Raw genomic sequence first — 60,948 nt, forward strand, 5'->3', positions numbered from 1 at the left:
TTTACTCAGCCATAAAGAAGAACACATTATGTAATTTAGAGGAAAATGTATGGAACTGGAGAACATTGTGCTTTGAAATCAGTCAGTGATAAAAATAAGAAATTGGATGCTTTCCCTAATTGTGGAAGCTAGGGAGAAAATAGGTCATAGGAGGAACTCTAGACGAAGAAGGAAAAACTACAGATGAGAAAATAAGATGATCTAACTGAAGGGTATTGGAGGGGGAAGAATGAAATTTGCTAATGTACATGATATACATTCACAAACATATTAAAGTCAAATCACTAAGGCAAACATGAGAAAAAGGGAGGGGGAGGGAATGGGATGGGAATTGGAGAAGGGCTAATTGAGTGATTTGTACACATATGCCTCTACCATCTTGTAATCCATTAAGATGTATAACTACAATGCACCAATAAAAATTTAAAAAACAAAAATCTCAAAATATTTAATCTTTTTTATGCGATTTTGTGATTACTTTCTTGATTTATTTTTCAAAAAGATTATAGTTAGTATATAGAAATGCAACTGATTTTGTCAACTAATTTTGTATTAATAAAAGTAGAAGAAAACAGAGGAAATTTTCTTGTCATTGGTCTGAGCAAAGTTCTTTTAAATGTGGCACAAATGTACAGGCAACAAAAGCTACTTTAAAGAATTAGGACTACATCAAACTACAAAGCTTTCACTTAACCAAAGAGATAAGCAATAAAACTAAACTCAACTTACTGAATGGAAAGTATTTTAAATCATTTATCTGATAAAGAATTAGTATTCAAGATATATAGGAAACTCAAACAAATTGATGATCATAAAACAACTCAATTAAACCATGAAAAAAGGCCTGGAATAAACATTTTGCAAAGAATTTATAAAGATGACCAATAGGTTTATTAAAAGGTGCTAAATTCATAAAATACTAGGGAAATATAAATAAAAGACACATGAACTATTATCACACATGAGAAGATGGCTAGTGAATACATGCAATGTAATTCTACTCAACAATAAAGAACAAAATTATGTCATTTGCAGAAAAATGGATGGACTTGAAGAACGTTATGCTAAGTGAGATTAGCCAGTCACAGAAAGTGAAGGGTCATGTTTTCTCTCACATGCAGAAGCTAGGGAGTAATAGGGATATAAGAGGGACTTTGGATATTGGAGGAGAAACTCCAGTGGAGCCAGGGAGGTGGTATTGAGGAGAGGGTTGGGAAGGGGGAGAATGAATGAAGGAAACACTTCTACTGACATTAGATACATATGGGAGAATATTAATGCCAGTCTCAATACTCTGTATTAGGAAGAGGGAAATTAGGGAGGGAGGTGGGGAGAGGCTCACCAAGTGCTCTGTGCATGTATGCCACTATCACAATGAACTACATTATGTGAGACTATAATGCATCAATAAAAGAATAATAGAATAAAAATCTCAAAGGAAAACAACATAAAAATTAAGAGGTAACAACTCTTGGTGAGATAATGGAGAAAAGGAAATGCTTCTACACTTTTGGTGGGAATGCAACTTTTATAGCCCTTATAGGAAACAGTATGGAGGTTTTTTAAAGAACCTAATAATAAAACAAAATACTACATGAATTCATAATCCATCATCATGGTATATATCCAGAGGAAATTAAATTGGCACCATACAAATATATCTGGATTCCTTTGCTTATAGTAGTATTACTTATATTAGCCAAGATGTGGAAATAAGCTAAGTATAACTTGATGAATAAATGAATACATTTTGGTCTACATATACAATGGAATTTTATTCATCTTTAAAAATAAGGAAATCCTGCCATTTGCAACAAAAACAGATGAGCTTCAAGGAGATTTTGCTAAGTTGAATAAATCAGAGAAAGAAAAAATTCTGCATAATCTCACTTGTATGTGTAATCTAAAAAGTTTGATTTATAGACATAGATGGCAGAACAGGTGAAAGAAAGGGAAATGTTGGAAAAAGGGTCTGTATTTTCAGACATATGATGAGTAAGCTCATCATATATATGGTATACTGAGGTGATGCATATGTAAGCTGATTTGATTGAGGTAATTGTTTCAATATATATATATATATATATATATGTGTGTGTGTGTGTGTGTGTGTGTGTGTGTGTGTATCAAATCATATTATACATCTTAAGTCATGAAATTCCATTAATTCTGAATCAGTCAAATTAGAAAAATGTAAACATAAAGGTTTATATTTTAACTTTGTCAAAACATAAACACATTGTATGTTTAGAAACGTCTCATATTTTAAGATTATCATAGGTTTTCTAAGGTAACATAAAAATATTAAAACTGCAAAAATCTTAAAATATTCAAATTAAAATTAAATTAAAGGCTGAAAAATAAGATAAAGAATCTGCTATAAAATGGTCAGATCAATATCCATTTTCTATTTAAAGAATATTCATTGGTTGATTCTTGGACATTAAATCACAATTTCAAAAATTGTATTATAAAGCCAGGCATGGTGGCTCATGCTTATAATCCCTGTGCTTGGGAGGTGGAGACAGACAGGAGGATTGCACAGGTTCGAGTCAGCCTCTCTGGCTTAAGAGACCCTGTTTCCAAATAAAAATATAAAAGTGGGTCTGGGAGTGTAGCCCAGAGGGAATAGGGTTTTCAGGAATCCCAGTACCACCAAAAAAATTATAATATAAACAATTTATATTATAAATTTGTTTACTGTAAGCCAACCAAAGAAGGATTAAGCTAATTCTAATTTAAATAAGTAAGAGTGAGACTTGGAGCCACAGGCCTAATCCATGAAGCATACTAACTCTGACACTCTCCTCTTGTTTCTCCTCCTCCAAGCCAAAACCCCTCATTACTCTCCCCTATCATTTCTTACTTTTTTGTTCCAATCAGTTCCCTTCCCCTCCAAACTTAAATTCTAATCTCTCATGTCATTTTTTTCAGAAAAAATGTATTCAATAATTTATATTCTGGGTTTAGGGTAAAAGAGAGTTATATATTTCTATTTTATTCAAGAGTTTGAATGTATTACCTCTAAGTTAGTACATCTGAACCCAGGTTGTCTGAGTTTTGTGGCAATATATTCCAGATTCTAAAAGTATAGGCTACATTCTTTTCATTAATATTTTTATCAACTCTTGAAAGAAGATCTTAGGAATGTAACTTAGAGCCAAATAACCTGTTAAATAGAGGCTTAATGTGATAATTCAGTACAATATTATAGTTCTGAATACTTCAAAATAGTTAATTTAGAAGCATTTAAATCTAGAAAAGTATGTATTTTACAATGAAGAATACAAACCATTTACAGTAGAAGCCATAAGATAATGAACATAAAAATGAATTAATCATGGAGTATGTAGCTATTTAATTAAAAAATAAGTATGGTGAGAGTTCACTATCTTTTTATGAGAAATTATTTCAATCTATAAGTAGAGGAAAGTATAGCCAGTGACTATTGTGATTCCATAACTAGAATATTCTTATCTAGATTTTGTAAACATTTCAAAAACTTTTATAGACTACTAACGTGCACTGTCAGTATTTGAAAGACTTAAAAAAATAGTCCATAAATGAGAAATTATATATGTAGTCACCTACATTATTATTGACTTTGGAAAGACAATCCAAGATCTTCTGACTTCTTGTATTATTAAGTAGTGGCATTCTTGGTTTAATGAGGTGGTCTGTACATCAATACTTGAGTACCTGTCATCTATCCCCAAAGTGTGTATAATCTGTTATCTATCACATGGCTGGATCAAAAATAAACTAAATAAGCCAGGTGTGGTGGCACATGCTTGTAATCCCCACACTTGGGAGGTGGAGACAGGAGGATAGTGCAGGTTTGAAGCCAGCCTCGCTGGCTTAAGAGACCCTGTTTCCAAATAAGAATATAAAATAGGTCTGGGAGTGTAGCCCGGAGGTAGAAGGGTTCCATCCTCAGTACAAAAAAAAACAAAAAACAAAAAACAAAAAACAAAACCTAAAAACAAACAAACAAACAAACAAAATAAAACAAAAAAAAACCAACTAAAATAAATAATATTTGTTCTCGTGATGTATTTAGGAGATTTTCCTCAGACTCAGGAGCTGCTTGACCAGTCGCCTCATTGCCAGCCTCATGTCTTTGTTCCTCAGTGTGTAAATGGCAGGATTCAGGACGGGCGTAACCATAAAATCCAAGATGGCAAGAAATTTATCCACTGGAAATGTGGGAAATGGCCACATATACACAAAGATGCACGGGCCAAAGAACAAAACCACCACAGAGATGTGCGCTGAAAGGGTAGAGAGGGCCTTGGACAAAGCTCCTGAAGAGCGTTTCCACACGGTGAACAGGATGACGGCGTAGGAGACCATCAGTAAGAAGAAGGTGCCGGTGGAAATGAACCCACTGTTGGCAGTTACCATGAACTCCATGCTGTAGGTGTCTGAGCAGGCCAGTTTGATGAACCAGGGAAGATCACAGTAAAAGCTATTTATCTCATTAGGACCACAAAAGGGCAAATGAACAACAAAAGCTAACTGGGCCACTGAGTGGATGAGACCAATGACCCAAGCCCCAGCCAGGAGCAAGGCACACGTCCGTGGGCTCATGATGGTCAGGTAGTGAAGAGGCTTGCAAATGGCCACATATCTGTCCAAGGCCATGGCTATGAGCAGCACCATCTCAGATCCACCAAGGACGTGAAGGACAAAAATCTGGATGACACAGCCCTGGAATGAAATGGTACTGTGTCCAGAGTACAGGTCAGAAATCATCTTAGGAACCGTTAAGGTAGAAAGACATAAATCAATAAATGAGAGGTTTCCTAAAAAGAAGTACATGGGAGAATGTAAATGAGGGTCCAAGGCCACCGTAAACACAGCAAGGGTATTTCCCAGAATGATTGTTATATAAAGCACTATAGACAAGGCAAGAAGAAAATGTTGCACTGGTCTGTAGGTTGAAAGTCCCAAAAATACAAATTCATACACTGGAGAATAATTTGTTTTAATCATTGGCTTAGTCTATGTTATCTGCAAGGAACAAAGAAGAAAATAATTATATGGATCAAACCAGAGGTATTAAAAGAAGCATGTCATTGGGTTTCACATTCTGATATTAAAGAAAATTTTTCTTTCAGTCACAAAATCGCTTTGAAAATGTTATACATTTGCTTATTGATTTAACAAATATTCACTGAATAGTTACCATGAACAGCCACATGTACTAGTACGCTATATCACATTTTTGAAAAAAAAAATAGACCCTGTATTTATATAGTCTTTGGTTTGTGAATCAGAAATCAAATAAGTAACCAAATAGATGGGTAATTAATTACAATGGCAATAAGTAATCCAGAAAAAAGACCTAAGTGGTAGGCAAGCTATGAGAGCTCATAGTAGACTCCATCTGCTGTGGTCTGGAAGATGTATGTGTTGAATCTAAGGGATTAAAAAGCTTAACTGAGCCGGGTGAGTGGCACATGCTTGTAATCCCCGAACTTGGGAGGCGGAGACAGGAGAATCGCGCAGGTTCGAAGCCAGCCTCACTGGCTTAAGAGACCCTGTTTCCAAATAAATCTATAAAAAAATAGGTGTCTGGGAGTGTAGCCCGGAGGTAGAAGGGCTTTCAGGAACCCCAGTACCACCAAAATAAATAAATAAATAAATAAATAAACAAATAAATAAATAAAAATAAATTAAAAAAAAGCTTAACTGAAAGAGGGAGATAAGTAAATGTCATCTATTCAGAGGACATGACATGGGAAACACTCTGACTCATGAAGAAACAGAACAATCTGGAATAAATAAAAGACCTTTAGGGTATGATCAAACTAGAATTCTATAGATGTATTAAGAATTTGGTCCACATCTAAGAGATGACAGAAAGCAATTGAGACATAACATTAGAACATTTTTGCTTTAGAAGGTATAAGAATATACAAGGTGAAGAATTTAATAGGAGTGGGGGGATAGAGACCATTTAGAGTTCACAAAAAGTTCATGTTAAATAGGTCTAGAAAGATTGAATCTGTCAATATCAGTTGTTGAAAAAACTTGCCAAACTCATAAAAATGATTTAAAACAGTAACTAAAATGAGTTTGAATGATATTTTTAACTTATTTGTGTGTGTGCGCTCTCAGGCACCTGTATGTTACTGGAGAATGAACCCTGGGGTATCTCCCGGATACACTACCAGCCCTTTCAAAGAAAAGTTTTTTTTTTCTTTTGAAACAGGGTCTTACTAAGTTTCTGAGAGTCCTGCTAAATGGCTAAGGCTGTCCTCAAACCTGTAATCCTCCTGTCTCAGTCTCCCAGGTATTAGCCATGTGCCACCACATGTGGCTTCAATAAAAAAATATATATATTTCATGGACAGCCTCAGCTACTTAGTGAGGCCCTCTGCTACTTAGTGAGACCCTGTTTCAAAAATAAAGGATAGAAAATAGGGCAGGGGATATGGCTTGGAGGTCAAATGCCCCTGGGCTCCATCCCCAGACCCACACACACACAAAGAAGAAAAGTATATAGATTTTAAGACTGTTGTTTATGTGAGAAAAATTTTTCTCAGTATAGACCTATATAGGTGAATTTATATAGAAATAACTTGACACTTTCAGATTAAAGACTTTCAGTCTTCCATATAAAATTTTAAGTTAAAAATATAGGAAAACAGTTATGAAATGTAGCAATAAATCAAATTAAAAAAATAACAAGGGCTCTGGAGAAAGTATGGACTACAAATATTCACAAAAATGTAGCATATACTCACATTTATTTGTAATAAAACAGATGTAAATTAAACACATACTTAGAGATAATATTTTGTTTCTGGAAACTGAAAAACTTTAAGTAACTGAATAGTTATGTCAAGGGTGAAACTGTGAGGAATAGACACTTTCCAATCCTGTAATTCAAAATATGAATTCATACATCTCTAGACACAACATAAATCACAGATACAAAAATTGTCTGTTGACTAGTAATCCTGTTACACAAAATTTATTGAGATTATACTAGTATCATGAGCTATTGGGCAAACAGTATATGCTTACTTATAAAAAAACAACAAAAAAATAAAACTTAAGTTTCCCCAAATAAAGAATTATATTATTCAGAGTATTTCAGGTAGAAAAAGCACTGTAAAATAAACAATATGGTAAAAAATGATCATAACATGCTTTAATGGAAAAACACAGCTTACACAAAAAATGTATAAAAACATGTTAAAACATTTAACTCTAGAAAATATAAAAAAGCATAAGCAACAATTATTGCTCTCTGGGCTTAATTATGTTTATTAGTTTGAACCATCTGAAATTGTGATTTTAACATATCTAATTATAATAAAATATCAATTTCTAGTGGTTTCATCTAAAATATCAACATGTATTTCCTTGCAAGAAGAATACATATTTTATAAGTTTGTTTATAAATTTTGTTTCAGAGATTTTGTAAATTACTTTCCCTTTAAAAAATAGTTAATTCTTGTCCCACACTTGAACTGAATACCTTGGGCTCCCTCCATATAGCTCCCACCAAGCTGCCTCCAGGTCCACATCTGTGTCTCATGTGATCACTCTTCTCTGAGCCCCCCACACCATGCCCAGGCTCCTGCTGCACCTTCTCATTCTGAGCTTGTGGGAGATTATGAATACATTAGATCAAGAATGATTTGAATGTTGGCACTGTTTCCCATGCCTAGAGTCCTAGTACATGGGAGGCTTGTTTCACGATTGCTTAGGTTCACTCCTACGTTTTTTTTTTTTTTTTTTTTTTAATTTAGTTAGCTGGTTATTTCTCATTGCGAAAATTCTATGTTAGGTGTAAACACATAGTGGACAGCTTCCCCTCTACTGCAGTCTGGTTTAAACATAGCTCCTCAGTGCTCGCACATCATACTTGCAAGCCTCTTTTATTACCTGTTCCATCATATAATGCACAGTGTGTAGCCTCCATTTCTAGGTACATGAGCTTCTTGAAAGCTAGGCTGGTAGCTTTTTCATAAATCCTGGCCCATAGTAAGTGCTATGAGCCTGAGTGTGTGTGTGTGTGTGTGTGTGTGTGTGTGTGTGTGTGTGTGAGCAAGCATTTGTATATGATGAATGGGAAATTGATGATAATGGTTTCTTGATAAAGAATATTCACCCTACATCTTCAGCCCATGGAAAATTGATGCCAATAGAATTGGTAAAAAATAACTGTTATTCTAGAAATGATCACATTATGTGGCAGGACTGATACAAATCATGGTGAACCAATTTCCAAGGTCTTTACTAGTTACTATGGATGCATCCTATAATCTTGACCTAGAAATTTTCCTGCAAATCAAGCCAGAATAGAGGCATTCATTCAGAAATATAAATTCTAACTTCCTCTTTGGAAAGATACTTAAGTAGATGTTTAGTGTTTTTAAAATGAAAACTGAAAATGGAAATGAGAGCATTTTAATACCATGGCATAGGTACAGTAAGCACTACATTAAAAAATACTGATAATTTTAGTAGGCTATTGATTTTAGCAGTGTAAACCCCACCTACCTGTCCAAAGGAGAAAATAGTGAATAACAAAAAAAGATATGCTGGAAAGCAAACTTCCAGTATAGCTGAACCTTTTAAAGAATGTTTCCTCTGATGCTGCATGTCCAGTGCTGCTCACAGCCGCTCTGTTCTAACATTTGGTGACCACTTGATGGCTGGTGATCTGGTCCCCAAGCCATTTATCATGGGGATTCTATTTTTGAATACTCATGGCCTTAAAGGGGAAAAACACTAAAATTATATTCTATAAATAGTAGGCAAAGGAAGCTAAATCTAGTGAAGTATGACAGCAAAATGTTTTAAAAGGAAACTAAACTCTGATATTTTGTTGTCTATTAATAATTTAAATACCAAGAAAACAAATAAGCTAATAAAAATGGCACAGTGAATTAAATAGATGCTTCACAAAGGAAAAAATTCAAATGTCCAATAAATACATGAAAAAAATGCTCAACATCACTGGCAATCAGAGAGATGCAAATCAAAACTACTCTGAGATTTCACCTAACTCCAACTACAATGGCAATCATTCAAAACACAAAGAACAACAAATGCTGGCAAGAATGTGGAGAAGTGGGCACTCTAAAACATTGTTGGTGGGATTAAAAATTATTGCAATTACTTTGGAAAACAGTGTGGAGGATCCTCAGAAGAATGGAAATGAACTTACCATATGATCCACCACTACCACTTCTGGGTATCTACCCAAAAGAAAGGAAACCAAACTACCAAACTAATGCATGTGCATCCATGTTCATAGCTGCACAAACCACCATTGCCAAACTATGGAACTAGCCAAGATGTCCATCAACAGATAAGAAGATTACAAAAATGTGGAATATGTGCAAAATGAAATTTTACTCAGCCATAAAGAAAAACACAATTACATCAATTACAGGGAAATGGATGGAACTGGAAGACATTATACTAAGTGAGATTAGTCAGTCACAAAAAAATAAATCAAATGCTCTCCCTAATATGCAAAAGCTAGAAAGAAATGAGTCACAGGAGGAACTCTAGATGAGGAAGGAGATTCTATAGATGAGCAAATAAGGCAACCAAACTGAGGGGATGGAAGTGGGGGAAGAGGGAAATCCTCTAATGTACATGATGTACTTTAACAAACATATCAAAGTCAATCACTAATCCAAACCATGAGCAGGCAGGAAGGGGAGGGAATGGAGTGGGAATTCGGTAAGGGCTAACTAGGTGATGTGTGCCTGTATGTCTCCATTATCTTGTACTTCATTAAGGTGTATGACTATAATGCACCAATAAAAAATTAAAAAAATAAATTAAATACAGTTTAGATCAATATTGGTGAAAAAAGAATAGCTACTAATAAATTCACTACATAAACATTTATTTAACATTCTGCTGGAAGCATATTACTATGGTATTCTAGGAAAGTATTATATCAGCTTTTATCTCATTTATGCAATTGACATCCTATTTTAGATATACTTGAAAGGTCATTGGTGTGTCCTCCAGTCACACAGAGACATGCGGAGATCCATAGTAGATATTATGGATGCCTTTATTCATGGGAAAGTGGCCGCCAGCCCCCGCGTGGCCACGGGGGCTGGTGGGGGAAAGCCCGTCTCTGTCTGTCTCTCAGGGCTCTTCTCCGAACTCTGAACTTGCTTCTTCCTGACCGGGAGGCGTGGTCCCCTCGAAATCACCGGGTTCCACCTCCTAGCTTCCTGCCCTGCCCCTTTGTGGGGCTGGAGCAGCTCTAACCTTTCAATACTAATAGTAAGTAACATGATGATATTCACAAAAAATGCTAGTTATGCAGTATTCAAACCAACCTATCTTCTGATTTCCAAGCCCATAGTTATAGCCACTAGAACACATGGATTCCTCTATATCATTGCTATAGCATAAAAGAAAAAGTCTCAGACCTGTTTAGATTTTAAATTTTCTTAGTCTTTTAAAATGTGTTTTATTTATTCTTTCTAAAAAGACTGTAAGGTGCAATGCAGTATTTTCTTTAACAAATGAATAAATGATGTTTTGACTCATCTATAGTTAATGGCAGAAAGGGAGCTAGAATTCTGTTTTCAGTTAATGAATTCAGGCTAAGACAAGTTCACAGGGTTGTTGTTTTATTCTTTCTTTCTTTTTTTCTTTTTGCATTACTGGGGATAGAACCCAGAGGCATTCTACCTCCAAGATACGCCCCCTAGCCCTGTTTTCTCATTCTTTATTTTGAAACAGGGTCTCACTGAGTTGCAGAGAGCCTCACTAAGTAGCTGAGGCTGCCCACGAACCTAGATCCTTCCATTTTAGCTTCCCAAATGCTGGGATTACAATCACGCACCACCGTGTTCAAGGTCACAGGTTTTTTTTTTTTTTAAATACAATTGTACTTTATAATAACCAAGGTTTGGAAGCACTGCAGAACTTCCAGGAATATCAATGATTTCTTTTCCCAGCTACATCTTGGGACTTCTGGACTCTCTAAAGCATCATAGTGAATGCTTTCCTAAAGGTTTCAGTTTCCTAGATGAGTTTGTTAAGGAAGACTTGTTCTCACAGATTCAGAACCATTAGAGTCCATAGTTTTCTGGACCAAGGGACTCTTTCAGGCACAGACAAGTGATCCAAGTTAATGAAAATTTTCATAGCAGGCTAAGTGGAATATTAATAATTTAAACCAGAAAAAAACCTGGTGGAAAATATAGAATCTCTTAAAAGCTACAACATTAAGTAGTCTCTTTATCTTGTTCCTGATTTCTAACTTCTATATTCTGTTTACTGTCTGCCTTCCCTCTTAGGATGAGGCATCAAAGGCCCTCTTCACCTGCACTGCCCACATCACAATGGTGGTGCAATTCTTTGAGCACTGCATCTTCTATTTGTGGCCAGTCAACATCAAATAGGAGGACAAGTTTCTTGATTTTTTTTTGCATTTATTGCACCTCTCCTAAATCCTACCATTTACATTTTCAGAAACAAAGAGTTTAAAAATGCCATGAAGAAACTATTATATTCACATATGGATTTATGTGGATATTTCAAGGTCTCACATTATTAGAATGTTCACTGTAAGGTTTCTAAATTAGCCACATATGTCCTTTTAATCTGGAGCTCATGCATATCACCAGTTCAATGTTGTACAGCAATTCTATTGTACAACTGAATAGAATTTCATTTCTATTTCATATGTGATAAATTGGACTAGTCCTTATAACTGTTGTTTTGGTTGTACTAAGAATGACTTGAAATTAGTAAAATGTTAATGATACCTATCACTACTGACATTGCTACTTCTACCACTAGAAGTAGCAATATAGTTTTAAGACTTTTTATTTATTTATTTTTAATTTTTTAATTTTTATTTTTCATTGGTGCATTGTAGTTATGCATCTTAATGGGCTAAGAGATAGTGGAGACATACATGTACACATCACCCAATTAGCCCTTACCCATTTCTCACCCCTTCCCTCTCCCTCCCTTCTCCTGCGTGACTTAATGATTGACTTTGATATATTTGTTAAAGTACATCATATACTTTAGATAATTCCCCTCTTTTGCCTTCCATCCCCTCAGTTTGGTTGCCTTATTTGCTCATCTATAGACTAACTTTCATCTAGAGTTCCTCCTATGACCCATTTCTCCTTAGCTTTTGCATATTAGAGAGAGCATCCAATTTCTTTTTTGTTGTGACTGACTAATCACATTTAGCATAATGCTCTCCAGTTCCGTCCATTTCCCTGTAAATGATGTAATTGTGTTTTTCTTTATGGCTGAGTAAAATTCCATTGTGTACATATCCCACAGTTTTGTAATCCATTCTGATTGAGCTGTGTGGCCTTTCTCTGTCCACATGGGGTTCCCTGTATCCCCTAAAGCTAGTGGTCCAGCCAGGGGTGTCCAGCTGGGATGCCTGTGTGCCTGGAGCAGTGAGAGCAGCCTCCCAGTCCACCAGAAGGGCGGTGCAGGCTTGAAGTTTAGCCACCCTCCCTTCTGACCTGCATCTGACCCTTCTTCCCTGCCTGTCCCTTCTGTATTTCAATGAGGTTTTCCAGCTGAAAATATTGCTGTTCTCAAAAGAAATCTTATTAATTTTCTTCCCTGAAAATATTCTCCAATTTTTATGGGTCTAAGAATTCTGTGCTGCTAAGTCAGGCATGGCTACCTCCTGAGCTTACTTCCCTGAGGGCTTTCTTATGCAAATGGAGCTGTTGAATGAGCCTGTTGAATGCCAGACAATGACTCCTGGGTGTGGATTTTCACCTAGCAGGCCTGCCTGTCTATTATCTGGTTGAAAACTATTGACTAGGCTTTTTCTTGAGTTCTCCAAGAAGCTTACCCATTTAGGCTTCTAATAGCTGCTGGGAGTTTGGTGCTGCGGGGGCCTGTGAACTGCCATAGTTCAGAGACCCACGGGGTGCACATGGCTGCGGTTGCTAATGGCAATGCTTCCTAGATGCTGTCGCTAAAAGCAAGCTAGCTTATCTCCCTAGAATCTGTTTCCAACTATCAAAAACAAAACAAAACAAAACAAAAAAAACCCTCATTACCATTTTAGAAATGGGTGCTGGCTGGCATCTCCTGTTTGGGGAGCTTTCTGAAGGTGGGCTATGGGCCGTTTTAGATTTAACTTTGTATAGGGCTTTTAAAAGAGTGTCCCATCTTTGATGTGGGCAGAATGGATGGGCACTCATTGGGGCTATACTGTGCCTACTCAGGTTGATAGCCATCAACTTATTTGCCTCTTAATTTTTATATTGTTCTACCAGGGAGAACACTTTTCTTGATTGGACACAACAGTATGCCAAAGATATTAATAGAGATGTTTGCTGGATTTGTGGGCTATTACCCATATCCAGCTCATCAGGACTGCCCTGGTGGGTATCCTCACTATAAGGAAGTGCTGGCTAGAACTTCAAAAACTTAATAGCAAACAACAAGATGAAAGTACCATCTTAAGGCTTTCTATAAGGGCTAATGTTTCACAGTGGCCTATTAAATGAAACCTTGTATGAAAAGGAACAGAAAAATAGCTTTTCTCTAAATGAGACAAATATCCATGTATGGCATTTTACCAAATGTTATCCATCCCAAACTCAAAGGACATCTAAAATAAAATATAATAATCAAGGGTACCTGAGAGGATACTCTCAGATATGAGATGACATCCTCTCAGTCAAAAGGCAGCCCACTGTTGAGAGCAAAGAAACCACTCCCTTGATATTTGGAGTAATTCTGTTGCAGGGGATAGGTTGGGGGTGGGGGGGAAAGGTGCGTGGTGGGTGTGTGAAGTAATCCCCCACCACCACACAGACACACAGACAGACAAACAGAAAAACCGTGGATTCTTGTCCTAAGCTAAGAATAAGTATTCATCGCTTGGACAGCTGCTGAAGATTTAAAGAAGTTTATTAGAAAGATAGAAATACAGAAAATAGAAATACAGCCCCATGCCAAGATGGCATGAGGGGATGACTCGAATGAGTACACCAAAGGGCTTACATGTGGACTTGGCCTTTTTTATACCCATGACCTCCATTTGTTTGCGTGACTCTGACGTGAACGTCCCTGTAAGGTACCTCCCCTAGCAAGGTGGGGTAAGGTGTCTTCTTTCATGGAGGGCAAGGCCAAACCATGCCCCATCCCCCCCTAGATCATGTAGATCTGTCTTTAGAAAGAGGAAGCCCTAGCTCTCCTCTATTGACTTGTTAAGTACTTTGAGCTAGGTTGATTTACATTGGAATAGCTGTCTGTTGTTAGGCCTGTTAGGTTCTGGACCCCCCCCCCCATACGGGGCAGGGGCGGGGCTGGAAGCCAGGAGGCAGGGAGACCCGCCTCCTTACACTGCAAGGTCCAGGATTTTCCCACGGAAAGCCACTCCCCCTTGATAAAAAAAAGGGGGGGGGAGCAATCCAGAAGAAGAAGAAGCTTGTGAGATAGAGAGATTCCTACACTCGTGGAAGGCTCTCTTCCACACATCTCCCCTCCCACCCCGCACCCACAACACGGAGGTGGGGGAGGGAGCTGCCCGGGACAAGTGGGCTGGACTAATAAAAGACTTATGGTACCTGCATGGATGAACTCCCGTGTCTGTGGAACTTGCAAACCTAATATGTGGTGCCGACATAGCCCGAATGTGTCATGCGCAGTGACGACTCTTACACGATCTTCCTCAAGCAGTTTTATTACCCCAGGTTCTTATACAGTTCCCGTAGATCTTCTCCATCTTTCCCCCATCACTCCACCAACCCTCTTAGCTCTCTCAACGCCCTCTCAGGTAAAAACAACATCAGTCTTCTATCTCCTCCCTCATCACTCCACCAACCCTCCTCCGTGGCACTCTACGTCTCTGCTGCAGCACACACCGGTCACAGTGGTGGCTTTGTGAACATGTCCGTCCCAGCTCGGAGCCCAGAGCAGTCCACCAAGGAACTGCTCTTCCTGTCCACCAACCCTCTTCTCTCCTTCTCCTTTTCCCCCGCTAGGGCATGCGCGCTTTTTAACCTTCTCCTGGGCGGGCAGGTGGTAGCACGAGGCGCTGCGTCACTAATCATCCGTAAGGCGCCTGATAGGGCTCACTGCGCAGGCTCAGGGCACCGCCAGCCTCGTGAGCCTCGTGACTTGGCTGCAAGCCCAGGCGCCATCTTGAGTCCATGCTGGCAACAAGCCTGGGTGCCACCTCGGTCCTGCCGAGTGGGCCCCGACACGAATGGACCTTTTATGGCCTTTGGATCTCTGTGCCACGGAGCCCTCTATATCGCTGTGAGATACTTCTCTGCCAGGACCTGGACTCAATCCTGCCTCTGCGCCGCTGTGAAAAAAACTTCTGTGCCGAGGCTTGGATTCAATTCTGCCAGGGCACCCGCGATCTTGCACCCTAAAATCCTCTAAGCCGCAGCCACGACGGGCCCCTGCGGCCCTTCGACTGGACTCTTGCCGGCGCGGCGCCTGCCATCATGGCGACAAAAGCCCGCCAGGACTCTACTCGCAACCGCCCCCAGCCCGAGCTCTGTGACACCCGGAGCCAGACGCTGCCTCCGCCCCGCAGATTTCTGGAACTTCCCGCCTCTGCGCCGCCACGAAAAAAACTTCTGTGCAGAGGCTTGGATTCAATTCTGCCAGGGCGCCCCGGGCGCCTGCGATCTCGCACCCTAAAATCCTCTAAGCTGCGGCCACGACGGGCCCCTGTGCCCCTGCGACTGGACACTTGCCGGTGCGGCGCCCGCCATCATGGCGACAGAAGCCCGCCCCTCTGTTTGGACCGCTGCCGCTGCCGCCCAGCCCGCACGCTGCCATCAAGAGCTTAGGCTCCGGCAGCTGTGACACACTCCAGCGAATCGACTGTTCTCAGCGCTTTCAAATCTCTTCTCCGCAGGCGAAAGGCGTGCACGGTTCCCGGTCACCAGGACTCTACCCGTGACTGTCCCCAGCCCGAGCTCTGTGACACCCGGAGCCGGACGCTGCCTCCACCCTGCAGATTCCTGGAACTGGTCTTACATTGGCACAGTGGACTAAAAGGCCCCTGCCGGATCTCCAATTTTTCCTGCTAATCCCACTACCTTCTGGATTGCCGTGAGTACCATATGGGCCTCAGGATTTTCTGGGGATGACTGCAGCCATCTTGGCCTGTGGGTATATGGGCTGCAGCCATCTTGCCTCCGGATTTTCAGGGGATGACTGCAGCTGCCCTGACACGTGGTTATGCTGGTGGAGGCCATCTTGCCTCTGGGGTTTCAGGGGCTGACTGCAGCCGCCCTGACACGTGGTTATGCTGGTGGAGGCCATCTTGCCTCCTCCTTCTCTGGGAGTGACTGCAGCCATCTTGACACGTGGTTATACCAGGGGTGGCCGTTTTGTCCAACCTACAGGTCGGCAGCCATCTTAGACTCCACCCTATTTCACTCTTAACCAATCCTAGGGCTCATTGAAATTCAAAAACCCTCCCATTTTTTCTCCTGGCCAATCGTGAAAGTCGGCGGCCATCTTAAATACCATTCACAGCCATTATTTCACACACATCTCCACAGCGTGGGTCTGGCTCTGCAGCCCCTCTGTGCTCACACTGCGGTAAGCTTCCCCTTAATTTGTATAAGCGGGTTCTGGCTTTTAGCCCTCTCTGGACTCAGGTTTCTGGCTGTTAAGAAATCCTAACGTTTGGTATCTGAGTCTTCTCCAGCCGGCCAGGCCGAGCTGTGGGTGTGTGTACAGAGAAAAGAGACGTCTTCTCTCTGGCACACCAATCTGTTTCCAAACGAAGGGTGGAACCCTAGGACGCTGGAGTTCTGACTTCGTTCTTGCCCACTTATTAGTAATGGGGGGAAATCAGCAATCTAAGATTAAGATTGATTCCCAGTCTGCACTGGGCCGTGTTCTGGCTAATCTCCAGGCTTTGGGTTTCTCCGGGGAACTGTCCCCTGAGAGGCTCATTTCTCTCTGTACTAAGGTTTGGCCGACATATGATTTAACCAATAATCTTCGATGGCCAGCAATGGGGACATTAAATCCTAGGATGTTAATGGCTCTCAGTGAATTTTGCACATGATCTGAGAAATGGTCTGACCTGTTGTATTTACAGCCATTCTGGCACCTGCATTTTCTGTTTTCCTCCCCTCCCAGCCCTGCTGCCCGAGTCATGCTGGCTGGGGATTCCCGCGAGCCACAGCCGCCATCTTGGACACCCCCTGGCAACCCACAAGCGCCACCTGGTGGTCCCTCCCGGACACAGGCTTGTAATCTTGCTGACTCACAGCCGCCATTGTACAAGGAAACATGGGTACTGGAGTCTGACCCGGCCGAGGCACAGGCCTCATTTACTGATGAGCCTGACCCACAAGATCTCTCTTTACCGCTGCGAACATCAGCTCCTTCCGGGGTGGCCTCTCACTCTAACCCACTTCTTTCTCCCCCGCCTTCCTCCCTCAAGGGGCCAATCCTGACCTCCCCTTCCAATAGATGTGGTGGACCCCATAGTATGGGACACCAGTACCCCAGTTGTGGCAACTCACCACACCCCGGTTCGGGTTACCCTACGTGACCCCAATATTTTTCCTGCTCGCACCTAGTTTCCCATATCCTTCCTTCATCGGCGCGGGCTTAAGCCCATCATTTCTCGTCTCCTGGCTCAGGGACTGCTCATCCCTATTAATTCCCCTTTTAATACCCCTATCCTCCCAGTTAAAAAGCCTAATGGGACATATCGCCTAGTCCAAGATCTTCGTTTGATCAATGAGGCAGTGATACCAATCCACCCGGTGGTCCCTAATCCCTATACCCTCCTGTCTCAGATTCCCCCCAATACTACCCACTTTTCAGTCCTTGATTTAAAGGATGCATTCTATACAATTTCCCTACATCCGGAATCATATCCCCTTTTTGCCTTCACTTGAGAGGACCCCGACACCCAGGTTGCCCAGTAACTTACCTGGACTGTCCTCCCCCAGGGTTTTCGAGACAGCCCACTTCTCTTTGGACAGGCTCTAGCGCGGGATCTCCTCCAGTGCCCCTTAGAGCCTAGTTCTCTACTACAATATGTAGATGACCTTTTGCTTTGTAGTCCCTCCTTAGAAATGTCTAAGCGTCACACTGCTCTCCTCCTTAATTTCCTTGGGAGCAAGGGCTATAGGGTGGCCCCACATAAAGCCCAGTTATCGATGCCTGAGGTGCGGTATCTAGGCCTGCATCTCACCCCAAACACTAGGGGACTTACTGTGGACAGGGTCAAGGCCTTACAAGACTTATAGCTGCCCACCACAGCTGGCCAGATCCAATCTTTCTTGGGTTTTGTGGGATTTTTCCGACATTGGATCCCCAACTTTGCCATTCTAGCTAAGCCACTACATGAGGCAATTAAGGAAACCCCGGCTGGCCCTCTCACTTCGCCTTCGATTGTTCGACAAGCTTTCCTGGCTCTTCGGGAAGCCCTCCTTAAATTGCCTCCACTGGCACTCCCCAACCCCACTAAGACCTTCTTGTTATTTACTGACGAAAGGCAAGGGATAGCTACAGGAGTGCTCACGCAACCTCTGGGACCAACTCAGGCACCAGTGGCCTATCTGTCTAAACAACTGGACCCCACTACTCGGGGCTGGCCACCCTGCCTCAGGGCTCTGGCAGCAGCAGCTGCACTCACAAAAGAGGCTCTTAAAATTTGTCTTCAGATGCCCCTTCAGGTCTTTTCCCCACATAGGCTCCAGGATTTGCTCTCTCCTCTAGCACTCCCTCTTTTGTCACCATCCCATATTCAGGAACTTTATTAGCTATTTATGGAAAACCCAAGTGTTAAACTATCTCATTCCCCAGCCCTTAATCCAGCCACTCTGTCACCAGTGAGCCAGGGTCAGGGTCCTGATTCGGGTTCATTTAGCGATATTCACTCATGTGTTGATATAATTGAAGCTCTAGCCAAACCTCGGGAGGACCTCCAGGACACCCCCCTTCTTAATCCAGATGTCACTTATTTTGTTGATGGCAGCTCTGTTCCTGATGCCAGAGGTAAGAGAAGAGCAGCTTATGCAGTGGTCACTCTAACTCAAATAGTTGAAGCTGCCAGATTACCGGATGGTACTACCTCCCAAAAGGCTGAACTGATTGCCCTAACTCGAGCCTTACAGCTGGCAAAAAACAAGCGGGTAAACATTTACACCGATTCTAAATATTCCTTTTTAATAGCACATTGCCATGCCTCAATCTGGAGAGAGAGAGGGTTTCTCTCCACCAAGGGATCACCCATTATCAATGCTGCCCTAATTAAAAAGCTTCTAGACTCCCTTTCTTTACCATCCGAGCTGGCCATCATTCACTGTAGAGGCCATCGGACTCTATTATTTCCATCGGACTTTATTATTTATTATTTAGGCCATCGGACTTTATTATTTTCTTTATTAAAGGAAATAATAAAACTGATTATACAGCAAGACAGCTGACACAACAGGCTCAATCAAGCCCACCAGCACCTATACTGTTTCTAACCTATACTGTTTCTAACAGCACCTATACTGTTTCTAACACTCCCTACAATGGTGCCTAATTACAGCCTGGCTGAACGAGAACACCTGACAAAACTTGGGGCATCCAGCGCGGAAGATGGCTGGCTCATGGTACAGGATAAAATTGCTCTGCCTAAGGCCCAGGCTGAAAAGATCATCAGCCTAATACATAACTCTCTTCACGTGGGACCCGTGGCACTGAAACATTTTCTGAGCCCCTTGTTCTATTCTCCTCTCCTACTACAGCTGATTGGTAAAATCAGTGCCTCCTGCTCCACTTGCGCTGCTGTATCTACTCAGGGAGGCCTTCGCCCCTCCTTCCCCACCCACCAAATGAGGGGACACCTGCCAGGACAGGACTGGCAAATTGACTTCACACATATGCCTCCCCATAAAAAACTTAAATATCTTCTTACCATGGTCGATACCCTAACAGGTTGGGTGGAGGCTTTTCCTTCAAAGGATGAGACAGCCAGCATGGTGGCCAATGTTCTTTGCTCAGATATCATTCCTCATTTTGGACTCCCTAACTCCTTGCAGTCTGATAACGGTCCAGCCTTTGTTTCTAAAATCACTCAGCAGGTGGCACAAGCTCTGGGCATTGCGTGGAAGCTCCATGTTCCATACCAACCACAGTCATCAGGAAAGGTAGAAAAATCATTTAACAAAACTCTCTCTGGAACTACGGGTTTCATGGCCGGAGCTCCTGCCACTAGCTCTGGCCCGGGTGAGGGCTACCCACCAAAGCCCCACCTTTATGAGCCCATTTGAGTTGCTATATGGTTGCCCTTTCTTGCTTAATCACACTCTTCCTTTGGACCCCCCTCCTTTGTCTTCCTATCTCCCTTATTTGTCTCTCCTCAGGCACCTTCTTAGGGAACATGCTGACCGATACCTTCCCCAACCGGGGACTGATGAAACAGCTCCACACCATGCAGTTAAGGCCCTTAAGCCGGGGGATCAGGTCCTTCTTAAGTCACTCCAGCCAAAACAACTTCAACCACGGTGGACTGGGCCCTACACAGTGATCCTCACCACACCCACTGCAGCCAAACTGCTGGGGGACCCCAACTGGCACTATCTTACTCGGCTAAAAAGGGCCCCACTGCAACAGTCCCAGGACAAATTTTCTTGCACAGTATTAGGACCTACTAAGCTTCATTTTTCTTGACATAACTCTCTTTGATGTTTATATTTTAGCAGGTCCACTTGTTTACATGTTATGGTGCTCTCCCTCTTCGGATGCTAAACTTCCATAAGTATTAAACCTTGGAAGTCAGTTACTGATGCTCCTGACGCAGTAACAGGTATTCGTTTGACCAGACAGACCTATACCCACTCAGGGAGTTGCTGCTGTTTGTAACTCTGTTCGAATAGAAACTGCTGAAGGGGCGGAAGATGTTCTCCTCAGGGAAATGCTGCTATTTAAAATAATAGATCTAGTGACAATCTACCTCATAGTTAAAAGGGCTCCCAGGATCTGCTCTCACAATTTTTCTTTCTTTCTTCAATAGCACCTTGCCTGTTAACCAAGGTAACCTCCAGCTCTCGCTGTGGCCACGCCCACCTGCCCCCCACCCTTCCGGGGGATTGGATCCTGACTCTTGGCCTGGGGCCCCTGATTATGCCCCCTCTGACAGCAGGAAGTAGCTCGAATAGAGTCGTTGCCCCTATGACCAAAAAGGCCGGGATGTTAGGTTCTGGACCACCCCCATACGGGGCAGGGGCGGGGCTGGAAGCCAGGAGGCAGGGAGACCCGCCTCCTTACCCTGCAAGGTCCAGGATTTTCCCATGGAAAGCCACTCCCCTTTGATAAAAAGGGGGATGGAGCAATCCAGAAGAAGAAGAAGCTTGCGAGATAGAGAGATTTCTACACTCGTGGAAGGGGGAGGGAGCTGCCCGGGACAAGTGGGCTGGACTAATAAAAGACTTATGGTACCTGCATGGATGATCTCACGTGTCTGTGGAACTTGCAAACCTAATAAGGCCGAAACCAAGTCCTTTCTTTATCCATGTCTGCCTCCATTTTGACACAACTATTTTGAAATATAACAATTATTTTCTTTTGAAATATATTAATAATCAGAGCTTTTCCAAATCTTCCTAGGTCATTCCCCATACTGGCACAATTCTACCCATAAGCTGGGATGGACTCCGATAGACAGATTCAATTATATGATTTATTAAAAGAGACAGATTGGTTTGCCACCAATTGGAGGTGGAAGACAGAAACAAGATGGCCAGCACTGAATGGCACCTAGTGGCTGTGCGGTGCCAACCTTTGGGCATGGCTACCTCCAGGCTGGATAGGGAGATGCACATTAGGATACCATTGGGTACAAGGATGTTGGACTAAGACCATAGACTGTCCAGCTAAATTTCCAAATTTGCAACATTGGTGGACACGATCAGTCTTCCACTGGTATGATCACTTAGCTTCTATTCTATTTCCCTCAGCTGGACTCGAAGATGTAATCTGGCATATAGAGTCTTTTAGTAAGTATACACAAAAGGCACTTAATGACACAGCAGAGAGCATTTCACTAATGAATGATGAAATAAAAATGATGAGAAAGGCCATCTTACAAAATTGGATGGCCCTTGATATATTAACTGCAACATGGGCTGGGGGGAACCTGTGCAATGATTAAAACAGAATGCTCTGTTTATATTTCTCATAATTCTAAAAATATATCTTCTGCATTACAAGACCTCTGTTCTCAAATCAACAATATGTCTGATTCTGACCCAAGTTTCAATGACCTGCTAATCTCCTGGTTTTCTGGAACATCTTGGTGGAAAAAGTCCTCATTTCCTTAGCCAGTATACTTTGCATAGGAATACTTCTCTGTTGTTTGATTTACTGTTGTTGTAGGCTAATATCTTGCATGTGCTTGCCTTCTCTTCCAGGATATCAAAGAGCAATTGTTCTACAACCAGCAGACCCTGGCCTTCCTATGTCTCCTTTAGACCAGTTAGGAAGAGACTTTTGATCCTTGGTTAGGCAGGGACAATGACCCTTATAAGCTCGAAGCAGCTATAGAAATCAGACCTTCGACCTTCTGCACCCCTTAAGATTAAGGGATCGAAGTCTCGGGGGGGGGGTGATGTAGGATAGAAGAAATACGTAAGTAGAAAGGAGACAGACAGGAAGGAAAAGTAAAAATATAACTTTGATATAAGAACCTGGAGCTGAAGTGCTTCAGCCTCTAATCCACAAACCAGTTCTCTTTCCCAGGCCTGACTCTACCATAAATTCTTGGGAAACCTGTAGATCCTAGAGTTAACAATATTTCTGAGAAAACCTATAATTTAGGATATCCTAGCTTATCCGTCAATCAACTAATGAGGACCCCAATCAATCCAAGATCATTCACCCTAAGGCTGACCAGACCACAGACCATCAGGAAGCACCTCAGGACTACTGGACTGAGATCATCCACCCTAAGGCTGCCAGACCACCTGCCCACCATAAACTGCCTTGGGACTACCGGACTGAGCTCATCCTCGCATACCTTCTCTAGCCCACCCCTCATGAAAGTCCCCTATAAGAAGAGAACCCTGGACTCCCCAAAATGCCTTCCTCGTCTTGAGGTGGCCTGCATTCTCTCTTGAATGTGTATTTCCTCCCCTTTTCCCCAATAAACCTCTGTCTATGTCTCTGACTGGCGCGTGCTGAAATTCTTTTCTGTCACATTAGCCAAGGACCCTGTAGACCCCGAGCCGAGAATTCATCCCAACAGGCCTATTAAGCCTATGCTATTTAAAGGGAAATTTTCCCCTCTCCTTGAGATTCTGCTGTAGCTAGTCCATGGCAGGGGGTCTGTGGTGATCCTGAAGATCCTACTAGCTGAATCTAGTGTTAACCCTTCCACTGATGCAGAGCCTGAGTCTCTCCAAGTCTCTGTTATGTCCAACAGCAGACTCCACCCTTACCTTTGCTGAGTTGACCACAGTCTCAGACCCAGTGGGTTTATCGCCGCTGCGCAAGTTCCTTGGTCAAGATGGGCATTCTCCTGCAGGAACAGCAGGTTCACTTATGGTGTTGTTGAGTGCCATTCTGGATTTCTGGAGTGCACAGTGAGCTCAGCTGCCACTGCTACAAGTTTTAGTGTGTGTTTGCAGAGGAGGAACTGGGGCTAAATTGCAATGAGCTAAAGCTGCTTACTTCAAGTCATTGGTTGTTTTCCTGTGAGTCTATGGCAGTTGGGCAGATGAGGCAAGATGACACCACTGCTGTGCATGGTGTTAAAAGTGGGTGGAGTCCTTTTTTGCTCTCTGATTGGCCTTTTACCTTTTTTTTTCCTGTTGCCTTTCACTTATTGTGTTCTTTTCAAAGTTATGGTGCACAGCCAGCATGGCGGTGCACACTTATAATCCCCGCGCTTGGGATGCTGAGACAGGAGGATCGCACAGGTTCAAAATCAGCCTCAGCTACTTCATGAGACCCTGTTTCCAACTATAAAATATAATATAATATAAAATAGGTCTGAGAGTATAGCCCGAATGTAGAAAGCCTCTGGGTTCTACACCCAGTAACACAAATAATAAATAAATAAATAAATAAATAAATAAGGCGCACTCTTTCTTTTGTCAGAATGCTGTTTTATGGTAATAGAGATCTAGTTTCAGTAGGACTGATGTGTGCTGCTTCCCACGGTCACCATCTTCCTGCTTCTTATCTCCCTGCTTCTTAAATATATCCCTTCTCCCTGACATATCTATATATCTATATCTAATATATATCTATATCTAATATATATATATATATCTATATCTAATATATATATCTATATCTATCTATATCTATCTATCTATCTATCTATCTATATCCTTTATGTTGTTGTTGTTTTTTTTTTTTTTTTCTAGTACTGGGAATGAAACCCAGGGCATTATTCCTCAGGTTTAAATTCCAGCCCTATTTTTTATTCTTTATTTTGAAACAGGGTCTTTCTGAGCTCACTAAGTAGCTGAGGCTGTCCTTGAATCGTGATTCTCCTATCTCAGCCTCCCAAGTGCTGGAATTATAAGTATGCATCTCTATGCCCAGCTCCTTCTAGGTATTGATTATGACTCTGATGATTCACTTTCTTGTTAACAGAAAAGATCTAATAAAAGTTTGTTTGTTCTTCAGAATTATTGATCTTAGAACATTAGTCTTCTCTCTGTTCCTTGGGGCCTCACAAATAGGGCCAATTTATCAAGAAAAAAATTAACTTTAGGTTTTTCCTTCCTAGTTTAGTATAAGTAACAATCCATTAAAGTCATGAAAAAGCAAGTATTAAGCAGCAAAATAATTATGATTCAGAAAAATATAAATATGACTGATGGTATAATCCAGATGAGTGTTAGCCAAGATTTAGAATTCTCTAATACTTTTGAAATAAAACTGACTCAGTTTTATAATTATAAAAATTGTTAATTTTAGAATTTACAAGAATCACACATGTATACACATGTATGTGAGCAAACACATATACACATTGTTTCCGTTTATTGAAGAAGAAAAGACCAGGCCAGTTATTAGAAAATAGGTCATCAAAGAATTTGGAAAGCATATTTGTTAGGTAATAATACCAGCCATGATGCATTTTGTGTTAAATTTTTAAAGTGTTATAAGGTCAGTGTCCAATTTTATTTTTTCCATGTAGATATTTATTTATTAAGGAGATTATCCTTATCACATGTGTCTCTTTGTGTCCTTGTCAAATATTAGTTGATTATATATGCATGGGGTAATTTCTGATCTTTTAACTTGTTCCATTGGTCTATGTTTTTGAGATTATGCCAGAACTATATACTATTTTGATTTACTATTGTTTTACAGTTTGAAAAAAGGAAGTATGATGCCTCCATCTTTGTTCTTCTTTTTCAAGAAAAAAAAAGATTATTTTCAAATTTTTCAAGATTATTTTTGCCTATTGTTTTTTGTGCTTCTATGGAAATTTTTAGATTATTTTTTGTCTTGAAAAATACCATTGAAATTTTGGTAGAGATTACATTGCATCTGTAGATTGCTTTCAGTAGTATGACCATTTTAACAGACAACAAAAGCTAAAATCAATAAATAGGATTACATCAAACTAAAAATCTTCTACCAAAAAAACCATCAAAAGAAAAGGAAAGCCAGGAATGGTGTTGCATGCTTTTAATCCCAGTACTTGGGAGGCTGAGACATGGAGAAACAGGTTCATGGCCAGCCTCAGCTACAACTTAGTGAGACCCTGTTTCAAAATAAAGAATAAAATAATAGAGCTGGGGGTGTAGCTGTAGGTAGAACGCCCCTGGGTTCCATCCTCAGTGCCACACACAAAAACATAAATAAATAAAGAAAAGGCAACTTGTGGAATAGGAAAGATATTTGTAAATAATTTCTCTGACAAAGGACAAATATTGAAGATATATAGAAAACTCACAACAAATCAACAACTAGAACATAACTCAAACAACAGACATTTTTCCAGAGGACAAAAACCACCAGGGAAACTTAAATAAAAGCTATAGTGAAATATTGCCACACACTTGAGAGGATGGCTATTACCAAAAACTCAAAAGAGATCACAGAGAAAAGGAAATGATTGCACACTGTTGATGGGAATGTAAATTCATACAGTCCTTATAGAAAACACTATGAAGGCTTTTAAAAAACAGGACAAACTACCATGTGATTCAGCAATCCATCTGCTGGATGGATTTTTATCCCCCCCCCCCCCCAAATAAGAACAGAACACTTAGAGATACATGAATTTCCAGTATTTGGATTATACATCATAGCCAAGGTATGGAAATTAAGTATAACTTAATGTATAATTAAATAAAAAACTTTAAATAGACAATGTAATTTTATTCATTCATAAAAATAAGACAATCTTGTCATTTGCAACAACACAAAAGTTTTATGAGATATGTTAAATTAAATAAGTCACACAGAGAAAAAATACTGCACAATCTTATAAGTGGAATCTTAAAAGGTGAACTTAGAGAAGCAAAGAGTAAAACAAGTAGAGAAAAGAGAAAATGTTGGTCAAAAGGGATATATGTTCAGATATAGGATAAATAAGTTTAGGCATTCTAATATATGGCATACTGAGATGATATACTTGCAAACTAACTTTATTGCGGTAATTGTTTTACAAAATATATGTATATCAAGTCATTATATTTAAATCATACAATCTCATCAATTTTGCATCCATAAAACTAGATAAAAATTAAACTTTTATAAAAGCAAAGTATTATATGTTCAGAAATATATTTTAGCTTAGCATATTTTTATAAAGAAACAAAATATTAAAACCATTAAGATATTCAAATTAAACTAAAAAAAGAAAGCTAAATAAATAATGAAATACAAATAGACCAGCCATGAGATGGTCATATCAGTATTCATTTTATGTTTAAAGAATATTCATGGCTTGATTCATAGATAATATAAGTAACTTATGTATAAAATTTCAAAATTTATAAGTATAAATTTCAAAAATTATAAGTAACTTATGTATAAAATTCACCACTGATGGCCAACTGCAGAGGGCTTAAATTAATTCTAATTTAAATAAGCAAGAGTGAGAGTTGGAGTCATAGGCCTAAACCTATAAAACATATTAACCATAAAACATATTAACTCAGAGATCTCCCTCTTGATTTTCCTCCTTTGTAGAAGTTATGTTTGAACGCATTGCCTCAAAATAGTAGATTTGAGTACAGGTGGTCTCATTTTTGTGGTGATACTTTCCAGATTCTAAAACTATAGGTTACAAAATTTTCATCATCTTTTATAAAAGGGTTTTAGGAAAATAACTTAGAGCTAAATAACTGTTAAATATATACTAAATGTTATAATTCAATGGATCCTTACAACCTATCAAATTACTTCATTATAGTTAGTTTAGAACAATATGTAAATCTAGAAAATATGTATGAATTTTACAATAAGAAATGCAAATAATTTTCCAGTATAAATAAAGAACATAAAAACTAATTAAAAATGTTTTGTGTGGCTGTTTAAAGGAATAAATATCATGAAAGTTAAATAATTTTCTTATGGCTGGGCATGGTTGTACACACTTGTAATCCTAGTACGTGGCAAGCTTGGACAGAAGAATTTCAGGTTTGTAGCCAGCCTCAGTTACTTAGTGAGGTCCTCTGAAACTTAGTGAGATCCTGTTTCAAAAATATAGAATAAAAAATAGGGCTGGGGGTATAGCTCAGAGGTACAAAATTATTTTATATGAGAATGTAGAGCAAGGTATCAGCATTTATTATGATTTTGTAACTAGAGTATTCTGGTCTAGATTTTATAAACTCTTCAAGGTCTTCCATTGAACACTAGAAATAAAGACCACACAAAAATGTGTATTCTTAGTATTTGAAAGTCTTAAAGAATATAAAAATTGTCACAAATAAGAATTTATATATATAGTCATAGGATAGTTTATACATCAAACACTTTCAGCATCTGTCAGGTGTCCCCAAATTCTGTAATGTTTGTTCTTGTGAGGTATTTATTTAGGAGATTTTCCTCAGACTCAGGAGCTGCTTGACCATTCGCCTCATTGCCAGCCTCATGTCTTTGTTCCTCAGTGTGTAAATGGCAGGATTCAGGACGGGTGTAACCATAAAATCCAAGACGGCAAGAAATTTATCCACTGGAAATGTGGGAAATGGCCACATATACACAAAGATGCACGGGCCAAAGAACAAAACCACCACAGAGATGTGCGCTGAAAGGGTAGAGAGGGCCTTGGACAAAGCTCCTGAAGAGCGTTTCCACATGGTGAACAGGATGACGGCGTAGGAGACCATCAGTAAGAAGAAGGTGCCGGTGGAAATGAACCCACTGTTGGCAGTTACCATGAACTCCATGCTGTAGGTGTCTGAGCAGGCCAGTTTGATGAACCAGGGAAGATCACAGTAAAAGCTATTTATCTCATTAGGACCACAAAAGGGCAAATGAACAACAAAAGCTAACTGGGCCACTGAGTGGATGAGACCAATGACCCAAGCCCCAGCCAGGAGCAAGGCACACGTCCGTGGGCTCATGATGGTCAGGTAGTGAAGAGGCTTGCAAATGGCCACATATCTGTCCAAGGCCATGGCTATGAGCAGCACCATCTCAGATCCACCAAGGACGTGAAGGACAAAAATCTGGATGACACAGCCCTGGAATGAAATGGTACTGTGTCCAGAGTACAGGTCAGAAATCATCTTAGGAACCGCTAAGGTTGAAAAACACAAGTCAATAAATGAGAGATTTCCTAAAAAGAAGTACATAGGGGAATGTAAATGAGGGTCCAAGGCCACTGTAAACACAGCAAGGGTATTTCCCAGAATGATTGCTATATAAAGCACTATAGACAAGGCAAGAAGAAAATGTTGCACTGGTCTGTAGGTAGAAAGTCCGAGGAATACAAATTCATACACTGGAGAATAATTTGTTTTATTCATTGTCTTTGCCTATGTTATCTGGAAAGAATAAAAAAAATAAAAAGATAACCCAGAACTATTAATAGAGGCAGATGTTATTGGCTTCCAATTGTGATATCAAATTTTTTTGTGTGTGTGCTGTGGTGGCCCAGGCTTTTAATCCCAGTACTTGAGATACTTGAGACAGGAGAATCTCAGGTTTGTGGAAACTTCTGAAATGCTTACAACTTAGGGAGGTCCTTCTTAAAACAAAATATTAAAATCTCTGGGGTATAGATGGGACGTAGAATGTCCCTAGTTTCAATCTCCAGCATCAAGAAAGAGAAATCTTTTCTTAGCTGGGCATGGTGGCACAGGGTTGAAATCCCAGTACTTGGAAGACCAAGACAGGAGAATTACATGTTCATAGTCAGCCTCAGCCACTTAGTAAGGCCCTCTGCAACTTAGTGAGACCCTGTTTCAAAATAAAGAAACAAAATAGGACTGAGTGTGTAGCTTCAAGGTAGAATGACCCTGGGTTCAATCCCCAGTATGGCAAGAAAGAAAAAGAAATTTTTTTCTCTAGTCACAAAAGACCTTTGAAAATGTCATACATTTCATTATTCATTTAACAATTACTGAGCAGTTATCAAGAACAACCTCGTGTACCAGTACATATATCACACACTGTACCACTTCCTGAAATAACCAGTTCCTGTGTTTATATAGCCTTTGGTCTCATTGTGGATCAGGCATCAAGTAAATCAAGTAAGTGGGTAATTATGATAATAAGTTACTCAGCAAAAAAGCCCAAGTGGTAGGCAAATTATGAGAGCTCATAGCAGACACCATCTGCTGTGGTCTGGAAGATGTATGTGCTGAATCTAAAGGATGACAAAGCCAAACTGAGAGAGGGAGAGAAGTAAAGGCCATCTCCTCAGAGAACATGACATGGGAAATGCTCTGACTCATGAAGAAACAGAATAATCTGGAATTAATAAAAGACCTCTTAGGGTTTGCATCTAAGAGGTCACAGGAGGCTATTAAGACAGAACATTAAAATATCTGTGCTTTAAAAAATATAAGACGAGCCAGGCTTGTAATCCCTGTGCTTAGGAGGTGGAGACAGGAGGATCACGCAGGTTCGAAAGCCAGCCTTGCTGGCTTAAGAGACCTTGTTTCCAAATTAAGAAAATATAAAATAGGCCTGGGAGTGTAGCCTGGAGGTAGAAGGGTTTCCAGGAACCCCAGTACTACCAAATATATATGAATATACAAAATAAAGAATATAGAAGCCAGATATAGTGGCGCACACTTGTAATCCCAGCATTCGGGAGGCTGAGACAGGAGGATCATGGTTCGCAGACAACCTCAGCTACTTAGTTGAGGCCCTCTGTAACTTAGTGAGATCCTGTTTCAAAATAAAAAATAAAAAATAAAAAATAAAAAATAGGGCAGGGGTGTAGCTCGGAGGTCAAATGTCCCTGAGTTCCATCCCCAAACCCTAAAAAAAAAAAAAAAAAAATGAATAGAAGAACTAGAAGAAGGAAGAGACCACTTAGAGTTCATAAAAAGGAATTATCAGCCAGGCATGGTGGCACACACTTGTAATCCCAGTACTTGGGAGGCTGAGACAGGATTATGCAGGTTCGAAGCCAGCCTCAGCTACTTGGTGAGGCTCTCAGCAACTTATTGAGACCATTTCCAAATAAAATATAAAATACGTCGGGGGATATAGCCTGGAGGTAGAAAGCCCCCTGAGTTCCATCCCAGTACCACCACCAAAAAAAAAAAAAAAAGAACATATCAAGTAGGTATAAAAAAGAAATTTGTCAGTAAATGCTGTTGACATAACTTACTAAACATGAGGGAAAAGAGACATGATGCTGCAAAAAATAAATTTTAATGTTATTTCAATAAGTTTTTTTAAAAATAGAAAAACATAGATTTTTAGGCCAATTTTATGTGAGAAAGATCCTTCTAGGAATAGATCCACAGAAAAAAATTATGCATAAATAATACTTTCAGATTAAAGATAAATATCTTCTACATGAATGCTAAATTAAAAATAAACACTGAAAAGTTATTGAATATAATGATAAATTTAAATAAATAAACAGGGGTATGAACAAAATAAGTCAAAATGTCAATAAACATACAGAATATACTTACATTTACTTGTAATAAAAGAAATACAAATAATATCAGAGACATAGAGATGCTGTTTTGTTTCTGGAAACCTGGAAGTGTTTAAGGTATATAAATGATATGTCAAGAATGAAGTTTTGAGGGACAGGCATTCTCCTACCTTCCAATTCAAGGTATGAATTCATGCATCTCCAGGACACATTTAAAAACACATCAAACATACAAAGTTGTCAGTTGACTAAGAATTCTATTACAAGCTTTCATGTGCTAATTGGGCAAATAATACATAATTACAAATGACAGTAGTGTGCTTTAATTGAAACAAACCAGCTTTTACATTAAATTGTATTAAAATATATTTAAAAATTAATTCTAAGCCTGGAACATAGGCTCAGGCCTGTAATCCAGTATAATTGAGCCCCTGTTTCAAAATAAAAAATAAAATAGGGCCGAGTGTAGAGCCAGGAGACAGAATGCCCCTGGGTTCAACCTTCTGTATTAAAAAAAAAATTAAGAAGTTGCAATCATTAGGAAAATGCAACATTTTTTGGTATGAGGATTGAATCCAGGGAAATTCTACTCTGAGCTATACCCCAGCTTTTTTAAAAATTATTTTTATTTTAAAACAGGATCTCGCTAAGTTGCTGATGGTCTTGCTAAATTACTGAATTCCTCCTACCTTAGTCTCTCAAGTACTGGGATTACAGGCATAGCCACTGTGCCTGGCTGGAAAATGCACTTTTAACAAATAGCTCTATTGATTTTTTTTTTTTTTTTTACAAGAATGAGACTTTAACCCTGGCGTGGTGGCACACACTTGGAATCCCAGCATTCAGGAGGCTGAGACCTTAGGATCGCGGTTTGTGAACAGCCTCAGCTACTTAGTGAGGCCCTTTGCAACTCAGTGAGACCTGGTTTCAAAATAAAGAATAAAAAAATAGGGCAGGGGGTTTAGCTCGGAGGTTGAATGTCCCTGGGTTCCATCCCCAGAGCTGCGGGAGGGGGGCATAAAAAAAAGAAAAAGAATGAGACTTTACTCATATTGGGGAAGATGGGGAGGAAATATCTTAGTGCGTTCAAAAAGTCCTTATAATAGAAGTTTCTATATATAAATGGGAATGGGAATTAGTATTTATTGGAATTTGAAATGTTTATATTCAGGCATAATGAGTATTTCCAAGGTCCCAACACTAAACAAAATGTTAAATAGATGGAGGAAGTATTATGACCAAAGGAAATGCCACAGCTTACTTGCACGGCGCTGACAGATATGTTCATATATCTATTGTACTGTTATTTCACTAGAAATAAAGAATTATAAGGAATCAAAACCTAAATTGGTGCAGAATTTTAAAATCAAATTATAAAAAATTTTAAAATCAAATTATATATATATATGATGAATATAATTGTTATTGAAAACATGGTTATAGATAAACACAACAGATCTAAAACTTAAAACATAATAAATCTTGCAGAATAGAATAAATCTTGCATAATATATCTTGCAGAAATCAGTAACATCAATTCATGTTACATATACATAAAAACATCTTGAAGAACATTTAACTTTTAAGAATTATTAATTTGGTAAAATGTGATAATACATGACTTCAGTTTCCTGAAAGTCTTACTTCTGCATTTAGATGGATTTTATAATGAATTAACCTTGTTAGTGAAATATGGATTTTTCAAAATACAAAAGTGGAAATTCAAGTACACATCATGTTAAATTAATAAATAAAACACAAAGCTTGAAAAAATAAAATGAAGTATGCTAGTAGGTAAATAACTCTTTTCTCCTAAAAATTATAAGGCAAACATTTTCAAGAGGAGCCTACTTGAAGTCTAATCTTTATATTTGTAACAGCATTTTTTTCTTGAGATACATGTTGATGTATATATCTCTTAGCCGATTAAGGTTTGGCATGATAAGTGCTTATCAACTGATAAATGAACAAAGAAAATAGGATATATAAAAATGTAGAATATTCTTTAGCCATGACATAGGAGAATGAAATATCATCATTTGCAAAAACATAGAAATCATTGAGTGAACCCCAATATGATGTACGAATATAATGCACCAATAAAAAAACAAAAACAAAAACAAAACAAAGCAAAACAACACACAACAAAAAGAAATCATTGAGTGAAATCAACCAGGCACACAAAATTAAGTACTGAATGATCACACTCATACATGGAACCTAAAAGGTTAGTTCATTGAACTTGGGAATAGAATGGTGCTTATCAAAATATTGGGAGATATTTGAAGAGGGAAAGAAGAAATTCTAGTGTTCTGTTGCACAGTAGGGTAAATGTAGATAACAACAGACTATTGTTAATTTCAAAAAGCTAGAAGGATTTTATGATTTTTTGTATTGGTTAAAAATTGAAAATTAAAATAAATACTTTTTTGTGTGGTACTGGGGTTCCTGGAAACCCTTCTACCTCTGGGCTACACTCCCAGACACCTACTTTTTATATTTTTATTTGCAAACAGGGTCTCTTAAGCTAACAAGCCTGGTTTCAAACCTGCGTGATCCTCCTGTCTCTGCCTCCCAAGCATGGATATTACAAGTGTGCACCACCACGCCCGGCTAAAATAAATACATTTTAAAAGAATAGAGGTGATTAAAGAAAGATAAAGGAGGACATTGACAAAAATGCAATAAATAAAAGACAGATGAGATCAGGCATGATCAGGGTGGTATTACCATGGACTGGAAGGAAACACACTAACTGCTATGTGCATGCCTATTTCTACCACTCTGAACCACATTATGAGGTATAATTATAATGGACCAGTAAAAATACATTAAAATAATAAAAAATCATAAGACAAGAAGAATAGAAGTAAGCATTTGAGAGATAGACAGTCTCCATGACTTACCTGATTAGTTACAATCCAATCCTTACACAACTTCTTCCATGACTATTACTTCTTCGCACATGTTCATACTCTTCATGTAGGACTGATTTTACAGTCTTACATCTTGATTCTCTCTACCACTACAAAATACTCCTCAGGTTTCTTCAAATACTGGAATAATCCTGCTTTTTTGTGTCTGTTTCCTTGCTTGTTTACTTGTTAGGACTGAACTGATCCATGCATGGTTGATTCTGCACACTGCGGCTCATGGATAGGTCAGCTCTGTGCCTCACCTTGTCAAGGACAGCTTCCTCTTCCTTCAGATCTTGTTCCTTTATGCCCTCAAGTCACTTTGAACATGCATTCATCATAAGGCTGTTGACACTTTCTGATGGACATTTGACTATCATGTCTGTTGCTTCTGCCAAATCTGTAAGGAGAGACATCTTAATTCAAAAATCCTAGGTCATAAATTGAATACATTTTTATGAGTATAGAGACACATGGATGAATGAATGGTTAATCTGATAATAATAGTGTCTTGATACATAATGTTTTGCTCTCTGTTTTAATCCATTATGTTTCATATTCCTCCACAATTACTCTAGTTTCTGTTTTTCTAGTCATCTTGGAATCTAATCAGCTTAGGACACTTCCTAGTTCTCACATCTCTCTGCTCCTTTCGCTGCAGATCAAAGCTACATTGCTTGTTTCTCGTGATGCTTTTAATCATTCTCATCAAATGAAGCAGGAGATGGAAACAATGACAGCAAAAGCTATGGCTGTTGTTTGTCATGGACAAGTGGTTACCAGGTGGTGGTATTTCTCAGTCACAACCATGAGCCATTTTCACTCATGTTTTAAATTCTCTATCCTAAATTGGGGTTTTAATTTTCATATCTTCCTGTTGATATACAACTATCATGGCACAGATGTCTTTTATAATTTATTCTTATCAATGAGCATTTCTACATGTGACAATTGCTTTCCCCAGTGAAAAATAAAATGGCCAAGAAGAAAATAGATAGTTACTGTTTCCCACTTTTCCTTTTCTACTTATTGTGTTCAAAATGTTTATGAAGATACAAACAGACTTTAATCTTTCCCTAGTCCTTAGATGACTTTCCCCTTTGTTACTACTCATTTATCTTTTTAAATAAAGTTTAGAAGTTATTAAAATAAGTAACATGATATTTTTAACTCTGTACTTATTCTCAAATTTCTAGAAATAACATTAGAATACTTATATTAGTGTACATGATGTCTTCAACTGAGCTTATCTGTCCAAAAATTGTGTTTTATATTGAGTTAAAAAATCTCCTACTTTTCTTTCCTCCTAAAACTTGGAAATCTTTGCAGGTATCATTCTTAGAAATTAGTATCTGACAATTTTTTGCATATTTTAGAATTCCTCATTGAGAGATTTCTCTCAATGCATTTCCTATCACTAAAAAGTCCATGATCTATCTAGTAATATGAAAATATATCATTCATGCCCTTTAAGAAATGATGTTACAAGGAGGAAATAAATATTAGTATCTTAAATATCTGTTCAAAGAAAATCACTCTATAATGACTGTAATAAACTTATGTGCTGAATTTGTTTTGGAGTTAATATATAATCATGTCAAGCAAAATTCTGTGACCTACCAGACATGGTGGAATACTTTTAACAACAAATCCCTCTGTGAAAACATATATATTTTTCTGATAATTTTATATCTGCTGATCTTTGAGATTCAAGTAATTTCTCTTTCACTGAATAATGGAGATTCTGAGGCACCGAAGCATAATTAACATATCTTTAAAGTATCTTGATGTTAATTGAGACTCATGCCATTACACATTTTTATTTGCAGATGAGTGTTTGCTAAATTTGACAAGGCTGATAGGGTACTGCCTCTTTCCATTCCTTCCCCATATCCAGCAAGCAGGAGACTTGGATTTCTCTAGATTCACACTTAGATTTTCTGCAGGATAATATAATGGATAATATAATAAAATATGGATAATATAACAAAAACCTAGAGTAGAAGTTGAAATGCTGTATAAAATCCCTCGAATAAACATGAGCAATCAACAGATTTATCTGACCCCAAAGTGTGAGAAGTGGAAGTAAAAAAGTATTTCCAAATGAGTTAGCCAAAACTTTTAAGGCACAGTCCAAAGAAAGGCTTAGTAGTCAGCTATTCAAGTATTTTTAGTCTCTCCTGGAATATACTATAATTGAGACACACAAAACACCCCTATGAATCAGAGAATCATGCAATATTATAGAATGACCCATGCACCCTGAAACAAAAATTTGAATTTTCCCTTGTGAAAAGTTAACATTTGATTGCAGACAGCCTCAGCTACTACTTAGTGAGGTCCTGTGCAACTCAGTGAAAGCCTGAAAATATTTTCATTAAAGATAATAAATATTTTATTCTTTATTTAAAGAATAAAAAATAGAACTGGGGGTAGAGTTTGGAGGTAGAATGCCCCTGGGTTCCATCCTTGGTACTGCAAAAGAAAAAAAAAATTAACATTTGAGAGATAATCAACAAATGTTTGTTGAATTGGAAAATACAGAAAACCCTTTTAATTCTGGCATTTAAGTAGACTTCCAACCTCATTGTTATCATACTCACCAGACCAGACCAGAGACATGAAGGATATTTTAAAGAGGATATTAGGAAGTTAGTATCTTTAGATATGCCTGTGTAGTTTTTAAATAATATTTTCCCTGTGATGTCTTGTGGTTATCATTGGAAGTATTTTAGGTAAGTGAAACTCTAAAGCTCTAACAACAGCTCCTAGTAACCACCTGAAGCTTGATGACCAAATAATCCTCATTTTATCTTGGGAATTCTGCTTTGGAATCCCCATGGCATGAAAAAAGAAGGAGTATCTGAAGTTTGGTGCCCCGTAAGACTAAATTAAAGGAAAAAGAAGGCGGCATCCATGCAACAAACCACAATTTAGCAATTCCTTCAAGGAGAATCACTATTCCCAGGGAGTAGAATGTTTATAAATTACTTACCTTAAAAAGCAATACCAGCAAGCAGGCAGTAGCTATTAACCTTAAAAAAACCCCACAATTATGTGATTGCTGTAGCACATTAATAGGGATCCTCAAAATGATGTAGTTTTGTGGCCAATAATCAATTTGAGAATTGTCATAAGTCATTCACAATAAGGTTGTAAAGTAAAAGAACAATATTTTTAGTGATGGTGCATGCATGTAATCCCAGTACTCGGGAGGCTGAGACAGGAGGATTGTGGATTTGTGGCCAGCCTCATCTACTCAGTGAGGCCTTCACTACTTAGTGAGACTCTGTTTCAAAATAAAGAATAAAAAATAGGGCTGGGGGTATAGCTCAGAAGTAGAATACCCCTGTGTTCAATCCTCATTGCTGCAAACAAGTATTATTTTAGAATATTTGAAATAGGAATTAGATTGAAATAGAATTATAGCTCACAATTTGCTTAAATTTGGTAGTATGACAGACATTACAACTCACATAATCCTGGGATCTCCCTGATGCCAGATCTATTAAATGCCTAAAGTGCTGCTCAGAAAACAGATCTAAACAAACACAAAATCCAGTTCTACATACTTTCATCATGAGATCTTGAAAATTTTGTTTATCCAAAGTGAATGAAAAATGTAACAGATGGCATTGATGTTGATTGATTGATGAGAAACAGTCTCTCACGTGGATGACAATGGAGCTGGGGAGGCCAGGGAGGAGAGAGATGTTTCTACTCCTGCCATCCTTCCACAAGCATCTTGTTTTTATTGAGGGTTATAACCAAAACATTATAATAAGTTATGAATCACAGAAAATAGCAAAGTAATCATGGGGTGAGTCAGGGAATAACACCAAAGTAATCACAGATGAATCGGTGAAGGAAAGGATAAACAAGGAAATTGTCAGAGTCTTTGCTTATGAGTCAGGGTCTCTGGTTATTGGTCCCATTTGGTCCTTGGAAACTTGTCAGTGTGCAAACAATTCTCACTTTGGTGGGCAGTTTGTGTCCTTCCCAAGCTGGACTCAGGTGACTTAAAAGCAGGTAACAATGTTCCCAACAGAAAAATGTGTAACTGATAATAGTAATTAGTACCTTAAATTATTTTAAACTGTTTAAAAATAGATAAATAAATAAATTGTGACAAGTGAAAAAGCAGGGTGTACATATACAAGTTTTTAAGAAATTATGATTGCTGTATGGGACTAAGCTTTTTATTACTGAAAATATTGAATTAATAATGGGTAATCATCTGCTAGAATAAATCTATATTAGAAAATCTCCCAAGACTTTTCATACAGAAGAGTTTTTTTTAAAATTTTTTATTAATCATTAATCATTCATATAAATTTCATTTTTAAAGTATAATTCAGAATATATATTAATTAGTTAAACAATATTGGAAAGTAATATAGCATACTCATGATCCATTAGTTTTGAGCTGCAATGTGTATTTCAAAACCGATTTAAGTATTATTTTAATTATACAGCTACCATGGACATAAGCATAGAGGTTCTTCATAAGTACATGAATGGCAGGGTGTGGTGGTGCATGCTTGTAATCCCCGCGCTTGGGAGGCAGATACAGGAGGGTCGCTCAGGTTTGAAGTCAGCTGCGCTGGCTTAAGAGACCCTGTTTCCAAATAAAAAAGTATAAAAATAGGTACCGGGAGTGTAACCCAGAGGTAGAAGGGTTTCCAGGAACTCCAGTACCACAAAAAAAAAAAAAAAAAAAAAAAAAAGTACATGAATGAAACCACCATCAAGACCTTGGAGTCTTTACAGAAGAATTAAAATCAAAATACTATAATGATATATGCATATCCATGTTTATAGTAGCACAATTCACACTAGTCAAATTATGGAAACAACCTACGTGTTTGTCAGCTGATGAATGGATAAAGAAAATGTAGTGTATACATATAATGGAATTTTTCTTATTTTAAAGAAGGACATAATTATGTCATTTTCAGGGAAACAGGTAGAACTGGAGTATATTATACTGAGATTATTCAGTCCCAGAAAGCCCAGGGTCATATGTCTTTTTCTCATATATGGAAGCTAGATAAGAAACAAAAGGGACTTCAAAGTGAGGAAATAGTAGATATCAGAAGGGAATTTGAGGAGGAAAATGGGGACAGAAAAATGGGGGCTTGAGGAAGGAGACAGTTCAAATTAGATTATGGCTACACATAAAAGTATCACTACCGCCGGCCATGGTGGCACACACTTGTAATCCCCGTGCTTGGGAGGCAGAGACAGGAGGATAGCACATGTTTGAAGCGCGCTGGCTTAAGAGATCCTGTTTCCAAATAAAAATATAAAATAGGTCTGAGAGTGCAGCCCGGAGATAGAAGGGTTTCCAGGAACCCCTGTACCACACATACACAAAAAAGTATCACTACCAATCTCACAAACATGTATAAAGAAGGAAGAGTGGGGAGCAGGGTGAGATTTGGAGGGAAACACACCAAGTGATATGTGTGTGGAAGTCTGTATCACTTTCAATCTCACTATGATGTGTAATTACAATGCACCAATAAAGGTATAAAAATAAAATAAATGTTCATAGGTTCACATGGATGACATTGATGTGATAATTCTGACAGAACAAATAATAAGGAAGAAAAAAGTACTATTTGGGGGACTTTAGACATATTTAAACTAGATAGTAGAAGATAAATAACTTCAACAAAGTTTCTTGAGGTCAATGATCACTATTCTATTGGACTTGTAGCTATCTTACTCTTTATTCCATAAAATTGAGATGCAAACAAATGATCCCTGATTTGGAAATAAGATAAGGAAATGAGAGAAGTTCCTCATTGCTATACCTGTTTACCCACTCACAGAATTTTTGCTTCTCATCCTTAAAACTTTGGGCTTTACTGTGTTGGAGTTCATTGTTTCTAAGGAAGGTATGCTTCACCAGAGTTCAAAACAATACTTTCCTTAAATTGAAAATTAAGACTGGCTATGATATTTGAGTTTTGTCTAGGGAATGTGCATATCTACAGGCTTCCTAGATTAGTACCTAACTAGTAATTAAGGAGAATCTCCATACACACACATACACACACACACACACACACACACCCACACACACACACACACATATATATTCTAAGTTTGTATTGCATTTTAGAAAGTGAATAAAATGTTTGAATTGAGGGAATTTACTACTTGGATTTTATCATGCCAAGTGATATTACAGGACAGTGTAACCTGTGTCTTTCATTCTTACATCCTTTTTCAGAATCTTCATGAAATATAGTTCTTAATGCTCAAGTTTACCTTCTAAGGACACACAGAGTTATAAAGATACTTTGAGTTCTTGGTAGGAAAAAATAACTTAGACTATACAGTGATGAAGATAAAGTGGGCAAATTAGTATTTGCAGATACCAGCTACAGCCACACCCTCTCGGTATCTGCATGCTAATTATTCATGTAGTCCATAGGCAATATCTCAAAGTGAGAAATAGCCCCGAGAGAAGGTGTGGTCACTGGCCAAAAGTATTCTCCACTCTTAGATATTCTTTCATAACTATTATTCTTTTAGTAATGATTCGTTTAACTCTCCACATGAATTGCTCCAGTGGTGTAAGATCAGGACTGTGAGAGAAACTGAGTCCATGGAAAATAAACTTTCATCTTTGTTCAAATGGTAATAGATGCAGTGGCAGCATTCCAGTCAGTAATTACAAATGCAGAACTCCACCCTTATCTTTGACCTTCATTAGCCAAGGGCTGAAAGGAAACTTGACCTTTGCACCTAGTAATAGCGATGCCTGGAGATATAGCGACACCACCTGGTTAATAAGCATATCGTTTAAGGAAAAATGCTCAGCTGCTAGAGAAGTATATTTGACAACTAAATCTAAAAACTTCATGTTATTTCTTGGTGTTTACCTGCTAAACTGTGTTATGAGTTTGCTTAAGCTTTCAGACAGCAGATTGTATTGCAGAAAAATTCCAGTAGATATTCATCGAAATAAAGCTGGAATCTCGGACTTCGTCCCTCATTCAGCTCAAAGGAGGTTGCTAGATAGAGAAGGACATTGGACTAAGCCCTAGGAATAAAAGTTCTGAAAGGGTTAAAGAAAACTCTTAAAAACTGGACTCCTCAAGTGATTTTGGGTGTGACTTTTGTTCTTCTGGAATTAGCCCACTAAAAGCCTCTGCCGCTGCAAGGCCAAAGGGGCTGAATCAAAGCACAAGACCCACCTGGGATAATGGGACTGATTTCAATCACAAAGACCTGTGATTTCACAGGCCTTACTTTTGTCTTGTTCAGGGTTGGTAATCTGCATGTGCATATCTCTATTGTACCTTGGGTGTTTTGCACTTTTTTACTAGAGAATCACTGGGAGAGGGGAATATATAAAAAATCTTGTGTCTATAATAAAGTGTTCGACTGCGCAAGAAGCATTGATCCATATCAGGTTCTTTTCAGAAGCGCCGCTAATAGGATTAGTTCCTAGAAGGGAAAGAATCGCTGCAGATAAGAATCTGCAGTATTTCACCCTATCCTTCCCCATCTTTACTTAGATTTTCGACCGCGAATGAATTCGCACCCCATTTGGACTGAGTTGGTTTACGGCAGTATTCATGAAAGTAAATTAAGAACTAAAATAGAAACAGTCAAATAGTTGATTTCCAGGTCTTTAATACTTCTGAGAAACAGGCATATGCTTAGTAAGTGTTTCTTTTATTTCATAAGAAGCATCATTTGATAAACTAGATTGAAAATTATATTATTTATAAAACTAATCTTTTATTTGTTAGAATAATAAAACATTTTGTTATCTTATTCTTGGCATGAATGACTGTTTAACATGCTTCATGAGAAATAAATTTTCTATTGCCTAGTTCAGGGTCAAATAGTAAATGAACACTCCTGGAAGTCTAGCCAATTTTTAAGTCCTTTAAGTGAAGAAAAATAAAATTGTTACCTTCAGAAAATTTAATTCCTATTTCTGGGTCTTATTTTCTCATTAACAATTTGGGGCTATATTAAAAACATTTAAGGGAATATATATATATATATATATATATATATATATATATATATATATATATATAGCATAATGGCATAGGTCAGGCAGTGAAGGATGATATATGTAATATTAAAATATGTCATTTGTTGTATTTAGCTCCAATATTAAATTAAAGTCTACATGTGTCATATTTTCATTGCAAGATTTTTATTTACTTTTACAAATCAATTTTATTATTTTTTTCCTTTTAAATTTTTTATTGGTGCATTATATTCAAACATCATATTGGGGTAAAAAACTTGTGTGTACAAACATGTACACATCGCTGATTTAACTCCTACCCAATTCCCACCCCATTCCCTCCCCATCCCTCCTTCCCTTGCTTGGCTTAGTGATTGACTTTGATATGTTTAAATACATTGTGTGTTTTAGAGATTTTCCTCTTCCCCCCTCCTTTCTCCTCCTTTAGGTTGTCTTGTTTGCTCCTCTATAGGATTTCCTTTTTCAAGAGTTCCTCCTATGACCCATTTCTCCCTAACTCTTACATATTAGGGAAAGCATCTGATTTCTTATTTTTTGTGACTGACTAATCTCACTTAACATAATGTCCTCCAGTTCCATCCATTTCCCTGAAAATGATGTAATTGAGTTTTTACATATCAACTTTAACTCAATTTCTTTTCATCATTTTGAAAGAAGAAAAGAAATATTACCCATGACTTGCAACTTTTAGGAAATACTTGAAATGTCAAGAGCTTATTATATACAACTTGGGAAATAAATATTATAGAAATTTAAATAAAAATCATTTCTATTTGATTTATTAAAATATTTTGTTGAATGGCTTTTACCTATTAAGTACTACAATATGTACTGCAGTTTTAAGAAATCAGCAAGTATGACCTGATCCCTGCCTCAGGCAGATTGTTTCAAGATATTTACAAAAATCATTAATACTTCAAAACATAAACTTCTTTGAGTTGGAAAAGTATGGGAAATACCATTAGTATTCATTTATTTAATTTTTATTGAGTTAATGAAATTAGAGCATTTTCTCTACCATATTTATTTATTATTTATTTATTTTGTGGTACTGGGCATGGAACCCAGGGGCATTCTACCTCCAAGCTATACCCTCAGCCCTATTTTTTATTCTTTATTTTGAAACAGGGTCTCAATGAGTTGCAAAGGCTCTCACTAAGTAGAAACCGAGGCTGTCCATGAAGGGTGATCCTCCTGTCTCAGCCTCCCAAATGCTGGGATAATAAGCATGGGCCACCACACATGGCTTCTACTATTTTTTTTAAAGTGTTTTATCACTTTTATTTCATCCTCCTTTAATTTTCCCTAATAATATTTGGGTGGGATGCTACGTTGAGGAAACAATAGTTTGCCTTTTGTAAAAAGGTAAGTGAAGTTTACAGGGAAAGCATTAATGTTTCATTAAGCACTGTTTTTCAAATGAGATTAAATGATGCTATTCATCAGAATAGATATATGGCTTTGTTGAATGCATCACATGATTTTCTTTAATGTAGTTAAAGGCATAGAAGAGTTAACTGGATAATTCCTACATATGAAAGGATAAATAGTGTCTGGGTTATAGGAACATGCTTCATAATATTCTACTGGTTTCTTTGGAAGTGTTGAAGTTTCATGATTTATTTTATCCTTATTTATCTATCTGAAATCAATGATAACATGTAGATATAAACTAAATACCCCAGGATCTCAACCTATTTTAAAAGGTAAATATATGCATTGAAGCTTCTAGGCATTAAATATTAAACTTGGAATCCAGGTAATAGCGTTGGAATCTCCATAAAGCATTCTTAATCTCTTTATTTCTCAGTGTATAAATGGTTGGATTTAGGAGAGGGGTAAAAACAGAGTAAAACACAGCCAGAAATTTGTCTACCCAGGTGATGCTGAGTGGCCACACATAGATGAAGATGCAGGGCCCAAAGAAGAGGACCACCACTGTGATGTGGGCTGTGCAGGTGGAAAGGGCCTTAGATACTCCAGTTTTAGAGCTTCGGTGGACAGTGAGAAGAATATATGTGTAGGATACCAGCAGCAGAATAAAGCAAGTCATAGCCAGAACCCCACTGTCACCATTCATTAATATTTCCAAGTTAGTAGAATCCATGCAGGCCAGCTTGATTACCAGTGGTATATCACAGAAAAAACTATCTATTACCCTGGGGCCACAGAAGGGCAGCTGTACAATCACAACCAGCTGGCTCAGGGCATGTATAAAGCCAATGGTCCAGGAAGTCACCACCAGCCCAATGCACTTCTGTACACTCATAACAGTGGAATAGTGGAGTGGTTTGCAGATGGCTACATAGCGGTCATAGGCCATGACTACCAGAAGCACCATCTCACACCCTCCAACAAAATGCACAAAGAGAATCTGGCACATGCAGCCTCGGAAGGAAATGGTCTTGTTCTCCCTGAGAAAGTCTGTGATCATCTTAGGAGTGGTGACTGAGGAAAGCCACATATCGACAAAGGACAGGTTGGCCAGCAAGAAGCACATGGGGGAGTGGAGATGAGGGTCAGTGATGATTAAGATCGTGATGAAAATATTTCCAGATGCAATGATCAAGTAAAGCATAGAAAATATCATGAAGAGTAAGATCTGTATATTCCATGAGTGACAAAGACCCAGAAACACAAACTCTGACACCGTGGACTGATTTCCTCCATCCATTTCACCCAGTATGTCTCTATAATAACCTAGGGAGAAGAATAGATTATTAATTATTGGGATGAGAAAGAGAACTTGATTTTTTAGAATGTGATGTTCCAATTGAAGTTAACTATCCATATCTGAAATAAAAATGTAACTGGGAGAAAAATCTAGGCTAAATATATATGATATTACATTGAAAAAAAAAAACTGTACGCTTGTAATCCCAGCATTGAGGAGGCTGAGACAGGAGGATCATGGTTTGTGGACAGCCTCAGCTGCTCAGTGAGACCTGGTTTCAAAAAAAAAAAAAGAATAAAAAATAGAGCAGGGGGTGTAGCTCAGAGGTAGAATGTCCCTGGGTTCTACCCCCAGTGCCGCAAAAAAAAAATAAAAAAATAAAATAAAATAAAATAAAATAAAATTGTGATTGGTTTTTCAAGATAATGAGGTAGTAATGTTATGCAAATAATTTATTTAATGTGTTCTCTCATCAGCTGGGATTGAGGAAAGCAGGAAAGCAGGAGGAAAATGATTGCAGTATTGCCTACTAACTAGCTTCATCTGCTGATCCAGTCAAGTGGATCTGGGTGGGGCATCGACAACAACCATTACACTCAGGAAGGTCACATTCTGTGAACAGTGTGATGGCAGAGTGATAGTAAAATCTAGTATAAAATTTTTAATACGACATTAGAGTTTCTCTGTACCTGTTCTGTAAAATATAAAACTAATGTTAAGCTTATTGCTTTAAAATATATGTTTCTAAGACATTTAGAAATGACATAGAAGGTCATAATAAATATTTGGCATGATATGGATATAAACTCAAGTATATTACTTTATCATTTGTTATAAAAATATACAATTAGATGAAATCATTTTTAGTAAAATGAATAGTTTAGAAAGGCACTAATATTCCTCAGCCTGAGAATTAATGTTCATCACCAGGTACCCTTCTAGTCATGCACAACTGCCAGTTTGGCTTCTGCAACTCCTGCTTAATTTTCACGTACAGAAAAACAAAGGCTGTTAGGAACTTAAAACCATCAAAAGGTGGACAATAGAAGAAAGTGACATGGGTTGTTGAGCTCCTGTACAATTCTTTTCCCGGTTTCTGTATTTTCCCCTTGACTTATACATCCACCAAAAGAAACTGTTGGAAATTGTTCATGCTGTGGGAACCTAAACTCTTCATGTCTCAGCTTGTGGTTTTGATGTACAAAAGGAACCCTTAAAAAGAGCTCAGGCTTGCACTCAGGACCAAACACTCTGCAGTGTAGTCATTGGCCAGCTAATAGACTTTCTATTTGGCTTAAACTAAGTCTGAGTGGTCTTCTCTGGTGATTATAGAATTATAAGTAGAATTATAAGTAAACGTCGATCTGTTATAATCATCTAGTAATCAAAGATAGCATCTTGCTAGTATACTCCATAGGTTTATGCCCTATGATAAACTCTGAAATCTGACATTTGTCTTGAAATTGAATTTTCTATTATGACAAACATTTCCAGGATAATTTTTCAGTAGCTGTTTCTATACCAATTCAACTGACATGAAAGATTATATGTAATAACAGAAGCAGAAGTTCAACTAAATTTGAGAGTAATTTTCTTAAAGATTCATGTATAGTTTCATAGGGAGTTGTTTATCCATAAGAAATAATAGTATTTTAATCATTTTCAACACTATTCATGTTTTATAATCATTGTAGAGTAACTGTATTACTCAATTTGATATTTGGGAGACCTAGTATAATAATGATAGGTTTTTTTTTTTCAGTAGTGGGGATGGAACCCAGGGGCATTCTACCTCTGAGCTACACCTTTAGCCCTATTTTTTAGTCTTTTATTTTATTTTGTTTTATTGCGGGTCTGGGGTGAAACCCAGGGTCATTCTACCTCTGGGCTATATCCTCTGCCCTATATTTTATTCTTTATTGTGAAACCATGTCTCACTGAGTTGCGAAGGGCCTCACTAAGTAGCTGAGGCTGTCAACTGGGATCCTTAGGTCTCACCTCCCGAATACTGGGATTACATGCATGGCCCACCATGCCAGGCCACAATAGGCTTTTTAATTAATAAGATATGATTTGAAATATAATTCTGTTACTTGTGAACTTGTGATGTTGATCACTTCTTTTTTACTTTTTGTGTATTGAGTCAAAGGCATTTTAGATTTAATACAATCCTATCTCTTTTTTCTATTTTTCTTTTGAAATAGGGTCTTGTTAGGTTGCTGAAAGTCTTACCAAGTTGCTGAGGCTAGCTTTGAAACTGTGATCATCCCATCATAGCCTCCCAAGTACTGAGGTTTCGGCTTATATTGCCACACCCAGCTGACCTTAATTAATGTAATTTCTATTTCCTCATTCTTAAAATGTGTTGACTAAATCTCATAGGTATTCTGCAACAATAAATTAAGAAATGAATAGAAAAAAACTTTAACATTTTGGTACAATGAATCTTAATAACAATCTAGTATTTGCCTTCTTTCTTCTACGAGAGGAGGGCATAAGTCCAACACTCCAACATATAGGTATAGGTGGAATCTTCCCCAATAAGACCCTCAAAGCTCAGAAAACTAAGATAGGAGTTAATAAATTAGATGGCATTAAACTAAAAGGTTTTTTTCCTCATCAAAGGAAGGCAGCAAGAGTCTAAAGAGAGAGCCTGCCGGGTGTGGTGGCACACGCTTGTAACCCCGAGCTTGGGAGGCAGAGACATAAGGATCAGGAAGGTTCGAAGCCAGCCGCATGGGCTGGCTAGAGACCCTGTTTCCAAATAAAAATGTAAAAACAGGTCTGGGAGTGTAGCCCGGAGGTAGGAGGGCTTCCAGGAACCCCAGAACCCCCCCCCCCCGAGAGAGAGAGAGAGAGAGAGAGAGAGAGAGAGAGAGAGAGAGAGAGAGAGAGAGAGAGAGCGAGCCTATAGAATGGGAGAAGAGCTTTGCCAGCTATTCCTCTGATAGAGGACTAATATATAGAATATACAAATTATCACTAAAAAAAACCCCTAACAACCCAATCAAGAAATAGTAATTGAACTAAAGGGACACTTTACAAAAGAAGAAATGCAAATGGCCAATACATATGAAAAATTTTCAACATCATTAGCAATCAGCCAGATGCAAATTAAAACTACACTGAGATTCTATCTAAACTCAACTAGAATAGCAATTGTCAAGAAGTGAAACAGAAAAAAATTCTGGCAAGGATGAGAGGAAATAAAAATCTTCTACACTTTGGTTGGATTACAAATTAGTGCATCTGCTATGGAAATCAGTGTGGAGATTTCTCAGAAAACTGGAAATGTATCCACCATATGATCCAGCTATACCACTTCTAGGCATCTTTCCAAAGGGATAAAATCAGAATATTATAGTAATACATGCATGTCTATGTTTATAGAAGCACAATTTATTTATTTATTTTTATTGCAAAATGTGCAGCATTTATTCACAAATGATAATTTACGATTGATAAAACTGAAAATTTAGAATTAGAAAAGCTGAATTGCTCTTTTAGGAGGTATAAAGTATAGCAGTCCAATGCCCTTCAGGTTTGTGAGCCAGCCACAGAAGATAAATGGCATATGGTCTCAATGAAATGTGTAACCTAAAATGTTAAACTTTAGAAACAGAGAATAAAATCGTGGTTACAGAAGCCTGGAGATATTGGTCAAAGGGTATAGTTTCAGTTAGTAAGGAGGAATTAGGTATTTTGATCTATGAAAGAGTTTATGAAGATATAAACAAAAATGTATATTTTAAAATTGCTCAAAGTACAAAATTCTAAATTTTTACCACAAGTAATAATAAGTGAGATGATGGATATGTTAATCAGCTTGATTCCATATTGTACACATGTATCAAGAGATCAGATTATGCCCATAAATACATCCCATTATTATTTATTGATTAAAAATAAGCAAAATAGAGTTAAACATTTCTGATCCTCTTCTAGGTGCAATATTCTCCCATAAAAATTCTTTTGTATAATAACCCCAAAATTCCATGGAATTCTTAGGATTTATATTTTAAAAGAAGAATCTCATCCTCATAAAATTTAGTAGATTGCCTGAGATATACACTGGGTGGAGTCCACAGGGAAAAATTCCATATGCCTCTCAGTTTCTCCTTCTGTTTTTCTTTTCCCTCAGGTTATAATGTTTAATCCTATTTCAGTAATGATATTACTTTTCATTACATATGTAACCCTTTCTCCTTCTATCTCTATACTAAAAGTTACTTTAGCAGCATATAATACTTTCTCTAATATGAACTGTGTTATTCATTTATATGGAAATGGACCATTTAGACAGGTATAATTGAAAGGTGCTGATCAAAGGACAGTGATCAGACCTACACAGACCTGCAAAAATATCCAAGGCAGAGAATTCTGGAGATCCGTGTAGTGTTGTTAAGGAAACCGTAGAAATTCCAATAAGAATAGGAGGTGAGAAAACCTGTGTGTGTTTTATAAAAATGCCAGAGGCCAAACCTGCAATTTTTCAATGCTAAGATTAATGGGTATGTGTGGATCAGATACATATAAATATTTTTACATTACCTTTGAAAGTCCCAGAGAGTCTAGATGACTTACTCAACAGAAGTTTTCTCTAGGATCAGACCCCTTTTAGTCTTTTCTTCCGAAGTGTATGTGAGAAACATCTGTGTTGTGCAGACAGTACCTGTGTCTGTGCTTTCCCTCATCCTGACATATATTCATCACCCGAAGTTGTCCCTTGAGGATAATTTTTCTATATTCTATACAGAAAAAAAACAAAGAATTTTGCTTTTTTATTTGAAACATGTCCTGAGGGTTTCTTTGTTAGGAGTGATGTCAACTTTGCAAACAATGGAAAACAGAACAGGGAGACGCAAATGAAACCTCATATAATTTAGCTCAGGTTAAAAATGAGTGAAATTTAAGTATTATTTCAATAAGTAATAAAGAGATGTATGCAAATGTAACTTGATCTACTAATTACTAATTAGATTAAAGTTTTAATTCCAGTTGAGAGACAAGTGATTTATCAGTGTGATAGATGACCCCGTGATAGGCTTGGAGAGCCCTCTGCATCTCTACCATGTCTCAATAGGCAGATACTCTTGGCCAGTTGACTTATTTGCATCAATATTATCTGCGATTACCTGACATCATGACAGTTATGCTCTGGATATCAAATTATTGAGATACTTCAATTTTTTTAAATACAATAATTAAATTAGTTTAAAATACATTTATTTCGGCTACTATTTAAAAAAAAAACAAATTTTATGTTGGTAAAATTGCCATATAATCACATGCCTGTATTAAAAGTATGCAATTTAATGTTTTGACATACACACACATATATATCTTTTATATTTTTCATTGCTGCATTATATTCATACATCATATTGTAATAAAAAACTTTTGTGTACAAATATGTACACATCACTGATTTAACCCCTACCCAATTCCCACCCCATTCCCTCTCTATCCATCCTTCCCTTGCTCGGCTTAGTGGTTGACTTCAATATGTTTATGTACATTGTGTGTTTTAGAGATTTTCCTCTTGCCTCGTCCTTTATCCTCCTTTAGGTTGCCCTGTTTGCTTCTCTATAGGATTTCCTTTTTCATCTTGAGTTCCTCCTATGACCCATTTCCCCCTAACACTCATATTAGGGAAAAATTTTGATTTCTTATTTTTTGTGACTGACTAATCTCACTTAGCATAATGTCCTCCAGTTCCATCCATTTCCCTGAAAATGATGTATTAGAGTTTTTTATTTTTTGGTTGTACTGGGGTTAATGGAAGCCCTTCTACCTCTGGGCTACACTCCCAGACCTAATATATATATGTGTGTGTGTGTGTGTGTGTGTGTGTGTGTGTGTGTGTGTGTGTATGTGTATGTGTATGTGTATGTATATGTATATGTATATGTATGTATGTATATATGTATGTATATATGTATATATGTATATACACATACACATACATATATATGTATATATATAATTTAATTTTTTTATTGGTGCATTATATTCAAACATCATATTGGGGTAAAAAACTTGTGTGTACAAACATGTAAACATCACTGATTTTACCCCTACCCAATTCCCACCTCATTCCCTCCCTGTCCCTCCTTTCCTTGCTTGGCTTTGTGATTGACTTCAATATGTTTATGTGCATTGTGTGATTTAGAGATTTTCCTCTTCCCCCCTCCTTTCTCCTCCTTTAGGTTGTCTTGTTTGCTCCTCTATAAGATTTCCTTTATCAAGAGTTCCTCCTATGACCCATTTCTCCCTAACTCTCACTTGTTATGGAAAACATCTGATTTCTTTTTTTTGTGACTGACTAATCTCACTTAGCATAATGTCCTCCAGTTCCATTATATTTCCCTGAAAATGATGTAATTGAGTTTTTTTTTGATAGCTGAGTAAAATTCCATTGTGTACATATCCCACAGTTTTGTAATCCATTCATCTGTTGATGAACATCTTGGCTGGTTCTATAGTTTTGGCTATGGTGAATTGTGCAGCTATGAACATAGATACACATGCATTAGTTTGGTAGTTTGGCTTCCTATCTTTTGGGTAGATACACAGAAGTGGTATTGCTGGATCAAATGGTAAATTTGTTCCCATTATTCTAAGGATTCTCCATACTGTTTTCCAAACTGGTTGCACTAATTTGCAATTCCACCAACAATGTCTTAGTTCCCACTTCTCCACATGCTCCCATGTTGTTTGTGTTTTGAATGATTGCCATTCTAGTTGGAGTTAGGTGAAATCTCAGGGTAGTTTTGATTTGCATCTCTCTGATTGCCAGTGATGTTGAGCAGTTTTCCATGCATTTATTGGCCATTTGAATTTCTTCTTTTGTGAAGTATCTATTTAGTTAGTTTGCCCATTTTTTTACTGGATGCTTTTTTTTCTTAGTGTTGAGTTTCTTGAGTTCTCTGTATATTCTAGATATTAGTCCTCTATCAGAGGTGTAGGTGGCAACAATCTTCTCCCATTATGTTGGCTCTCGGTTGAGGTTCTTGACAGTTTCCTTTGCTGAACAGAAGCTCTTCAGTGTCATGTAATCCCATGTATTGATTCGCCTTTTAATTTGTTGTGCCTTTTGGGTCTTGTTGAGAAAGTGTTTATCTATGCCTATGTGTTGCAGTGTTGGACCTATGCCCTCTTCAAGGAGCTTCAAGGTCTCTGGTTTGATTTCCAAGTCTTTGATCCATCTTGAGTTAACTTTTGTACAGGGTGATAAAGTGGGATTAATTTCCAGTTTTCTGCATATGGTTAACCAGTTTTGCCAACATCATTTGTTGAAGAGCCTATCTTTTTTCCATTGTATTTGGCCCCTTTGTAAAAAATCAATTGGCTGAAAGTGTGTGGGCTTGTTTCTGGGTCTTCTATTCTGCTCCATTGGTCTATATATCTTTTTGTTTTTTTTTTTTTTTGCCAGTACCATGCTATTTTTATTACAATGGCTTTGTAGTATAGTTTAAAGTCAGGTATTGTGATTCCTACTGCATGGTTTTTGTTGCTGAGAACTACCTTGGCTATTCTGGGCTTTTTGTTATTCCAGATAAATTTAAGGACTGATTTTTCTATGTCTGTGTGGAATGATCTTGGTAGTTTAATGGCATTGCCTTGAATCTGTAGATCACTTTCAGAAGGATGGCCATTTTAATGATATTTATTCTGCCAATCCATGAACATGGAAGATCCTTCCATCTTCTAAGATCTTTGATTTCTTTTTTCAGTGTTTTATAATTTTCTTTGTGGAGACATTTTACCTCCTTGGTCATGTTTATTCCTAGGAATTTTATTTTTTTGTGGGAGATCCTGAGTGGAAGTGTGTTCTGAATTTCTTTTTCAGTGGATTTATGGTTGGTGGACAGGAAAGCTTCTGATTTTTTAAGACTGATTTTGTATCCAGATACTTTGCTGAATTTGTTGATCAGTTCTATAAGCCTTTTGGTTTTTTTTTTTGGGTTTTCTAAGTATAGTATCATGTCATCTGCAAATAGTGAAAGTTTGAGTTCTTCTTTTTCTATTTGTACTCCTTTGATTTCCTTTTCTTGCCTCATTGCTCTGGTTAGAGTCTCTAGTCCTATATGGAAAAGAAGTGGTGATAATGGACATCCTTGTCTCATTCAGGTTTTTAGGTAGAATTCTTGAAGTTTTTCCCCATATAATATGATGTTGGCGGTGGGCTTATTGTAGAGATATGTTGAGATATGTTTCTTCTATTCCAATACTCTGCAGTGTTTTTATCATAAATGGATGTTGAATTTTATCAAATGCTTTTTCAGAGTCTATTGAAATGATCATGTGATTTTGGTCTTTGATTCTGTTTATGTGATGAATTACATGGATTGATTTTTGTAAACTGAAGCAGCCTTGCATCCCTGGGATTAACCCTACCTGGTCATGGTGTATGATTTTCTTGATGTGGTTTTGAATCTGTGTTGCTAGTATTTTGTTTAATAGTTTTGCATCCTAGTTCATCAGAGATATAGGCCTGTAGTTTTCCTTCCTTGAACTGTCTTTATTCGGTTTGGGAATTAGTGTGATGTTCGCTTCATAGAATGTATTTGGGAGAGTCCCGGTTTTTTCTATTCCGTGAAATAGTTTGAGTAGTATTGGGGTTAGCTCTTCTATAAAGGTTTTATAAAATTCACTTGGGAAACCATCTGGTCCTGGGCTTTTCTTTGATGGTAAGCTCTTTATTGCTGTTTCAATCACTTTGATTGTTATTGGTTGGTTTAAGTGTTCTATATCTTCTTGATTCAGTTTAGAAAGATTGTATTTATCTAGGAAGTTATTAATTTCCTCGAGATTTTCCATTTTGTTGGAGTATAGTTTTTCAAGGTAGATTCTGATAATCCTCTGGATTTCTACACTGTCAGTAGTGATTTCTCCTTTTTCATACCTTATCTTCATAATTTGGATTGTTTCTCTCTTTTTAGTAAGGTTGGCTAGTGGTTTATCTATCTTGTTAATTTTTTCAACAAACTAGCTTTTGGTTTTGTTGATTTTCTGTATTGTTTTTTTATTTTATATTTCATTAATTTCTACTCTAATTTTAATAATTTCCGGTCTTCTACTGGCTTTGGGTTCAATTTTTACTGCATTTCAAGGGCTTTGAGATGTGTTGTTAGGTTATTTATTTGAAGATTTTCTGTTTTTCTTATGTGAGCACTCAGTGCTTTAAATTTTCCCCATAATACTGTCTTCAAAGTTTTCCAGAGGTTTTGATATGTTGTATATTTATTTTCATTTCTTTCTAGAAATTTCTTGATTTCACCTCTTACATCTTCTATGACCCATTCTTCATTAATAAGTGTGGTGTTCAGTCTCCACATGTTTATATTGTTTCTCTGGGTCTTTTTATAGTTGATTTCCAGTTTCATTCCATTATGGTCTGAAATGACACAGGGAAGTTGGTAACATTTTTTAAATTTGCTAGTGCTTATTTTGTGTCCCAGGATGTGATCTATTTTGGAGAAGGTTCTGTGAGCAGCTGAGAAAAATGTAAATCTGCTGTAGTTGGATGAAATATTTTATATGTGTTCAACAGGTCCATTTGGTTAATGGTGTTCTTTAATTCTGAGGCATCTTTACTGATCCTTTTTTTGGAAGATCAGTCTAGTGTTGTGAGAAGTGTGTTGAATTCTTCCAATATTATTGTATTGGGATTTATGTGTGACTTCATGTCACAAAGAGTTTGATTTATGAAAGTAGCTGCACCTATGTTTGGGGCATAGATGTTGATTATTGTTATTTCCTCTTGCTGGATTATTCCTTTTACCAGTAAAATACAACCTTCTTTGTCTTTTCTAATAAGTTTGGGTTTGAAGTATAACTTGTATGATATCATAGTTGCTACTCCTGCTTGTCTTCGAGTTTCATTAACATGGATTACCTTGCTCCAGACCTTTACCTTGTTTGTTCCTATCTTTACTTGTAAGGTGTGTTTATTGTAAGCAGCAGATGGATGGATTCTGGTTTTAATCCAATTTGCCACGTTCTGTCTTTTTATTGGGGAGTTGAGGCCGTTTACATTCAGTGTTATTATAGAGAGATAATTTTTAATTCCTAACATGTTAAGATTTTATTTCTGTTTGAGATACTGCTTATTCTTCTTTGCTTAGTTGTTTACTGAATGGGAAATCTTTTTTCTTTGGTTCTTGCATATATTATCTATTTCTTCTTTGCAGTTAATCTCCTTGAGTATTTTCTCTAGCGCTGGTTTTGAAGACATAAATTCCTTCAGTTTCTGTTTGTCATGGAAGCGTCTCATTTCCCCATCTAATTTGATAGATAGTTTTCCTGGGTAGGAAATTTTTGGCTGGAAGTTGTTTTCTTTCAGAGTTTGGAATATGTTACTCCAAGCCCTTCTGGCTTTCATGACTTGGTTTGGGAAGTCTGGAGTGATTCTAATTGGTTTGCCTCTGAATGTCACTTGTTCTTTTGTTTCTGTTGCCTTTAATATTCTCTCCTTGGTTTCCACATTAGTCATTTTGACAATTATAGAGCATGGGGATCCTCTTCTCTGATCCTGTCTAAAGGGAGTTTTGTAAGTTTCCTTGTCCTGTGTACCAACCTCTTGCTCTATGTTTGGAAATTTTTCTGCTATTACTTCCTTGAAGATATTATTGATCCTTTTGGTTTCACCTTCTTTTCCCTCCTCTATTCCAATTATTCTTAGGTTAGCTCTCTTAAGATGGGCCCATATTTCTTCAATGTCAGATTCCTGCTGTCAGATATTTTTTTCTAAATTAGAAACTATGCATTCATTTTTGGAGTGATCATCTTCTAGAAGCGAGATTCTATTCTCCATGTGGTCTAATCTGTTGTTTATACTTTGAATTGAGGCCTTTACTTCACTGATTGAATCCTTTATCTCTTTTTGACTCTCTCTGAATTCTTTTTGAAAGTCCTCTATTATTTCTAGAGTTATTTTCCTGATTTGATCTTCTAGAGATCTCTGAATTTCTGCGATATCAGGTTCCTATGTTTTGGGGTTGTGGGCATTCATTGCTCTATTGTTATTCCTCTTTCCCATGATTTCGGAAGTTTGTGCCTTCTCTGAGTTCTTCCCTGAGTCACTACGACTTCACTTAGGGTGCTCTGGATCTTGAGTCTGTGATATCTCAGTCAACACTACTCCTTTGCTGAGTTGTATTGCAAAGTCTCAGACCCATGGAGTCAGTGGAGGCTGCTTTAGACCATGGGGGGTGCCAGGCTGGGCATTCTCCCATGGGGAGTTGTGACTATGGTGTGATACTTCTGCCACCACCACTCCCCCACTGGGTTGGACTGCAAAAATCTCTGACCCAGGGAAATTATCTGCACAAATCCCTGGGAGTTCAGTACCGGGATTTCTCCTCTAGAGGCCGCAATATGACTCATGGTTGTTGAGTGTGCTGATGGAGCTGTAGTGGACTCATTAAATTCTCTGCTGCCACTGCTGGCAATATGGGTCTTTGTTACACCCTTGGCCGTGAGGCTGACATATTTCTTCTCTGGTTTTGAGCTCCATTCTGAGTTCCTGCAGAGTTTTCGGAGCCCAGCCCCTGGGAGCTTTAGATGCTCCCTGTGCCAAAAAAACTGCTGATTTCCTCCCAGCTGTTCCACAGCCACTCACCTCGGCTCGCTTTCTGCCTCTCCTTTGTGGAGCCTGGTGGCTGGTTAAGTGTGCTGGTCTTGAGCCGTCCGGTGAACTCGCCACTGCCGTCGGCAGTAAGGCACTGCTTCTGCATCCTCGGGCATGGGGCCGGTGTATCTCCTCTCTGGTTTTGAGCCACACACATATGTATAATCATGAAAAAAGTATTGTAGATTGTAGTCAAGCTGTGAGCTTGTGCCTCAGCCCACAAAGTTTGTCTCTTGATAACCTCTCTTTCCAGCATCTCCATACATTCTTCCTCCAGATGACCACTAATCAGGGTTCCAGTACTATTTGTTAATTTGAATTTTCCAAAGTTTACATAAATGGAATGAATTAGTATGTGCTGTTTTTAAATTTTTTTGTGTGCCTGGCGTGGTTGCGCACACTTGTAATACCTGTGCTTGGGAGGATGAGACAGGAGGATCTCATAGGTTCGAAGCCAGCCTCACCTACTTAGTGAGATCTTAGCAACTTAGTGATACCCTGTTTCCAAATAAAATATAAATAGGTCTAGGAGTATAGCCCAGAATCAGAAAGCCCCTGGTTTCCACCCCCAGTACCACCAAAAAAAATTTGTTTTCTTTCATTCAGCATACTTATTTTGATATTCATCATGATATTGTGTATATTAATAGTGCTTCTTTTTTCACTGAAAGGTAGTATTCCATTGTACTTATGTGCACAAGTACACAAACAAAATTGTGTAATTTTGTTAATCCTTTTTCTACTGAAGAGCAGTTATGTTTTTTTCTGAATTTTGGCTGCTATAAATAAAACTAAAATTTGGTGATTGGAAATAAAACTATATTTTTGTAGATACATTGGTGCATAAACTTCTGTGTGCCTTCAACATCTTAAATTCATTGAGACTAGCCAGGTGTGGTGACACATGCTTGTAATCCCTGCGCTTGGGAAACTGAGACAGGAGGATTGCACAGGTTCAATGCCAGCCTCAGCTACTTAGTGAGTCTCTCAGCAACTTAGTGAGATCCCATTTCCAAATAAAATATAAATAGGTCTAGGAGTATAGCCCAGAGTTAGAAAGCCCCTTGGTTCCATCCCCAGTACCACCAAAAAAAATTCATTGAGACTTGTTTATAATTTGTTTATTTTATTGACCTCTGGTAAAATTCTTTGTCTTGAAACACATTTTACATGTAGTAAAAGAATCACTAAAGTTTACTTTTGATTTGAATTAATATATATTCACCTTTTTATTATATTTAAGTATTATTGTTTTAGCACAACTTTGGGTTCACAGATAATGAGTTGAAATTACAGGGTCCCAACATGGTTTTTCTAAAGGGTCATCATTATATCCAAGATCATCAAGATTTTCTCCCATTGAAACTTCTAGAGGCTTTATAATATTGAGTTCTTTTTCTTTTGGTGGTACTGGGGTTCCTGGAAGCCCTTCTACTCCAGGCTATACTCCCAGACCCATTTTTATATTTTTATTTGGAAACAGGGTCTTCTAAGCCAGCACGCGCGGCTTGCTTAGAACCTGCGCGATCCTCCTGTCTCTGCCTCCCAAGTGCGGGGATTACAAGCGTGCGTCACCATGCCTGGCTATAATATTGTTTTTATATTTAAGAATAAACTCTATTTTGAGTTATTTTCTCTCTATACAAGTTTTAGAATAATTTTTGCAAGTGATACTCCATTGTTATATTATCATTTGTTGACATGTCTGTCTTTTCTCTGATTTTACTCTTTTGTCAAAGATCAGTTGAATATTTTTCTGGGTCTTCTTTTGATATATTTGTTTGTTCTTTTACTAATACCATAGTGTTTAAATTTTCATGGTTTAGAGTCAGTCTGAAGTCAGGTAATGTCAATCTTTGACTTTGTTCTTAATGACTATTTTATTTGAAACCTATTGGTGTTTTTACAATTAAATATGTTCTGGTAGATTGTATGTAGTAAGTTTATATCCATAAGAGCTATTGGTATGAATTAATTTTTCTTCTTTTGTGGTATCTTTGTTTGATTTTTTATCGGAGTAAAAATGCCTCATAGAATAACTTTGAAAATGCTCCTTACTTTTCTATTTTTCTAGAGGATTTTGTAAAGAATCTATATTTTTCTTTACATATTTTGGAGGATTATTCAGTGGAAACATTGCAGCCTGAAATTTTCTGATAGAGGGTTCTGAAATTTTTATTTAAGTTTCTTCTTCTATGCCTCTCTAGTTTTTGTATTTCTTCCATGTTTTTTAGGTAATTTTCACATTTTCATATTTCATAGTTGTCCCAAGTTAGATTACTAGTTGTCCCAAGTTAGATTACTAGTTGTCCCAAGTTAGATTACTAGTATGTGCCACCATGCCCAGCAAATTTTGTCTGGTGTTATGACCTTCTTTACTGCAGAGATTATTCTGCATCTCATACAACTACTGTGCAAACCCAACATCTAGTTTGTTACCTAAAGTGGTCCAAAACATGTGCACATCATAATTTGTTTATCCATTTGGGTGGTTTCAAGTGTTAGAAATTATCAGTTGGATTTCTTTGAACATTGAGAAGGACTTGATGCTGAACACAGACAACAATTGATTTCTTTCAGGATGTGAGAACACCGCATCTCTTTGCCTTTGATTTGGGGACTGAATCTAGAGCTCCAGATCTTCAGATGCAATACTTTATTTTCCAGTTACACAAATAAAATATTTTTTAAAGTTGATTTATCTTGTTATCAATGCTCTTTAATATCATTAGGGATGATTAAAGATACCTAGAAAAATTATGAAATATATAAAATCCATGTGTCTCCCAGGCCATTTATCTTTTCTTCCTCTTCCCTGTTCCTTATCTAATCCTAGTCTTTACACCTATAAGGACACCATTTCCATAATGGTTTGATCTCAGCTGGTTTTCATAGAAGAAATGTGTCAATAAAGTGCTTCATGACTGAAAAAATAAAAAATGTCACCATCTGCATTTTTGTATGCTTAAGTAATATAATAATATTTAAATATCATTAAATATTTAATATATTAAGTCTCTAAGTATATTAAATGCTTATTTAATGATAAAATATTTAAATAATAATATTTAATATATATATATATATATATATATATATATAAACAATGGTGATTATTTTGGGGGAAGGGAACTCTCTGGGCTCTGTTGATCAATGTCAAATATGTGTACATTATTTGTAGTCTATATGTGAAACTGTTTCCTCTAGTAGAGGACTAGACTCTCTGTCCTGGAAATGTCAGAGAGCACCTGATCTTTTGGGTAAAAAGCATTCTCTCAGTGCCATAACTTCTTCCTTACTTTCTGATAGTTGTTGAGGCTGATCCAGAAAATCTCCAATTATGTGATTATTTTTAAGGTCTCGATCTTTTTTTGCAATTTATTTATTTATTTATTATTGGTGTATTGTAGTCATACATCTTAATGACATAAAAGACTTGTGGAGACATACATGTACACATCACCAATTAGGTTTTGCCCAATTCCCCACCCCTCCCCAGCCCTTCTAACCAGTTTGTTTAAGTACACCATCTGCTTTAGAGAGTTTCTCTCTTCCCTCCCTCCCATACCCTCAGTTAGGTTGCCTTATTTGCTCCTCTATAGGATCTCCTTCTTCATCTAGAGTTCCTCCTGTTACTCATTTCTCCCTAGCTTTCACATATTAGGAAAAACATCAATTTCTTATTTTTTGTGACTGACTAATCTCACTTAGCATAATGTCCTCCAGTTCCATTCATTTATTTGTAAATGATGTAATTGTGTTTTTCCTTAGGGCAGAATAAAATTCTATTGTGTACACATCCCACAGTTTTGTAATCTATTACTATCTTAATTGATATCTTGGCTGGTTCCATAGTTTGGCTATGGTGAATTGTGCAGCTATGAACATAGATACACATGCATTAGTTTGGTAGTTTGGTTTCCTTTCTTTTGAGTAGATACCCAGAAGTGGTATTACTGGATCAAATGGTAAGTTCATTTCCATTCTTCTGAGGATTCTCTATACTGTTTTCCAAAGTGGTTGCACTTATTTACAATCCCACCAACAATGTTTTAGAATTCCCACTTCTCCACATCCTCGCCAGCATCTGTTGTTGTTTGTGCTTTGAATGATTGTCATTCTAATTGGAGTTAGGTGAAGTCTCAGGGTAGTTTTGATTTGCATCTCTCTTATTGCTAATCATGTTGAGCATTTTTTCATGCATTTATTGATCATTTGAATTTTTCTTTCATAGAGTGTCTATTTAATTCATTTGCCCATTTTTTGATTGGGTTATTTGTTTTTTTAATGCTGAGTTTCTTGAGTTTTCTGTATATTCTGGTTATTTGTCCTCTATTGGAGGAGTAGGTGGCAAAAATCTCCTATTCTGTTGGCTCTAGATTGAGGTTCTTGACATTTAGCTTTGCTGTACAGAAACTCTTTAGTTTTAAGCAATCCCACATATTTATTCACCTTTGAGTTTCTTGTACCTTTGGGGTCTTGTTGAGAAAGTTTTTATCTGTGCCTATGTATTGCAGTGTAGGACCTATGCCCTATTCAAGGAAATGATGTAGACATGGAGATGTGTTCATTAAGGTGGTTTGTGCCTTATCACACTTCTATTCCAGTTAGTGTGCACAGGTGCCCAAGCATGCATACATTGGTGTATGTTATTGGGAGGGTCCCACTAAA

At 37.7% G+C, this 60,948-nt stretch overlaps 2 protein-coding genes across 2 annotated transcripts; both read right to left on the reverse strand.

Annotated features, from left to right (window-relative positions):
- Nucleotides 1-4,056: 4,056 nt before the first annotated feature.
- On the reverse strand, nucleotides 4,057-4,995 carry LOC308271353 (olfactory receptor 4F15-like; the record flags this gene model as incomplete). Its single annotated transcript, XM_080707651.1, has 1 exon — nucleotides 4,057-4,995. One exon carries the CDS (start codon nucleotides 4,993-4,995, stop codon nucleotides 4,057-4,059), a length of 939 nt encoding a protein of 312 aa, XP_080563777.1.
- A 22,997-nt stretch (nucleotides 4,996-27,992) lies between these two features.
- On the reverse strand, nucleotides 27,993-44,642 carry LOC308270896 (olfactory receptor 4K15-like; the record flags this gene model as incomplete). The annotated part of the gene is made up of 3 exons (XM_080707051.1): nucleotides 27,993-28,940; nucleotides 36,938-36,977; nucleotides 43,717-44,642. The coding sequence occupies 3 exons, from the start codon at nucleotides 44,640-44,642 to the stop codon at nucleotides 27,993-27,995; spliced, it is 1,914 nt and encodes a 637-aa protein (XP_080563177.1).
- Between the last annotated feature and the right edge of the window lie 16,306 nt (nucleotides 44,643-60,948).

The sequence above is a fragment of the Muscardinus avellanarius genome, assembly GCF_963383645.1.
Source record: "Muscardinus avellanarius genome assembly, chromosome: 12".
NCBI lineage: Eukaryota > Metazoa > Chordata > Mammalia > Rodentia > Gliridae > Muscardinus > Muscardinus avellanarius.